At 40.3% G+C, this 72,089-nt stretch overlaps 2 protein-coding genes across 6 annotated transcripts; both read left to right on the forward strand.

Moving 5' to 3' along the window:
* The first annotated feature begins 19,587 nt into the window (after positions 1 to 19,587).
* Positions 19,588 to 21,574, forward strand: LOC121436898 (transcription elongation factor A protein-like 3). Its single transcript, XM_041636800.1, has 3 exons — positions 19,588 to 19,753; positions 20,320 to 20,392; positions 20,702 to 21,574. The coding sequence occupies exon 3, from the start codon at positions 20,728 to 20,730 to the stop codon at positions 21,331 to 21,333; it is 606 nt and encodes a 201-aa protein (XP_041492734.1). The 5' UTR covers positions 19,588 to 19,753; positions 20,320 to 20,392; positions 20,702 to 20,727; the 3' UTR covers positions 21,334 to 21,574.
* Positions 21,575 to 63,329: 41,755 nt separating this feature from the next.
* On the forward strand, positions 63,330 to 65,127 carry LOC121436910 (transcription elongation factor A protein-like 1). 5 transcript variants are annotated; one of them, XM_041636809.1, is made up of 2 exons: positions 63,330 to 63,408; positions 64,115 to 65,127. In XM_041636809.1, the coding sequence occupies exon 2, from the start codon at positions 64,145 to 64,147 to the stop codon at positions 64,541 to 64,543; it is 399 nt and encodes a 132-aa protein (XP_041492743.1). In that variant the 5' UTR covers positions 63,330 to 63,408; positions 64,115 to 64,144; the 3' UTR covers positions 64,544 to 65,127. The 5 variants fall into 5 exon arrangements, with proteins under 5 accessions (XP_041492743.1, XP_041492745.1, XP_041492744.1 ...); XM_041636811.1 differs by having other exon boundaries at positions 63,332 to 63,408; positions 64,120 to 65,127; XM_041636810.1 differs by having other exon boundaries at positions 63,357 to 63,412.
* The last annotated feature ends 6,962 nt before the right edge of the window (positions 65,128 to 72,089 follow it).

The following is a 72,089-nucleotide window of genomic DNA, read 5'->3' on the forward strand; positions in this document are numbered from 1 at the left end:
CCAGACAAACTGAGTCTCTTAATTTGATGTTCTTTTAGTATATATGATTGCTGCTTTATACACTGGTGATATGTTATGTCCTGGGGAATAATCACATGTTTAATCTCAAGATGTTTTCTTTACAAGTATTAGATCCATCAGTTTTGGTGAATTAGATGTAACATTCACTGTTATAAATGAAGGCCTGAAAATTAGCAATACACACAGTTATTCTATAATTTCAGGGATTGACATTGTTACACTTGTTGCCATAAAAACAAGCAAATCTCATCAGCTGCGCTATTTTGATTACAGATGCCGCTCTAATTTTACTTTAGAAAATTACAATTGTTAAATTTAAATTACCCACAGCCCTTTTTTGAGACAGAGTTTCTCTGCCTAGCCCTGGCTATTCTGGAACTCGCTCTGCAGACCAGGCTGATCTGGATGTCACAGAGAACTGCCCGTCTCTTCCTCTGAGTGCTGGGATTAAAGATGTGTGCCACCACTGCCTGACTTGAAGTACAGCTCCTTTGAACATCTCTTTCCTGCAAGCAGTTCTTGCTTTACTCTTAAACTTTGGTGATGTTTCCACACTTGGCCAAAGACCGAATCGTGTGTCTCCAAGGAGGGAAGACTGAGAGCCCTGTAGAAATGTATTTCAGGACAAATATGATATGCTGGGTGATTTTATGTCAACTTGATACAAACTGAAGACATCTAACAGGAGGGGAACTCAATTGAGACAATTTCTCTGTGAGATCAGGTTGTAGGCAGGCCTGTAAAGCATCTTCTTAATCAGTGATTGATGGGGGAGGAACCATCCCATTGTGTGTAGTGCCACCCCTGATCTGGCAGTCCTTTTGTTTATAAGAAAGCAGACTGAGTAAGCCATGAGAAAAAGTCAGTAAGCACAGCCCTTCCATGGCATCTGCATCAGTCAGTTCCTGCCTCCAGGATTCTGCCCTACCTGAGTTCCTGTCCTGTTTTCCTTCAGTAATGAACAGCAGTACGGAGTAAAAGCCGAATAAATCCTTTTCTCCCCAACTTTTTCTGGTCATAATGTTTCATCGCAGCATCTAAGACAGAAGGGGAGGTAGACTATGTCAAGAAAGAAGGAAAGAGTCTCACATCCTGACATTTTAAGACTTACAAAGGCATTAACGGGGGTAAATAGACAGAACGCAAGAGTTCCCTTTGCTCTTCTCTTTGGGAAAAACAAGAGGTCAATTTCTTCACCATGGGTCAAGGCTGTCGTGCAGCAGAACAGTTCTCTACCCCACGTCTCTGCCCCAAAGGAGTGAGGCAAAAGCACAAAGTCAACAGGAGCCAGGAAGCAGCTCCAGAGTCTTAGGAACAGGAAGGGGGCGTGGTCTGCTAACAGCTGCCCAGAAGAGCACTGTGGCCTCATAGTCTGGGAGAACCAGGAGGCATTCTCCAGAGATGTGGATGAGCAGTGCTTTAGTGCTTGCCTCTAGGGCCCGTCTGGATGTGCAGGGAGTTGTTTACGTGCGAGAGAGCAGCTGTTCCCAAAATGACATGTGCTGCGGGTTACTATTAAAAGTAAGAGCAAAGTGAGTAATGTTTTATATCATTATAATGACCTACCAACTTAGCATTGTGTGTTTGGTGTAATGGTCAGCATGCAGTTGAAATCCATAGAAATATTGGCTGTGCATAATGTGAAAGAGAATCAGATCCCGTATGATTGGGAATCTATCTCTAGCCTTGTTTGCTTTGTTGGCTTCAATTGAGTCAAAACCTTAAACGTGAACTTTCCCAGTTTTTATTTTCATTTGTTGTGAGAGTATGTTTAAACCACTGTTCTGCTTCTTCCAAAGCCAGGCCCAGTAGCAGCATAATGACTAAGGTCCTCATTCCAGGCTTGTCGCAGCTGTGGCGATCAGTTTACCTTTCGTTTCCATCTTTCTTATCATGTCTGAAACCACAGAAACTTAGGAGATTTGCCATTGTAAAATAAAGTTTTGCAACTGATATTTTTCCACCCTCTGTAAAATGTATACATGTGAATAGTGTGTTGTTTCACGCCTCTAAGATGGTCTATACAGTTTCTCTTAAGTTGTCTTCCTTTTCACTAGTATATTATTGGCAAATTGGGTTTCCCAAAAGCACCATATTTGAGAATGATGCTTCTTTAATCAGGTATGAGCAATTATGGTTAGTAAATTAAGTTTGACATTTAGGAACCTAGCATGGTTTATAAGCTTAGTATTAGTACCTAGCTTATAGGACTCCAGCATGTGGGTGGAAAAGGAAGATCATTACTGACAGGTCAAGAACTCTGAGATAGTTTGTAAGCCCTAAGAAGAAAGGACTGGTCAAAATTTTACAGACTACAGGCCAATTCTTGTTGAATAGCTGCTTGGCTTTAATTCATACTATTAAGATAAACAAATAGGAAGAAACTTTCCAAAGACCACTATGAAAAATACACAGCTAATGCCATAATTGCTGGGGAAAGTCTGAAAGATTTTTCTTCCAGAGCATACATAGGACTGGAGAGATGGTTCAGCCATTAAAGGTTAGACTCACAACCAAAGTGTCATAATCAGAAATAAGATACCAGCATTTAGAATTGTCTGGCAAGAATAAGAAATAAAAGCATCCACAAAGTAAAGGAATTAAAGCTATTTCAATTTTCAGGCGACATGGTCTAATCTGACCTTTAGAAAAACCACAGACTCCTTAAATAAAAACAAGTTCTTAACCTGAGCAGGGCTTCAAGTTTAATACTCAGTGCGCACATACACACACACACACACACACACACACACACACACACACACACACACGAAAACCAGAGTCCATATTCCATAAAGGAAATATTAGCACTAATAAATGAAAGTAGAAATTCAACACTTAAACATGGATCATGTTTCATTCTTCAAAATTGATTTATTTTATGTCTTTTGCCTGCAAGTATATGCGCATACAACATGCATATCTGGTGCCTGCGGGGGTCAGAAGGCATCAGATTCCCTGAAGTTGGGTTTTCAGGTGGTTTGAGCTGCTGTGTGAACGCTGGGAATCAAACTCAGGTCTTCTGCAATAGCAACAAGTGCTCTTCAACAGAGTCATCTCTCCATACTCATATTGATTGGACTTCAATACATTGACAATGCACCAAAAAAACTTAACAAAACTTCTAGGCAAGGGAGATTGCTCAATAGTTAAGAGAGAATCCTGCTCTCACAGAGGACCAGAGGATACCCAGCACCCATACTGGATAGCTCACAACCACCTCTAATTCCAACTCCAGGGAAGTCTGAAGCCTCTGACCGCCTTGGAAACTGTATTCATGTACACAAAGTCACAGTTGTGTGACACTCTTTCTGGGGAGAAATGAACAAATGTCTACATACCCAAGATAGGGTACCAATTACAAACAAAAGTATAACTACCAGCCGGGCGGTGGTGGTGCACGCTTTTAATCCCAACACTTGGGAGGCAGAGGCAAGCCGATCTCTGTGAGTTTGAGGGCAGCCTGTTCTACAAGAGCTAGTTCCAGGACATCTAGGGCTGTTACACAGAGAAACCTTATCTAGAAACACCAAAAAAGTATAAATACCACCAAGGTTCAACTTGGTAAATCAGTGAGTTTTTTTCTTTTTTTTTCCGTTTATTTATTAATTAAAGATTTCTGTCTCTTCCCCGCCACCTCCTCCCATTTCGCTCCCCCTCCCCCAATCAAGTCCCCCTCCCTCATCAGCCCATAGAGCTATCAGGGTTCCCTGCCCAGTGGGAAGTCCAAGGACCACCCACCTCCATCCAGGTCTAGAAAGGTGAGCATCCAAACTGCCTAGGCTCCCATAAAGCCAGTACGTGCAGTAGGATCAGAAACCCATTGCCATTGTCCTTGAGTTCTCAGTAGTCCTCATTGTCCTCTATGTTCAGCGAGTCCGGTTTTATCCCAGGTTTTTTCAGACCCAGGCCAGCTGGCCTTGGTGAGTTCCCGATAGAACATCCCCATTGTCTCAGTGTGTGGGTGCACCCCTCGTGGTCCTGAGTTCCTTGCTCGTACTCTCTCTCTTTCTGCTCCTGATTTGGACCTTGAGATTTCTTTTTTTTATTTTTAATAATACTTGTTTTATTTTATTTTTTTGTTTTTTTTGGTTTGTTTGTTTATTTTTATTTATTTATTTATTAAAGATTTCTGTCTCTTCCCCGCCACCGCCTCCCATTTCCCTCCCCCTCCCCCAACCAAGTCCCTGTCCCTCATCAGCCCAAAGAGCAATCGGGGTTCCCTGCCCAGTGGGAAGTTCAAGGAATCCCCACCTCCATTCAAGTCTAGAAAGATGAGCATCCAAACTGCCTAGGCTCCCACAAAGCCAGTACATGCAGTAGCATCAAAACCCCCTTGCCATTGTTCTTGAGTTCTCAGTAGTCCTCATTGTCCTCTATGTTCAGCGAGTCCGGTTTTATCCCATGCTTTTTCAGACCCAGGCCAGCTGGCCTTAGTGGATTCCCGATAGAACATCCCCATTGTCTCAGTGTGTGGGTACACCCCTCGCGGTCCTGAGTTCCTTGCTCGTACTCTCTCTCCTTCTGCTCCTGATTTGGACCTTGAGATTTCAGTCCGGTGCTCCACTGTGGGTCTCTGTCTCTGTCTCCTTTCATCACCTGATGAAGGTTAATATTCAGGAGGATGCCTATATGTTTTTCTTTGGGTTCTCCTTATTTAGCTTCTCTAGGATCACTAATTATAGGCTCAATGTCCTTTATTTATGGCTAGAAACCAAATATGAGTGAGTACATCCCATGTTCATCTTTTTGGGTCTGGCTTACTTCACTCAGGATAGTGTTTTCTATTTCCATCCATTTGTTTTCAAAATTCAAGAAGTCCTTGTTTTTTACTGCTGAGTAGTACTCTAATATGTATACATTCCATACTTTCTTCATCCATTCTTCCACTGAAGGGCATCTAGGTTGTTTCCAGGTTCTGGCTATTACAAACAATGCTGTTATGAACATAGTTGAGCATATACTTTTGTTGTATGATAGGGCATGTCTTGGGTATATTCCCAAGAGTGGTATTGCTGGGTCCAGGAGTAGGCTGATCCCGAATTTCCTGAGAAACCGCCACACTGCTTTCCAAAGTGGTTGCACAGGTTTTCATTCCCACCAGCAATGGATGAGTGTACCCCTTCCTCCACAACCTCTCCAGCAAAGGCTATCATTGGTGTTTTTGATTTTAGCCATTCTGACAGGTGTAAGATGGTATCTTAAAGTTGTCTTGATTTGCATTTCCCTGATCGCTAAGGAAGTTGAGCATGACCTTAAGTGTCTTTTGGCCATTTGAACTTCTTCTGTTGAGAATTCTCTGTTCAGCTCAGTGCCCCATTTTATAATTGGGTTGATTAGATTTTTACAGTCTAGTTTCTTGAGTTCTTTATATATTTTGGAGATCAGACCTTTGTCAGTTGTGGGGTTGGTGAAGATCTTCTCCCAGTCAGTGGGTTGCCTTTCTGTCTTAGTGACAGTGTCCTTTGCTTTACAGAAGCTTCTCAGTTTCAGGAGGTCCCATTTATTCAATGTTGCCCTTAATGTCTGTGCTGCTGGGGTTATACCTAGGAAGTGGTCTCCTGTGCCCATCAGTGTGTTTTTATTGGGATTACAGTATACACAGTTGAGGGGTTGCTTCAGGAGCAGAGATGATTCAAAGACAGCTGGTGTGGGAGGTACTTCTGTGTGTGTGTGTGTGTGTGTGTTGCTTTTATTGGTTAATGAATAAAAATCTGCCTTGGCCTGTTGCTAGGGCAGACCTTAGGTAGGCAGGCAAGATGGAACTGAATGCTGGGAGGAAGAAGGCAGTCAGTGAGAAGCCATCGATCCACCACCAGAGATAGACGTGCTAAAACTTTGCTGGCAGGCCACGGCCTTGTGGTGATGCACAGATTAAAAGAGATGGGTTAAATTAATATGTAAGAGATTAGCCAATAAAAAGCTAGAACTAAGGGGCCAAGCAGTGATTTAATTAATACAGTTTCTGTGTGATTATTTTGGGTTTGGGCCAGGACGAATAACCAGCTCCCTTCTCCAACAGATAACTGCATCACCAAAAGCCCACCCCAACTTGGGTGCAGCTCACACAATCTAGAATTGGAGTACACTACATAACTTTCAAATGGCTCAACAGGTTGGAGATTCTCCTTTCCAAGTAACTCAGCTGGTCTGAGCCTCTTCCCAGCAGTTCTGCTTCTCTCTATTTCTTCTGACTAGGGGCACTCTTCTGGGTTGAGGCTCTTCTAGGCAGCCCAGATTGTTTGAACACGTCTCTCAGCAGTCCTTATTGTTTACATAGGCTTGGACAGCGAGGCATTTACTATACCTAATCAGTTTCAGGGACTTTCTGATTCCTGAACTCAAGGAGCTTCCCTGGAAGATGGAAGGTTTTCAAATCAGAAGGAACTGCTGTAAGACACTCATACAAAGACATGTACTTTTTAAAATACTAAAAATAAATCTTAAAAATAAGTAATTTCATTTACACTGAATCACAAAGAAAATATAAATGAACTTAACCAAGGAGACCAATGACATGTTGACATGTACCAAAATATCTACAAAATACTGCTAAACTGAAAAAGATACAATGGAAAACATTCCATGCTTCTGGATTATAAGACTTACTATTACTATGATATTAAGTCTTATATAATATTACTAACCAAAGTGTTTGATAGACTCAATGCAATATCTATCAATATCAATCTCATCCAAGAAAGAACAATCCTAAAGTTACAGGCCATCAAGATGACTCAGTGGATATGGACACTTGTCACCAAACTTGATGACCTGAGTTCAATTCCTGGAGCCCACATTGTACAAGAACAGGACTGACCTGATTCTTGAAAGTTTTTCTCTGATTTTCATCTGTCATGGCATGCATGTGTACACATGCGCACACACACACACACACACATACACACACTCACAAATAAATATTTAAGTGAGGAAGTTAATAAAATAAATAAATGTAAAACTAAAAAAACTATCTAAAAGTTTATATTCAATTACAGTGGATTCTCCAAACACAAAATAACATCGAAAATGAAGAAGGGGCTGAAAAGGTGGCTCAGCAGAAGAGCCAGGTTTGCTTCCCAGATCCTACATGATAGCTCACCACCATCTGTAGCTCCAGTTCTAGGGCATCCAAAGCTCTCTTCCAGCTTTGGTGGAAAACAGGCACACATGTAGTGTACAGGGAAAACACCCACGTATAAAATAATACAATAATTATAAAAATTACTTATTCCAGTTTCTTAGAGTACAACAGAATTATATTGTTTCCCCTTCTATTTCTTTACTCCAAATCCTCGCATATACCCCTCCTTTTTCCAACTCGTGACCTCTTTCTTGCTCATTTTTGTTACATACATATATGTAGATATAGAGATATATATTCCTCAATATGTAACTACAAGCTGTTCAGTCTGTATAATGTTACTTCTATGTATAGGTTTTTAGGGCTGTCCATTTGGTATTGGATAGCCAATGGTGTGCTCCTCCCTAAAGAATTAATTGCTGGGGAATATTATTTTCTGGTGTGTGACTTTTGTTTCCACTGCACTTGTCTAACTCTGTGAAGTCATCTTAACTATGCCTGTATGAAACACCTGATGATCCTAATAAAAAGATAAATGGCCAATAGAGAGGCAGGAGCAAGGATAGGCAGGGCTAGAAGGCAGAGGGTATAAATAGAAGGAGAACTCTGGGAAGAGAGCAAGGAGCAAGAGAACAAGGAGAGAACATCCGGCCAGCCAGCCAGCTCCACAGCAAGCTACAGAGAAAGGAGTAAAGAAAGGTGTACAGAATAGGGAACGATAGAAGCCCAGAGGCAAAGGGGAGTTGGAATAATTTAAGATAAGGGAAGCTGACAAGAAATTAGCCAAGCTAAGGTCAGGCATTCATAACTGAGAATAAGTCTCCATGTGTGATTTCTTTGGAAGCTGGGTGGCGAGCCCCCCTCCACCAAAAGTCAAAAGAGTAAAGCATCACACAATACTTAGTTGCCTGTAGTTCTTTGTGTTTGGCTAAGGTCTCTTAGGCTTCACCTCATCCACTATGGCATGTCTATTGGTGTCCTTGTTGAGGTCACATTTGGACAGGCATGGCGGTGAGACTCTGTGGCTGTTGCTTCTGACATTACTAGGAGACACTATGTCACAAAAAAAAAAAAAAAAACCTCCCTGTTCCTTTGACTCTCACACTCCTTCCACCTCCTCTTTTGCAATGTTCCCTGGGCCTTAGGTTCATGAGTGTTTTATAACTGTCTGAGTTGGGACCAGGCTCCACAACTCTGCATTTTGACTGGTCTTGGTTTTCTGTAATGGTCTCCATTGCTCAGCAAGCAGGAAATTATGTCTGATACTGGAAACATAGCAAACTACCCAGATTTAGTGAAGTCATGGATCCTAGAGAAGCCACAACAACTGCTCTCCTAAACCAGCACAATTCCTGTCTGCACTCCAAACATGTGTCCTGTGTGAGTGGAATCTTCACCGTTCATCTAGGAAACTTGTCTTTGCACTAGACAGAGACCATTATAGAAAATTACAATCAATTAAAATAATAGATCAAAAAAGAAACTTTCTAAAGTTTCTCCCTGTTCTATGTCAATGTTCATTATAAATCTTTAGGCAGCGCTGACAAAAAGACAGACATATGTCAATGGGATAGAATTAGGCAGTTTAGAAATCAATTTTCAAGTGTATGATCAATCAATTTCATTCTTTCTTGTTTACTCTTTCTTCAGTTAAATTTTTATTAGCATGTATTGCCTCTTTGGAGCTGGATGGATGGCTCAGTGGTTAATAACCTTCACTGATCTTTCAGAAAACCTGAGGTCAGTTTCCAGCACCCACCTCGGGTAGCTCACAACCAACTGTAACTTCAGTTCCAGGGGATTCCGTGCCTTATTCTGGCCTCTGCAGTCACCCACAGTCAGGTGTACAAAGACACGTGTCACAAATATATGCATAAACAAAAAATAAAATAAGTATATCAAAATCTCTTCGCGATCTATTCTCATAGACATGGATGAATTGCTCCATGTGCTTCTGCACTTAGCCTTTTGCTATGCCAAAGAGTGCTCTTGAATACTACACCTCACATATATGAGAATGAGCAGAAAAGGCAAAAAGCGTATCTTATGGACCCCATGAAAGGCTGACCTAGAGAAATAATGAAAAGAATTGATTGATGTCCACAAAGACTGCTATGACCCTAGCAAGTAGGTCAGAAGAGGGCACCAACTCCTCTTGAGACAGATGATGAGGAACAAATGCCCAGATGCAAATCCGATGTCAGGATGCAGACTGCAGCCCTCATGAGTGACTCCAAAGCCATTCTTTCCCCTCAATTTCAATGACTTTTGATTATAAGCTCTGTAAGATTTCCTCAATATACAAGTCTGTGTATGAGCTAGTTCCCAAGCATTAAGGAATGGAGCAGGTATCCACAGATGCAAGTGACTAAGAAAATGTCCTGTTACAGAACACTCACTTTCCTCTACATGAAAGAATGCTCATGTGAATTTCATTTCAAAATATAAGCAATGAAATATTTAAGTTTAAATGTTAAAAAGAACGAATTCGATAATAATGTGGTATAATGCATCAATGTTGAGATAAATGTAGTATATTTATTTTTAACTGGACCATAACTAAATTCAAACTGATAATATTTAATAATAAAGAATGATAATATTGTTACTTGCTCATGGTAAAGAAAAGATTTTAAAAATAATAGGACATCACACTTTTGGTAACTATAAGTAAATTTCATTTTACTGGAATACAATTTTCCACACCATTCTGTATGTCTCTGAAAAAATTTTTTAGATAACCCCAAGTTATATCAAATCAGATATCCCTTGGCAGCAGGAAGCATATGACTTTCTTGGCCTCTCTGAATCTGTTGTAGGTAAGTTCTTCATCAAACTGCTAACCTCAGTGATAATGAAATCAAAGATGTCAGGAAGAAAAAAATTCTATCTTATGTGCCATTTAATGATATGGAAATGGATATTGGAAGGAAGTTGAGGTAGAGTCTATGCTGCCTTGGCTGGCCTGGAATGCTCTATGTAGACCAGGCTGGCCTTGAACTTGCAGCAATTCTCCTGCCTTTGCCTTGTACTAGGATTACAGATGCATGTCACCACAATCAGCCTGAAAAGAGTTATCTGAAAACACTTCTTGATAAAGACAAACTTAGAAGAAAGCTCAGCCCAGATAGTCATAGCTATTCAATACCTTGAAATGGAAGACAATTGTGGTTGCCTTTGTTTGTGACAAGGTGGTTCCTCTTACAAGTTTTATATTCAAGTGAAGTCTTGAATATCCATCGGATTGAATGAAATGGACTATATAGGCATGACTTAGTAGGCATGGAATATTCTGGATAAGTGAAAACTTTCTGTAGTCTAGAGCACTTTGTGGACACCATCTATAGCACCTAAATTGGAGATACTGCAGTGTCATCTCCTTGAAAGACTGGACCTACCTAGTCCAGGTCCAAAGAGTCAGATAACTACTGCTGGCCACATTATAACCAACAACTCAGGGCAAAATATTATCCAGTCCAAAGCCAGTCAGCCTCAAGCAGGAGCTCTGTAACCTGGAGTATAAGCTTCCAGAAAGCAAGAAACTTAGCTGGAAAGCTGCTCTCAAGTCTTATATAAACAAACTATCACAAACAAAAAACCTTTGTGAATCAGAAAAAGAAGCATAGCACGATCACAGTTTCCAAATACAAAGCACACACCAAAACAACGTCTTATTAAAACGTAAACACTGAACAAGTTTAAATTGGTTTCTTGACATTGTCCTCAAATTCTATAGAGATGTGCTGAACTTTAATTGGGAAGAGAAAAATGTCTTCTTTTATTTAAGAAAATAAAGTGAAGAAATTGTACTAAAAAGAAAACTGAATGGTCACAATTATAAGTGCAGATACCAAAATTGCGCATCAAATCTTTACCACTTTGTCTGATATTGCAGGGCCTGCTTATGTTCTTCCTTCTGCCTGAATCCTCTGCCTCAGAACGTTAACTCCAGCAGTGTGTGGTTTTGTAAGCAGCAGAGTAGAGAGCTCATAATGAAAGGGTGAACATGGTGTCTATGGCACTCAGCTCATATCTCTGTACAAAGCTGCAACGTATTCAGTGTTTACATCTGTGTTGTGATGCTTTCTAGAACTATGACACCGTTATTCTATTGCTGAAAATTTATATAGTGCTAATGGTTATTCTTGTCCATATCTATCAGGGACATGAGGACACCCCTCTATTGATTGTATACCAGGAGTACAGCTGCTGAGTGACGACATGCATTGCTCTTTAGCTGTAGTATATAGTGACAGTTTTCCAAAGTGATCATATCCAATTAGACTTCTACCTAGTGTGTGTGTATGTGTATGTGAGACAGGGACAGAGAGACTATCCTTATTTTAAAAATCTTGTGATTTTTCAGCTTTTTGACTGATCTCCATCCTCACATATTCACAGATATCCCAACTAATTGAACCTAAGAGAGGTTAAATGTTCTTCTAAAATAAATGTTTGTCTAGATTGTGCTGGCTTTCGTTAAAGTCTGTTGGGATACTTTGATCATATTTGTTTGAGCGGGAAGAATCACTCATTGTGGGTGGCAGTGTTCCCTAGGAAAGGACGTTTGAGCTACCAGAGAGTGGAAAGAGCAAATGGAGCAATAGTGTGCATACATGGACTCACTACCCTCTGCTCTTGACTGTAGATGTGAGGTGAGCACTTGCTTCAGGTTCCTGAAGTCTGATTTTCTGGACTATAATCTGAACTTGTGAGCAAAATAAACCCTTGCTCACATCAATTTCTTTTGTCAAGGTGGTTTATTATAGTAAAAGGAAAGGATACCCAGATAGGGTTGCAAGTCAGTCTCTGTCTCTCTGTCTCTCTGTCTCTCTGTCTCTCTGTCTCTCTGTCTCTCTCTCTCTCTCTCTCTCTCTCTGTGTGTGTGTGTGTGTGTGTGTGTGTGTGCACGCACATGCGTGCACGTGCCAGCCAGAGGTCATCCTTGTGTGTCATCCCACAAATACCATCTAACTTTTGAAATGTTTTGGAAACTGCTTCCCAAGATATATATAATTTTGTGTGTCTCCAAAAAATTGAGAAACTCTAAACAATAGAAAACATATGCAATTTGTCATTCTGAGACTACTTTGATTCATATAATATTATTATGACCTGGAAATGACATAACTGTTGTTCTTGAAAGATAAAACAGAGTCCTTTGTGTATATTCACCACATTTTCTTTATCCAGTCCTCTGTTTTGGACATTTAGGTTCAAAACTTAACTACTGTAGATTGTTACACTCAAGAACTTTTGTCTCAGCTGTGCCCGGTCTGTTACCAGACCATCAAAGATATTATTCAATTCTGTTTCAGCATTTAAATTTCTTATCTAATCTCCCTCTCTCCCTCCCTCTCTTCCCCTTCCCGTGTGTGTGTGTGTGTGTGTGTGTGTGTGTGTGTGTGTGTGTGTGTGTGTGCGCGCGCGCGCGCCTGGAGCTGGAGTGGCAGGCAGTTGTGAGCTCTGGATGTGAATGATGGTAACCAAACTCAGGTCTTTTAGGAGAGTAGCAAGTGGTCTTAACTGGTTAGTCATCTCTCCCGCCCTTCTGCTTTTTTTCTTTTCTAGTGTCTCCCTTTCAAACCTCACTGGAGTTTCCATCACTGTAAATATATTACCTATTCATTTATGTTGTCTGTTTTTCCCAGTAGTACCCTTAAGAACTGATCAGTTGGCTGGATGGTGGTGGTACACACCTTTAATCCCAGCAGCATTCAGGAGGCAGAGGCAGGCAGATCTCTGTGAGTTCAAGGGCAGCCTGGTCTACAAGAGCTAGTGCCAGGACAGGCTCCAAAGCTACAGAGAAGCCCTGTCTCGGAAAACCAAAAACAAAACAAATAAACAAAAATAAAACTGATCAGCTCTTTATTGTCTGACAGTTTTAAGAGCTTTATCATCTCTGAGAATGGTTCTGATGGATGTTTTGTGTCTTCAGATATGTTCCCTTTCCTTTTTATGTGTTCTGTAAGTTTCTTTTGTTAAAAGACAGATATGCTGTACCAGATAGTAATAAATGAGGCAAAAAAGTCTCTAGTATACTTACACTGAGTAATAGTTGAGTTTTGACTGATTACTGCTGCTCGTAGTATTCAGTTGTTTCAGTATCCTTGCTTCCTATCCTGATTTTAGGCTTCCCTAAGCTCTCATCGCAGAGACTCTGGGTCTTCTTCTGCTGTTGCCATGGTGATTTATTGCAATACTGAGAGCCTTCATAGTGTATACTAAGATGTGGGAGAAGGGGGAACTTCAGTAATCTTCCAGCTAAATCTTTTAGTGGACCCACATCTTCTACCTCTGAACTTCAAAAGCATTTTACACTGTTTACGTAACATAGAGAGTTTAGAGGATGGTGGAGTTGGGTAACTGCCATTCCATCACAATTCTTATACAAGCCTCTGACGAAAATCATTCCCCTAGAAAGTACGTTTTTTTTTTCTTTTTGTGCAAAGAAAAAGATACGGGCAACAAAGCCTTCTTGAATTGTATAGTCAAGTTTACCAGAAAATAGCTTGGAGGCCACAGAAAAGAATTTCATAACCAACACTCCCTTTTTGTCTTCAAAATAAAAACCGAAAATAATTGCCCTAATCTCTGCTTACCACTACTGCATGTACAGTGCACAGGATAGAGATTCAGACACAAAAAGGGGTAAGAGAGCATTGAAGATCATGAACTTTGAGTCATTGTGAGTTCCAATCCCATCCCTTCCACTTGCCATCGGCTTTTAAAAAGAGTATTGGAACCAATTTATTCTTTCAAATGGAGTTACTCACTGTGTAGTGCTGGACTCTTTACTTTCCTATCACAGTTTCCTCTGTTAGCTATATTGGCACAAGAAGCATGCTCTGGGTACAGCCTGGCTCCTCTAAGATGAAGTAAAAGAATGACGCAAGAAAACGGCAAAAAATTTTCAAAAAGTTGAGGTTTTTCAGTTTTTCCTTACTATTAATTATTGACGTATGTATGATGTAATAACATAATATCGTATCTAAAATTTTCAACTTTGCACATTTATTGAGGCATCCCTTTGGCCTCAAATTCAGCGTTTGTTGTTCTTGTTGTGTAGACCAGGCTTTGATATATAGTAGAGGCTGGCCTTATATGTGTGATACTTTCTGCTTCTTAAAATACCATATTAGTAGTTTCCAGGGCCGAAGAGAGGGGAGAATAGTGTTTTCACTTTTCAGGTGGTGGGACGGCAGCATTTGTTTTGGGAGGAATGAGAAAGGTATTGTCTAAAATGAAATAGTGGGGATGGGTGCACAAGTTTGCAGGTACACTAATCACTATTGAATCGCACATTTTAAAAGAAAGAATTCCAACCAGGCACCATGGCTCATACCTATTGTCTTCACATTTCTGAGGATAAGGGCAGAAAGATCACAAGTTTGAAGCTAGCCCTGGCTATAAAGAAAAACCTTGTCACAAAAGGATAAAATTCATATCAATAAGGATTATTTTTTTTAAAAAAATTGAAATATAATTTTCAATATTGTGATGTCCAAATCAGCTAAAATTACTCATTGTTATAAAATTTATACATAAAATAAATAAATAAATAAAAAGAAAATTTAAAAAAAAGAAAAAATTTATACATAAACTCTTAGATTTCCTAAATTACATAACACTATTATTTCATGCCCGGCAGTTTGCTTTCTTCCTTTTAGAATCGTCCCTCTTTACCTTTCCTTACCTTGTCCTGTGTCTCTCCATCTTCTGCTTTCCTCCTAGTGGCTAAGACCTGTGGTGAAATTTTGCAATGACCTGAGTATTCCTGGCTGTGATGACTAGTTTTGTCAAGTTGACCCAATCTATAAGCTCCTAGGAAAAGAGTCTCAATGAGAAGTTGTCTAGATGGAGTTGGTCTGTGTGCATGTCTGTGGGGGACTGTCTTGATTGTGTTAATAAAGAGTAGAGAAAATGAGCTGAGTAGAGCAAAGGAAATGAATGGTTATTCTTTCTGGGTTCTTTACTGTGGATGTGACTAGTTGCTTCTGATTCCTGCTGCCTTGACTTCCCTCAGTGATGGACGGTAGCCTGGAATTGTAAACCAATAAATCCTTTTTCAAGTAGGTTGCTTCTTCTCAGCATGTTTTTATCAGTGCCAGAGAAATGAAACCATGACTCTTGTTTTACTCCCAATTTCAAAAGCAAAGCTTTTGGTCCTGGATATTTTAGTTCATGTTCAAAAACAAGTTCTGCAAATATATTTTAATAAATAAAAGAAAGCCTTTCTTTTTAAAAAATAGTTTATTTATTTTATGTACATGGGTGTTTTGCCTTTATGCATGTCTGTGTAAGGGAGTTGGATCTCCTGGAACTGGATTTGCAAACAGTTGTGAGCTGCCATGTTGATGTTGGAAATCGAACCTGGGTCTTCTGAAAAGACAGTAAGAGCTTTTAACAGTTGAGCCATCTCTCCAGTCCTCAAGAAGATTCTTTCTATATGGTTTCTGTTGTGTTTCATATTAACATCAATAAATAATTTTATGCATTTTGGTTTATAATTCATAATGGCTAATCTTAGCTTCTTTTCCTGCTGTTCTGATGAAATAAACTGACAAAAGCAAGAGAAGGGAGAAGGACTTACTGTGGCTCTCTGTCACAGATCATCCTAGAGTCTATCAAGCTGAAAAAATTACTGTAAGAAGATTGCCTTAAATCCCTATAGATAGTTATCCTTTTAATTTTTGCTTATCCTTCTATCTCTACTCTTCCAATCTAAGATAATTTTGTTACCTGAGAACCGTTTTCTGTATTTTATCCCTGCTGTCTGGAATCCATTTTGGTTTATTTTTATAGCACCTTTGCTTTGAAGTCCATTTATTTGTAGGCTGCCAATGTCCAAGTTTAAATTTTCTCTCAAGACAAAACAATAGCTGGGAAGTGAAGGCACATGCCTCTAATCCCAGCACTCAGGAGGCAGAGGTGGGCAGATTTCTATGAGTTTGAGGCCAACCTGGTCTACAGAGCAAGTTCCAGGACAGGTTCCAAAGCTACACAGAGAAACTCTGTCTCAAAAAAAAAAGGCACAAACAATATTCCATTGCTTTCATATTTCTATTTTTGCTTCTGAGAACCTAAAACAAACTAGCTTGTTTCTTTGAAAACATAACTTTAGTTTTGGTTACACTGATTCTTTTTTTAAAATTTTACTGACCTATACATTTTTCTCTGCTCCTCTCCCCTCTTCTCCCCTCCCCTTCAACCATCTCCAATGGTCCCCACGCTCCCAATTTACTCAGGAGATCTTGTCTTTTTCTACTTCCCATGTAGATTAAATCCAGGTATGCCTCTCTTAGGGTCCTCATTGTTGTCTAGGTTCTCTGGGATTGTGATTTGTAGGCTGGTTTTCTTTGCTTCATGTTTAAAAGCCACTTATAAGTCAGTGCATATAATAATTGTCTTTCTGTGTCTGGGTTGCCTCACTCAATAAAAATGTTTTCTAGATCCATCCATTTGCCTGCAAATTTCAAAATGTCATTTTTTCTGCTGTGTAGTACTCCATTGTAAAATTGTACCACATTTTTCTTATCTATTCTTCAGTTGAGGGAGGTTTAGGTTATTTCCAGGTTCTGGCTATGACAAACAATGCTGCTATGAACATAGTGGAGCACATGTCCTTGAGGAATGATTGAGCATCCTTTGGGTATAAACCCAAAAGTGGTTTTGCTGGGTCTTGAGAAAGGTTGTTTCCTAATTTTCTGAGAAATTGCCATAGTGTTATCCAAAGGTGCTGTACCAGCTTGCATTCCTACCAGCAATGCAGAAGTGTTCCCTTTACCCCACAACCTCTCCAGCACAAGTTGTCATCAGTGTTTTTGATCTTGGCCATTCTTACAGGTGTAAGATGGAATCTCAGAGTTCTATTGATTTGCATTTCTCTGATGGCTAAGGATGTTGAGCATTTCCTTAAGTGTCTTTCAGCCATTTTAGATCCCTCTGTTGAGAGTTCTCTGTTTATGTCTGTACTAAGATTTTTATTGTATTATTTGTTCTTTGATAACAATTTTCTTGAGTTCTTTGTATATTTTGGAGATTAGTCCTCTGTCTGATGTGGGGTTGGTGAAGATCTTTCCCCATTCTGTAGGCTGCCGTTTTGTCTTGTTGACTGTGTCCTTTGCTTTACAGAAGCTTACCCTGATACCCAAACCACATAAAGACATTACTAAGAAAAAGAATTACAGACCAATCTCACTCATGAACATTGATGCAAAAATACTAAATAAAATACTGGCAAATCAAATCCAAGAACACATCAGAAACACCATCCACCATGATCAAGGTGGCTTCATCCTAGAGATGCAGGGATGGTTGAACATACAAAAATCTGTCAACGCAATCCACCATATAAACAAACTGAAAAATAAAAACCACATGATCATCTCATTTTGAAATGCTTTGCACAAAATGCAACATCCCTTCATGATAAAGGTCTTAGAGAGAGCAGGGATACAAGGAACATACCTAAACATAATAAAGGCAATGTACAGCAAGTCAACAGCCAACATCAAACTAAATGGAGAGAAACTCCCAGCAATTCCACTGAAATCAGAAACAAGACATGATTTTCCACTCTCTCCATATCTATTCAATATAGTTCTTGAGGTCCTAGCTAGATCAATAAGACAACAAAAGGAGATCAAGGGGATACAAATTGGAAATAAAGAAATCAAACTCTTACCATTTGCAGATGACATGATAGTTTACATAAGCAACCCCAAAAATTCTACCAAGGAACTTCTATAACTCATAAACACTTTCAGTAATGTAGCAGGATACAAGATAAACTCAAAAAATCAGTAGCCCTCTTGTACACAGATGATAAATGGGCTGAGAAAGAAGTCAGAGAAATATCACCCTTCACAATAGCCACAAATGACATAAAATATCTTAGAGTAACTCTAACCAAACAAGTGGTTTGACTTCTGTAGTTCTGCTTCTTGTTAAGTGTTCTTGTTAAATGAAGTAATCCATCCTGAATGTATAACTTTTGTGTGCTTAAAGGCTCACCTTGAAAAAGGCTCAGAGCTACACTGGGATCCTGAACACATAGTGTAGTCTCCGGCCACCTAATAAAAACTTTCTATTGGCTTAAACCCATGTCTGAGCAGTCTTTTCTGGTAAATAACACATAACACATCAGCTCCCCTTTATACGCAGAAGATTAGATTCGAGACCTACAACAGATATCTGAAACTGGATTAGTCCCAAGCACTATAATGTAATGTCTTTTTTTATAAGTTACTAACCCCCTTGCCAGGCTCTGGGGCCATTGGGGTTGTTAGTTTGAGATGCAACGCTAAAACTATCATGAACCTTGCTTCGTTTCCTCACAATTTCATGAATAAAAGATGAATTTTTATTATTTTATTTTTGGTGTTAAAGATCAGACTCGGATTCTCGCACATACTCAGCACACCCCCACAGTCAAATGGTCTTAGAAACCGAGGCATAGGAAGGTTTTCTTTAGTTAGTACGTTAGTAAGCTCATTTTTTTTTCATTTAAATAAACACTGTTATGGCTTTTATTTAACAGAAGTGAATTGCGATCGTTACAAACTCTATGTTTTGGGACCACAATTATGCAAGTCAATGATTACTTGAACACTGGCACTGTGGTACCACAACAGCGGATTTGATAATTGAGATGATAACTGGCTGGCTATTAAGTAGAGAATTTATACTGCGAGAATATGCTGGAGATGAGATGAAATGGAACAGCATGAAATTTCATCAAGCAACCATTGTGTCCGTGAAATTAAAAATAACATGTTATGTGTCCAGGGGTATAGGTGAACAGCCTCCTATTATTACTGAAGAGAAAGCAAAACAGGGATCTGATACTTGGGGAGAAACAACCTGGAGGCGTGTGCTTGGGAATCATCAGTATTTTGAGGCAAATGAATGAGCTCAGACAGAAACTGAGAGCATGTCAATTAGAAGACGCCTAAAACAGAACCTTAGGGAACACTTAAGGTCGCAGCTCATTTTCCCAGCACGCACCTCCACAAGCCACTATATTCAGGCTGGCTGGGTGGATTACTTTAGAGTCTTGGTGGTAGGTTGGACTGCCGTTGAACTCACTGTAGCCAAGGCTTGCCGTTGAATTCACTGTAGCCAAGGCTTGCCTTGAACTCTTGTTTCAATTTTGTGAGTGCTAGGATTACAGGTGCGTGCTACTGTACCCTAACTTGGTTTGAAAGCAGGCTATTGTGGCTCAAGAGCTGAATACCATAAACAAAGTCAAATACCATTTCTGATAGGCTGTCCCACCTGTAACCTGGGTATATGAGAGAGATGCATGTATATCAAAGATGCACCAGGTAAAACATCCCGTAACCTCCCAGGCACCTCTTGGCTTTGACATACACACCTCCTACAATCCTCATCTCAGTCCCCTAGGGAGGTGGAGGGTGAGATGGGTCAGGCATGTTGGGGGGGCGAGCTTGGGTGACGCGGTGTTCACGTGACCGGCCAGGCGCAGACGTGGGCACCAGCCCCCGCGTCCGCTTGCCCGCCCTGCGGTCTGGTCCTGGTACCAGCGCAGAACCAGCTCCCTGAGCTGCCCTAAGCAGCAGACCAGCTGCGAGTGGGTTTCTGCAAGCCGGAGAAGGCGCCCAGGCCTGTCCAGGGTTTCCTCAGGTCAGTACAGAATGGCTGGCTCTGCCTGCAATGCCTGACAGGGGGTGGTGGGGGGTGGCAGCTAGAACCAGCAGCAGCAGGAGGGGAGGGGTAAGGAATCGGATAGATTGGTGAGGAGGGGACATGCGGGCGGGGCGGGAACGGAGAGCAAGGAAGACCCCGCAGCCGGCTTTCTTCCCTCACCCCATCCTGAGCCGTTTTAGAGCAGAAGGGGGATGAGGGGGCCCGCAGTGCGACTGTGAGGCGCAGATGCGCTCTGAAATGATCCACTCACACTCCAGGTTAGGAAGACAAACTGACCCGGACCAAAGGGAGGATGGGGGTGGGGCAGGCTGCCTCCAGAGGCCGTGGGGGGGGGGGGGCGCAGAGTAAAACGGAGTTAGGATAGCATCCCGATTTGGTGCCCAAGGCCTGAGAAGAAATGGCGGCTGGGGTATGCGGGGGCGGGGGGGGGGTGTGACGGAGGAAAAGGTTGTGTGATGTGATGAGTATGGGCTGCAGGACAGGTTCCCAGTCTCTGTGCATCTACTGACCACAGAACCCCTGCCCCTGTGCTGTGTCTGCAGGTCTGCCCCTCTGTTGTTCCCAGCGCATCGTGACATCTGAAAAGGAGGATCGACCTGCCCAGGATCCCTGCAGGTCAGTGGATAATGGAAACATGGGCACGATTTGGGACCCCACTGCCAGTGCCCTCTCAAGCTGTCCCATGTAACACGCACAGAGCTGGCACTGAAGGAAAACCGAGAAGGTGGCAGGACCTGTCATGGCATGGCTGTCTCAAGGGTGGAGGAGGGGTGCAGGCAGAAACCATTGGAGGGCTAGGACATGGGGACCCCACGAAAGGGCCAGATGCAAAGACAGATGTTAATGAGCCTGTATTCTGCCGATATCTCCGTCTCTCACACACACATCTCTCCTTTCTTCCTGTTTCCCCACCTTTACCCTCAGGACAAGAAAAGGAGGGAAATCTTGACATGGAAAAACTCCGCGATGAAAACGAAGGGAAGCTGGAAAAGGAGGGAAAGCCAGAAGTTGAAGTAGAGTCTGACGATGAAGAAAAGTCGGATGGGGAAGAGAAGCCCGACAAGAAAGCAAAGCCAGCACGCGAGGGCAAGCTAGAGGAGGCAAAGCCAGATGAGCAGGGACAAGCACAGGATGAGGGGAAGTCAGAAAAGCAGGGGAAGTCTGAAGGGGAGGACAAGCGCCAAGGGGAGGGCAAGCATGATTCCCAGGCAAAGCCAGCCAGCGAGGCGCGGGCCGCAGAAAAGCGCCCTGCTGAAGATTACGTGCCGCGGAAAGCCAAGCGAAAAACAGATAGGAGCACAGAGGATTCTCCCAAGAACTCCCAGGAAGACTTCCAGGGCAGGCATGTCAGCAGTGAGGAGATGATGAGAGAGTGTGCAGATGTGGCGAGGGCGCAGGAAGAGCTGAGGAAGAGGCAGAAAATGGGAGGTTTTCCCTGGTTGCCAAGAGATGCTGCGCAGGATGCTCTAGTCCCCCGGGGACAACGGGGAGTCAGGGGAGTGAGGGGCGGAGGAGGCAGGGGCCAGAGGGGCCTACATGACATCCCGTACCTTTAATGCCTTTGGCCTTTGATTCTGATTGCTCAGATAAAAAAGACCACAGCTGGCTCTGCTTTCCCTGGTAGATCCTCGCCAGGCTCTGTGCTTCAACCTTCAGCCGAAACTCTGCTTTTTAGGTATCAATGTCCTTACCAGCAGCCTTTTGACCCAACTACAGTGCTTTCTGTCTTTTAGTACAGGATTTCCACCCATGTGCATGTACATTGTAAAATAACAATAAAGAGTTTCCAGAACTATATATACTGTATCAGCCTATTTATATGAAAAGTAAATATGTTTGCAGAATGCTTCTGAGTACAAAGAAAACTATGAAAATGTACATTAAAATGCTAACAATGTTAATCACTACAGGACAAACCTGAATAGATCCCACGTGCACTCAACCATCAGGTGGTTGGAGACTTCCTAACCTTCCCCTGCTGATTTCCCACTTCCAAACTTTCCTGGTTGTAACCAGATCAGTTCAAATTGTGGTCCCTTTCCCTGGGCCCTGTCATATCCTATTGCTCTTTTTATGTTAAAGAATATGGATTACGATTGCCATAATAATATTTTTTAAAAAGCAAAAGCAAGCAAGTGAAGTATTAAACAAGTTTGGAATGGCAATGAATACATTTAACACGCCTAGAATGAAGGTAAAATAAGCAAAGCTCATATTACCTCTGGACCTTGGGGCTAAAGGAATGAACTTAGCATTTATCATGTATCCTTTTCTGTAAGAGTCAGTCTTGTCATCTATGAAATGGGGATGGTACGTGCCTCATAGGATGGCACAGAACATTAGACGGCGTGTTAAGTATGGGTGTGTGGAATAGCAGGACCCCTGAACCTTGTCACCCGAGAGTAGGGCTGAGAATAGCTGCCACCTGTTCCCCAGGAGCAACTCCAGGCAGCTGGGATGAGGTGTGAATCTTTGAATACTACTCTATCAACCTTGCCGTGCCATGGTGCCCTAAATATATTTACTCCCTCTAAATAGCCCATCTTTAATGCTGTACATATGGTGCCTAAGGCTCTTATGGTTCCCTTTTGTCCCTAGAGGGTTCTGTCTAACTCCCATCTGACCTCTGAAAGGGTATGCATAAAACCTTACATCGGTACATTTTTAGGTAACTTGGATTTCAGATTAGGGATTCTCAAAAGGAACCCTAGGCAAGGGTTCCAAACACAAGGCAAATGAACAAAGCCCTCTGCAGCCTAAAGCCTTTCTGGGCCCAGGCATTTCTGGCAAGGAATACTTAACCTGCAGTGGTGTGTTTTCCTTCATAGAATACCATGCAATAATGCCTTGTGTCTTTTTTGTTACATGTTACTAAACATTATGATATAAATTGGAAGTTATTTTCTGTGCTCTACTCACAAAATAGCTGAGCCAGCCTTGGGATGTAATCTTTTTTTCTTTTTCCATTCAACTATTTACACTTCCTTCCCTCCTCCCAATCCCCTCCCGCTCCCCCACACCCCCTCCTTCCTCTCCCACCCTGCTTGAGAGAGGGCAGGGAACCCTGCCCGGTGGGAAGTCCAAGGCCCTCCCCCCTACATCCAGGCCTAGGGAGCTGTGCATCCAGATAGACTAGGGTCCCAAAAAGCCAAAACATGGGCTGTAATCTTTTAAAGAATACCTCTATTACTTTTTCAAGTAAGGACTTGTGTCTATAACCTTAGCCAAGTTTTCGAGTTCACATTTCAGGAGAGAGCCCTGTGCTAAGCAACTTTCCAGAGAGCAGTATTTATCAGTGAAAGCTTTTCTGGAGAGGCAGTGTTGAGGAGACCAGATTCATCGCCTCTGCTCTAAAGCAGCAGCTCAGAGAAAGCAGGAATGGCAGCAAAGAAACAGCCACGGGGCTCTCTCATGGTGGATATCCTGACTAAAGTTCTGTCAGGTTTTACTCATTTGGATGTTTTTTTTTTTGTTTTTGTTGTTGTTGTTTTGAGACAGGGTTTCTCTGTGGCTTTGGAGCCAGTCCTGGAACTAGCTCTGTAGACCAGGCTACCCTCGAACTCACAGAGATCTGCCTGCCTCTGCCTCCTGAGTGCTGGGATTAAAGACGTGTGCCACCACCACCCAGCTTCAGTGGGTCTTGAGATTGAAATGTACACATGGGGCACATTCCCATCTAGACAATCCAGGTCTGTACTCAGTTAATGAAAGCCACTAGGCACATCCACTCTAGAAAAAACTCAGTAGTTGGCAGGAAGAAATTATTTCCTTCTGCAGGTATTATTCAGATCCTCTTCTTAGCCTTCAGTGTGAGCCTTTGCTCAATAGGCCCAAGCATAAAGTGTCCGTGGAGACATGAATAGTATATAAAAAAAAATAAAAAATATTAACATCCTTTGCCAGCCTGATCAGACTACTGTTATAGTTGAGTCTGGATTATGCCAAACTCTGGGGTCAATGATGGGTCCCAAATACGGTACCATTTCCAAAAGGAAAACTGATTACAGTTGTGACTGAGACCTCCTGGAAAGAAGCTGTGTCTGCAGAGACCGATTGGCTGATTAGAAGTGCAGCGATATGGACAGGTTGGAATGCTGCAACTCCAGAGCCTAAATACCTTATCTTGGGCTAGCTTTAGCCTCCACCACCACTCAAGACTCATTCCTTATCAGAAATAATATCCTGTGACCAAAAAAAAAAGGATAAAAAGTATTTTGAAATATATTGACAGACCACTAACTTCCAACAACCCAAAAGCTAAGACTGTCATCAGATAGCATCTTGGGCCTGTAGAAATGCTTCCCCCAAGCTGAAAAAGACAAGGTCTCCTGAGTAAACTGGGAGGATGGGGACCATGGAAGAGGGTTGAAAGAGAGGGGAGAGGCACGGAGGGGAGCAGAGAAAAATGTAGAGTTCAATAAAAATCAATAAAAAAAAAAGTGCAAAGGAGAAAAAACAAAGAAATGCTTCCCCCATTTTGCTGTAACTACCTCTCTGATGTACTCGCTACTGTATTTTTAACTTGCCTTGATTTATGACTTTCTTTGTTCTGTTAATCTAGAAAACTTCATGAAGCTGCTTCCACATTGGAACATGGAATTTCTGGTAACCTAAATTTGCCATTCCACAGTTACTTTTAATGGCTCCAAAATAAACTACCTCTTATTCCCTTTAAGATATGAGCAGTGATTTTTTTGCTTTGACACAGTTCAACTTTCCCACCATAGAAAGGCAATATTTTATTCTTAAATGGAAATAATTTATTGTACATTTAAATACAAGTTTTATCTATATTCTTTAAAACTTGCCTACGAAAGGAGGTTAAATCCCTCAGCACTGCAAACAGAGGAAGTGCATAGTTCACTAGTGTGTAACACTTTCACCAAGTTGTTCCCCCAACAGCTTATTTTAGAATATCATCAGCGCCCAAAAAAAGAAACTCTACCCATTCACAGTCGCTAGCATCCCCATTCTCCACTCCTGATAACCCTCACCGCCAGCTAATGGCAACCACTAATTTACCCTCTGTCTCTGTGGACTTGAATATTGTTGTTGACGAAATCATAAGCTTGTGGAGTTTTTGTAATTAGCTTATTTTACTCATAATATTTTAAAGGTTCGTCTGTGCTAGTAACATGTATGGTCTTTCATTCCTTTTTCACTGTCTAAGAACATTACATTTGTGCATTCATTACAATGGATACATTTGATAAATCCATTAATCATTTTACGTATATCTATATTCTTTTCACAGTTAGCTCCTATGAATGGTGCTATTCTGAATATTCATGAGACATGGAGGATGGATCTCTAAAGAGACTCAGAGCCCGAGCGACAGATGTAGAAGTCTGTTCTTATTCTCTGAAAGTGGGAAGGCTCACAGCAAAAGCCTGCAGGCAGACTCTCTTATCCCTCGGTTGAATCCAGAGAAGGGGGTGGGGAAGCGGACGTGGCCCCTTTTTAGTAGAAACTTCCTTTCCAGGACGATGTCTGGGTAGGGTGCCTGTCAGTGTCTGTGATGAGCTGACAGCTGCTGCATGACACTGGCTCGATCCTGACACACATTCTTACACTCTCAATTTCTTTTCCATTTTAACACAAAATTTTATGCTACCATGGGGAACCCTTTCTCATCTAAAAGCATCTCCTTTTTCCTTTAACCGTCTTTACCCCAAAATGTGTTTAATATCTATAACTTTGTTTATTTTGTACCCCTAATGGTTCATTTGTCTTATTTTTTGTGACGTTTAGAAAAAAAAAATTTTCTTGACAAAGTGACCATGTTTTAGTAAAAAGAAAAGCTATATATGAAACACAGACAAAATATGTTTAACGGTCTTTAATGGTCTCTTTTGTTAATTAATTTAAATTAACCGTTTGTCTAGGATTTAAATCATTTTATAACAGGGACTTAGAGATCAACCTCGCTACAAAAACATCAACTTCTCCTTCCAGCCTTGAAGCACAACTAATAAAAACTCAGAGACAGATATTGGGGTTCACTCTGAAGAACAGAAAAGCAAAACAGCCAGCTACTAGCTCTTACCTCGAGCTCAGTCCGAAAATGGTGATTCTGCCTCCCTCCAGGAAACCTCAGAATGAGACCGAGACTGAGAGCTGTCTCCTCCATTTTTTACTCCTCTCTAGTTTTGGGATTAAAGTCGTGCACCACTACCACCTGGTTTCTATGGCAAACTAGTGGGATTAAAGGCGTGTTTTATTGCTGCCTGGTCTGGGAGACTGACCAGTGGGGCTGTTATACTTTTCTGATCCCTGGGCAAGCATTATTTATTAAAATATAAATGAAATGCCACTACACAGCTGAAAGACAAGCAAAAGTAGGATAAAAGTCTTGTGTCTCTGCCTTCATTTGTGTTTGCTTCCTGTCTTTGGGGTTTCCTGCTTAGTCCTCTGTTTGGGCACGCTGACCATTGAGGTGTCTGTTTAACTTCTTTCACCCTTCAAAGCCTCAAAAAAAAGTGAATTCAGGTATCCTAAACCTGCAGTCACGTTGTATTTCAAGAACAACAAAGTAATCATCTCCGAAAGAAACTCTAAGAACAATTAAGGAGACTGTATTTTCACTTGGATTGTTTAATTATGGAAATCACTGTGCCCTGTGACATTTCTTTTCTTTAACTTCAAAGCTCATGTTATTACTCTGAAGACACACTTGGGGTTACTGGACCTCTCTATCTGTTCCCTTAGTGCTGTCACAATGATCAAATTTCCTCTAGTTCCCCTCGCCAGTATTCATCCCTTTACTTGGTATATTGGTCTGGTGGCCAAGCCTAACCTCTTACATTATGAACTAAAAGGAAATTGCACTGATTTAGTGATTTCAATTGTGTGGACATGCAGTTAGTTACAGGCAGTTTTGTATCACATAAGCAATTTATATAATAAGCACATATGTAGATGATATGTACAGGTAGTCATATACAAAAATTAAAACAATTAAGACTTTTGTAGCTTTTATGTAGATTAACGTTTTACAGTTTTAAAAAGTCAGGTTATTGATCATTTTTCCCTCCATAGTACTAAATAATTGTTAATCCTAAATCTGCATTTTCAAAGGTAAAACTCCTCTTAAGAGAAATAAGGTTAGAAAACTACATCTTTTACATGTAAATAAAAACAAAATATGAGAAGAAGCTTATTATATAGGATATCCAGGGAAGCAAACCTTCCTTATTTTTTAAAAGCTAAGCTGTAGAGAGTGGGGCATTCTTAGAAAAGAAAATTTCAAATTCACAAACAAACATTCAGGAATTCTGGTTTGTAACTCATTACAGTCATCTGATATTCCTTAGCAAATTCCTGTGTGCCCTGATATGACTCCAGAAACCCCACAATCACAGTTTTCAGCCCAGTCCAGAGAGCATAGATAGTATCAGGATCTCTCCTCCCTGTAGGCTCTTTCTTGTAAAAAGCCATAGCATTATCTTTACATTTGATACAGAATTTCGTTCTGCTTGGGAATAAAAAGAAAAGAGAATAGAACGGAGGTTGATAAGGAAAGAGAAAGATCAGAGAAGGCTAAGAGACAACAGGGAGTTGGAAAATTCAATTCTTCAGAATTCATCTTGAGTTCTGACACAGCTTATAAGATTTTTTTAATTTAATTATTCTTTAACACATCTCTTGATATTTTCAAAATATTTTAGTTTTTATATAAATTAACAATTTCACCATCTTTTTAGATAATATCAAATTCTATCTAAATAAGTTGCTTATATTATATATACATACATATATACACACATACATCTTTTTCTACTGTCTAGAACTTTTAGTTTAGCATGGGGAAAAATGAGAATATTCAATGTTCCCTAATTAGAGAAACACAAAGCCATGTTATTTTGTGTTAGATATTCACATTTTTCCAAAGACTTGAAAATTGAACTACCGTAATTATCAAACAATGTTTTAGATCAGGAAAATCCCAGTCCTCCCAATATTGATTCTTCCCACTTCATGCATATGGGAACTTGAGGGGATTGAAGACACTGAGCAATAATGCCTCATGTGTGTTTTCCTGGTTGAAATAACAAGGTTCCTTCTGATCTAGGAGTGGAGTAAATTGCTTGGTTTTACCTGCAAGATTGCTTCATGTCCTAGGAGATTCCCCCTGAGATATTCATTCTGTTGGGCTGAGAGGAACAAATGCCTCTTTAATGCCCTTGTTTATCAGGTGCTTATAGATTTTTTAAACTAAATAGGCAAGGCTGTAATCTGCAGAAGGGGACCAGGAAAAACACAGTATTATATATTAAAAACTGACCAGAGGAAAATGTCTGAATACTAGGAGACAAATGCCATGAAAACAAAAATAAATAATTGTCCTAACCGAATGCTCTGACACAAGTGAAATAATATTCAAATATTCAACAACAAACTCAGAATAAACCAATAACATATCAACCAAATTAAATGGAGTGTCAAGTCCTGAAAGAACTCATCCATACACACCCAATCAGACAATATGGACAGTCGGGCACAAAGGGACCATGCTGGTACTTGACACCAATTCAGGTAACTTCTACAGTGCAAGTAGATTGTCCTTAGAGTCACATGTTCAGGTTCTAAAACTGTTGGTTAAAAAAAACACAACTCTTAACTCAAAAGGAACAAGGGAATTTATTCCAAAGCAAATATGAATTACCATGTCCTCAGAACACAGATTCAGTTAGGCCTGAATAACATGTTTCAATGTGGACATGGCTAGATGAGCTTTTATAGTTACAGAACAAAAGATAGTCATTAATCAAGGCAGTTTTCAAATACAGTGTTGGATGCATGAGGTAGACAGGTTTCATCTCTTCTATAGGTTTCAGAAAACCATAGAAAGACATTACTCACTAAATCACATCATCCATCAAAGAGAACTCAGCCGGGCGGTGGTGGCACACACCTTTAATCCCAGCACTCAGGAGGCAGAGGCAGAAGGATCTCTGTGAGTTTGAGGCCAGCCTGGTCTACAAGAGCTAGTTCCAGGACAGCAACCAAAAGCTACGGAGAAACCCTGTCTCGAAAATCCAAAAAAAAAAAGAGAGAGAGAGAGAGAGAGAGAGAGAGAGAGAGAGAGAGAGAGAGAGAGAACTCAGCATGAATGTGAAATACAAAGGTAACAGCTAAAACCTTGACATAGGTATAAATATATATGACATTAATTCATACAAATTTCCTTTGCCATGACAAATAAAACATATATGACAAAACAAAATATACTCTACCTCATCAAAATGAAACAGGAGAGTGAAAATAATCTGGGTGTGGTTGCACATGCCTGTAATATCAGCACTCAGAAACTGGGACAGGAAAACAGCAGATTTGAGGACAGCCCGAGCTTCAAAACAAAATTTTCAAAAAGTGAGAAGACAAGCTGCAATATGGAATAGAATGTTGCCAAATTTAAAACCATTTTCCAGAACACATGAAGAACTCTGATGAATCATAAAAAGACAAATAACTCAACTTTAAAGATGAACAGGGAATTTCTATGTATGTAGCTCAGTCAAGGAGTCCCTGCTTAATATATGCAAAGGCCTGGGTTCAATCCAAGCACCACCAAGTTTTAAAAAGTATGTGTATTGGGAAGTGTGGTGTTTTGAATGAGAATGGCCCCAACAGGCTCATATGTTTGAATGCTTGCTCCCCAGTTGATGGAGTAAGTGTGTCACTGGGAGAGGGCTTTGCAGTTTCAAAACTACACATCAGTACCTGTCTTCTGCCTACAAATCAGATGTCGGCTCCCAGCTACTTTTCCAGCACCACGCCTTCCTGCATGTAGTCATGTTCCCTGCCAGGATGATAATGAACCAACCCTCTAAAACTGTAAAGAAGCCCCAGTTACTTTTTTTTTTTAAGGTGCCTTGGTCATGGTGTCTTTTCACAGTAATAGAACAGTAACAACAAGAAGAAAATGTGCAGATGTGTAAGTAGATATTTTACTCCCAAAGACACAGAAATAACGTATAGGTATTACAGGCACCAAGAGACTGCTTTTGCAAACAACAACAAAAACATTGACTCATTACTTGGACCCAGAAAATGACTCCAAATAGAATGTCTGACATCTCTGTCTTCACTTTGTATCTGTCTCCTTTACTTTGGTTCAAACATCTGCTTGACTGCATAAACACAATCTTTAAGAATGTCTTTCTACCTAATTCTGTCTCACTCCCATTTAAGACTAAAGGGACAAAGATGTCATTGCTTTAGCCCTGAAATCACTTTAGATTCCAGGATGAGAAAACAATGGAGGACAGACCAACCTCATATGAAGACATTCATGCATGTTGGGGAGGCCACAGCCCCAAATAATCTTTGTATAGGCATGATTGGTTTCCTCAAGCAATGCCAGGATTAATATGATTATTAGTCCTTTAATGGAGATACTAATATGATTATTAGTCCAGAATGGAGACCATGATCAACTGTACCACACATTGACCAAGATTATTGAAGTCTACTTAGCTCTTTTTCCGGCTCCTTCTCTGTTTAAATCCCAAATCTCATGTCAGTAATTTGAAAGTGACCTTGAAGTTACTAGAGTCTTTTTATCGGTCCTAAATCTGGTCCTAAATCTACTTTCTTACTTTTGCTGTGGGACAATGCACTTGTACACTGTAAAGATTTGTCACTCATATTAGCTTATTAAAACAATGATTGACCAGTAGCCAGGCAGGAAATATAGACAGGGTGATCAGACTAAGCGAATTCTGGGAAGAGGAAAGACAGAGATGCAATCACCACACAGATGCAGAGGAAGCAAGATGAGAATGCCTTACTGAGAAAAGGTACCAAGCCACACAGCTAAATATAGATAAGAACTATGGGTTAATTTAAGTTGTAAGAGCTAGTTAATAATAAACCTAATAGACCAAACAGTTTATAATTAATATAAGCCTCTTTACACATGGATCTAATGTATATGGGAAGTAGGAAAAGACAACGTCTCCTGGGTAAATTGGGAGCATGGGGACCATGGGACAGGGTTGAAGGAGAGGTGAAAGGAAAGAAAGGGAGCAGAGAAAAATGTATAGCTCGATAAAATGAATTTAAAAATACATAAGCCTCACTGGACAATGGTGGCACACGCCTTTAATCCCAGCACTTGGGAGGCAGAGGCAGGCAGATCTCTGTGAGTTCAAGGTCAGCCTGTTCTACAGAACTAGTTCTAGGACAGGCTCCAAAGCTACAGAGAAACCCTGTCTCAAAAAAAAAAAAAATACATAAGCCTTTTGGGGACTGAACAGCTGTGGGACTGGGCAGGTCAGAAACTTCATGCTACATATTTTAACCCTTTCTTGTCTGTTTAATTATTATAACAAGGCAGTTCGGCACACCTAGCCTGTTAGGACTCCTGGGCTTGCTCTAAAAAATTCTAGATATGTAGAGTTTTAGTTGGTTTTCCTGTTGCAGTGATAAATTTCCCTGACAAAATAATTTAAGGAGACAGGGGCTTTCGAGGCTCCCACTTCCAGAGTGCAGTCCATTTTGACAGGGAAATCATAGTGTAAGGAGCAGATAACAATGCATGTCTATGCTCGGCTCATTTTCACCTTTTTATACAGTCAAGGATTTTAGTCCAGGGAATGGTGCCACCCATGTGAGCAGACCTTCCATCTCAATTAATCTAATCTAAATAATCCTCCATAGGTGTTCCCAAAGACCCATCTTTTGATGTTTCTAAGTCTTATCAAGCTGAAAATTTCATTATTGGTAATTAAACCAATCTCTTGTCAGCTTGACACCCAAAGACTTATCTTTATATCATAAAATTATACTTCTTATGTTCATGTTATAATTTAGCATATATCTAACTTCAAAAGTCCATGTAGTCTTTAACAACAGTTAGAAAGTCCAAAATTCACATTTTAGACTCAGGACAATCTCTTTACTGTGAGCTTCTATAAAATTTTCAAAAACCACACAGCAACATACTAATGTATAATGGTACAGAATAAATAATTTCCTTTCCAAAATATAAAATTGAAGCATAACAAAGAATTATCAAAGCAAATCAAGTTCATAATCCATTAGGGAAAATACCATATCTGAAAGCTCCAGTCCAAAGGGTTTAAGTAAAGCCTCTCTCTTGGGCATGTTCCTCTCCACATCTGCAGTTTATTGCATAGCCCATGATTACATCTCCAGTCCTGGATTTCTAGTACAATTTAGTTTTCGCCCTCACTGTGTCAGACAGTGATGGCTCAAAGCCCTCACTATAAGGACTCAGACTCTGCCATCCATCCTTTGGTCTCACTTGTTCTCTGAAATGGTGGAGCAGGATCCTATGATACTTGTATCTGTCATGCCTGTGAAGCCAGTACCATATGGACGATGTTAACAACTTCTGATATACTTCTGATATACTTCTGATATACTTGAGGTATACCCTGGTCTCCTTGCATCGCAGTTTTGGTGTCTTCGGTATGTTGACCCCACAAAAGCAGTTCCCTAAACAATTGCCTCTGAAGAACAATTAGGCTGTCTTCCTTCAATGAATTTAGATCTTCACAAGATGTAGCTTTTGCCCTTAGGACACTTTTTGATGAACATTTATAAAGAACATGAGTTTCATCACATCTTTTGGAGAGCTCTGTCCTCATACTTCTTCCCCAAATGTCATTCTCAGCAACTTTACAATTATTCTATATCATACTACCATCCACTTAAACCTTATAAATCAATATCAATCACACATTTGACCATTTATTTCTCCTTCCAAGAAAAAATGCATAACCAAGTGAATGATCTGAAATTCTGCCTATTGTGAAGATTTTCCTTCACCAGGATCTTTCAGGATCTTCCCAGAAATGGATTTTAATGTCACACCTGTTCATTTCTGGGCAGTTCATTCATATAATGCAGAACTATATATAAACAAGGCCTAAGTTTTTTCTCTTTTTCAGTCAACTAATCATAGAGCACACCCCATGAAGTCATAAGTATATGCTTCGGGATAGAAAGCATTACTACAAAAATAAGAATCATGAGCTCAAAAAAAAGTGTTTTGACAACATCTTTATGCAATTTGTTTGTGCCTTCAGGATGTACTTGGGCCTGTTCACATATATACCACTTCCATTTAATGATAGACTACTGTTGTACTTGTCCAGCTTTATAGCTTGGTGGGTGAGAAAATATCCAGCACACTATGGGCAGCTCAGTTCACATGGTAAGGTGATTACTCATTGCCAAACATTTAGTATACACTTAGGTCCAATACCAGGCCAAGAGATGCTTCTCAAAGGGAGAACCGTTATCTGTAGATGGCAGCAAGGCCTTGTTCCAAAATCACAGTGGCCTCCTCTGTCATTCACCTATGGGAACCCGCCAAAGGTTCCAAATAGGCCCCATATCTGCCAATGACATCTCAAATAACATTAAGTTTACTGCGTCATATGACCCAAGTTGCAGAACATTCTGCTCAGCAGACTGGACCTGTTGAAGAGTGTTCTCCTGTTCCAGACCTCACTCAAAACTAACAGCTTTCTGAGCAGCATAAGAATAACAGCAGCATAGGGTAACACATCCAAGTGTGGAATGTGTTTGTTGCTTTGGGAACCAAATAGGCCCATGTGTTGAGTAATATTGTTAGCTGACCAGAATCTAGAATAAGCTAGAACCCAAGCCTCTAAGCATGCCTGTGAGGAACTTCTTAGATTCTACACCCTCTAAGTATGTCTGATAATGATCATCTGGATTGGTAAATCAGGGTTAGGAGGAGCACCCTGAATATGAGCAGCACAATTGCATAGGCCGGGATCATCTATCATTTACAAGGGAGAAAGGGAGCTGAGTACTAGCTTTCATCACTCTTTACATATGCCGACTGCAAACACAGTGGGATGAACCTCCTCAGGCTCCTGCTTCTGTGACTTCTTCACCACAATGGACCAAGCCCTCGAACTGTGAGCCAAAATAAACAATTTCTCCCTTGAATTGCTTTTATTGTATTGTTTTGTGGCAGCGACAGGAAAAGTAACTAATACAGCCCACTAAGTATCATTCTTCTTTTTTGGTCATGGAAGGGACCAGGTACAACTTACCTTTCAATTTAGAAGAGATATCTCAATATGTCCCATTCTTATGGAAATGTGGATAGGTCTCTCCCAATGGACAAAGGATGCAAACATACTTGTTTTCCAAGTAAATGTTCATCAAAAGGTGTCCTGAGGGCAAAATCCCTTCCATCAGAAGCTGCATCTTGGGAAAATCCGAATTTATTTGAAGGAAAAAAGCCTGGACTCCTAGAAATTTTATTGAAGTAGAAGGTTCCTTGAAATTTGTTTGGCTTTATTTCTTGTCCTCTGATATGTGCACGCTTCCCAACATGTCCAGAATAGTTATTAACTCCTGCTTACTCAATCCAATCATCATAATTTTATCCTTATAAAGGATCCCTTTTCTTCTACCATCATTAAAATGGTAGTATTTTGTCCTTATTGGCAATATAAGCACACAAAAAGAAGTTCAATACTATTAGCAGTTATTGAAATTCAAATCAGAACCATAAACATAGCACAATATCATACAAAAGAACGTAACTAAAATGAAAGCAATGGAAAATAAACTTTGACAAGGATGGAGGAAAAACTGCCTCCCTCATATCTTGCTGTCACAAATTTTTTTTATATTATTATTTTTTTTTATTGAGAAAAGGAGAAAAAAAACATAAACAAAAAAACAAGTTTCCACCTCCTCCCAGCCTCCCATTTCCCTCCCCCTCCCCCCACTCCTCTCCCCCTCCCTCTCCAGTTCACAGAGCAGTCCGGGTTCCCTGCCTGTGGTAAGTCCTAGATCCTCCCCCCTCCGTCCATATCTAGGAAGGTGAACATCCAAACTGCTAGGCTCCCACAAAGCCAGCACATTAAGTAGGATCAAAACCCTGGTTCAACATACGAAAATCTATCAATGTAATCCAGCATATAAATAAACTGAAAGAAAAAAACCATATGATCATTTCATTAGATGCTGAAAAAGCATTTGACAAAATTCAACATCCATTTATGTTAAAAGTCTTGGAGAGATTAGGGATACAAGGGTCATACCTAAATATAATAAAAGCTATATACAGCAAGCCGACAGCTAACATCAAATTAAACGGAGAGAAACTCAAAGCCATCCCACTTAACTCAGGAACACGACAAGGCTGTTCACTCTCGCCATACCTCTTCAATATAGTGCTTGAAGTTCTAGCAATAGCAATAAGACAACATAATGGGATCAAGGGGATTCGAATTGGAAAGGAAGAAGTTAAACTTTCGTTATTTGCAGATGATATGATAGTGTACATAAGCGACCCCCAAAACTCCACCAAAGAACTTATACAGCTGATAAACAGCTTTAGTAATGTGGCAGGATACAAGATCAACTCCAAAAAATCAGTCGCCCTCCTATACACAAAGGATATGGAAGCAGAGAGGGAAATCAGAGAAGCTTCACCATTCACGATAGCCACAAACAGCATAAAATATCTTGGGGTAAATCTAACCAAGGAAGTGAAAGATCTATTTGACAAGAACTTTAAGGCATTGAAGAAAGAAATTGAAGAGGATACCAAAAAATGGATGGACCTCCCTTGCTCTTGGAATAGGAGGATCAACATAGTAAAAATGGCAATTCTACCAAGGCAATTTATAGATTCATTGCTGTCACAAATTTAAAATGTTGTATTCACTTTGGAAAATATATTGACAGCTTGTCATAATGTTAAGCATGGAGTTATCACACTGCCAAACAATTATACTCCTAGGTATAAACACAAAAGAATCGAAAATATACAAACATATAAAAGTATAAAGAAATGTTCATAAAAAACATCATTGCTGATAGCCAAAAATAGGGGAGATGTCCATCAACTCATGAATAGACAAATAATATATTTGTTTGACGAAACAAATATATACTTCTATGTTGACAAACTTTAAAACCATCATACTTAGTGAAAGTGGACAACTACAAAATACCACATATTGTTCAGTTCATAACAAATAGTGATCACCAAGTCCATAGAGACAGAAAATGTTAGTGATTGCTTGGAGCTAGAAGTATAGAAATGGAAGATAATTGGGTTGGGGTTTCTTTTAGATGAAAATGCACCAAAATTAGATAATGGTTATGGTTGCCCATCTGAGTTGTAGAAAGAAGGAAAAATTCCTCTCCATCCTTTCAAGTTTATTGAACTAAACTGACAAAGAGAAACTTTGATGGGTTTAGGAAAGATAAAGTTACCTAGGATAAAGTCCGCCTTGCCTACTTATTAGACAGTTACTTGTAAATGACCTTTGGCACCAAATAGAAGTCACTGGAATATAATGAAGTTCTGTCTAAGTATACTGACCGAATTTAAGTTCTTTTACTATGATGTGAGTTTATTTGTGAGAACTCAGAAAAGCAAATAGAAGGTTTATTGTTTTTTGTTTTCTTCCTCTTTGGAAGTCTATACTTATGCATATAAGGAGGTATCAGAATAGAGCTTCTTCTACCATTTATTTGCTGTTCTCTAACAATCTGCAAAATAGCGAATGGAGATGCCCAATATTTTAATTTTTATTTTGTATTTTTTGTTATTTGAGACAGGTTTTGACTATGAAGCTGTGGCTGGCCTGGAACACTTACTCTGCGTCTTGAGTCCTGGGATCAAAGGTATGCACCACCATGTTCAGTAGAGAAGAAATCCCTGGACTACTTTATTATGAATGTACCATAACTATATAATTATGAAATTTACGTGGATGGATTAGATGGTACACAAGTTATATCTCAAGGATGCTGCTAAACAGAAATAATTACATATGGCAAAATAATAAGATTACAGTGTATGGTTTATAATACACATAGAAATAAATGCACAGTGATAGAAAAAGGAGAGCATTGCACAGTTATAGGTTTGTCCATTACACGTGAAATCACATATAGGAAAAGGTATGTAGTACCTTTGGCACAGAACTTCTGTGCTCCATTTTAGTACCTTGTGTTATAATTTAGAAATGGAATGAAAGAATCAGGCCATATAACAGGGCTTACGTAAGAGGTTTATTGGAAGAGGGGAAAGAAAGGACATTGAAAGGGACAGAGAAGGGGTCAGAGAGGGGGGAAGAGACCAGTTCCTGGGGACAAGAGTGGTGGAAGAGAAAGAGAGAAAAAAAAAGGAGAGAGAGAAAGAGACAGGAGGCAGGCAAGGCCCACCTTTTATAGAGGAAAGTAGTGAGTATGCACAAGGGCTCTTAGTGGCTGCAGCTGAGGATGTGTCCTGTCAGGACCCCAAGAGAAAGCCAGTACAGGTGCCTGACCACTAACACACTGTCTACCCTGAATGTCAATGTCTTTCATTTGGTTATTGTAGAATCTATTTTTTTAATGAACAGATAATGGCTGCTAAAATTCTTTAATGACTGTTACTCACTGGGTTCACAGCTGAGTAAGACTTGATGACCCCACTCCACGGTAGCTCGCACAGCAGTGTTCACTGTATGAAAAGCTAGCCAACAGAGAGGAAGCTTCCTCTTCAGTACCGATTTTATTTCTCCATATCCTGTAGCTGTCTTCAGTAACAGATCTTACCATCAAGTTCTAATGGCAACCAAGAGCAAGGGCAAACTACCTTGTATATTTTAGGGGAAGTGTATTGGAGACGCCCCTACCAACAACTTGAGGGGAGGTATACCACACCTGGCACTGGGCTTTTTTTTTTTTTTTTTTTTTTTTGGCAACCTGTGGCTTCTGAGAGGAGCATTATCTCCTATGTAGCATGACTTCAATTAAACACTTCCATGTCAAATATATGAAACAGAAAATAATATGTTTCCATATGACTTTTTCAAACACATCTCGTGTTTGATATTTCTGCCCCTCTCCCCATGGCCTCCTCTTCCATCCTGTATTTCCCTCATTTTCTCTCTCTCCCTACTCCTCTCTTTTTCCCATCCTCCCTCTCCCCGCCTTGTGCTTTAATGAGTTCTGAGTTACTTGAAAAAATTATCTTGAAGTAGAGGTCAGGGGACCATTCAAACTGATAGTAACCCAGGAAGAAAGGGGAGTAGCCTGAGAACCTCATTTGCAGTGTGTCTATGAAGAGCGAGGTAAGTCTTCTGAGATAAAGCTTTTAATTTGTAGGGTCTGTCCTTACTAACAAGCAACTTTTTGATACCAGGGTTTTGTTACAAATTGACTACAAGGGGTTAGGGAGGCCAGAGATTTTCAGAGTAGTCTGAAAGAAGGCTGGTAGAAATGTATAATCTGTCTTGATAAGGAACCCAAACCAGACGCAGGGGAAAAGGTGGAGAAGCAGGCCACTGTGAGTATCACAGGTTTGAGAGCAATGCTTCGGAGTTCACTCCATTGCAAAAGCAGCAGGGAAGATCCAGGAGGGTTCAGTTGAAGGAACTGGCGGATGAATGAATGGCAGATCTGCATAAGTGAACAGAAGACCAGTTAATGAGAGTTAAATAGTCTTCATCAACAAGAGAACCAAGTTAAGCTGAAGCACCAGGGGCAATTTGGAGTTCTCTGCCTGTTGGCCCTTTATTCATTTCTTTTGAGACAGAGTCTATTTATTTATTTCGAGACAGGGTCTCTATACATAGCTTTAGAACCCTAGAACTCACTCTGTAGGCTAAACTGGCCTCAAACAGAGATCCATGTGCTCTGCCTCCTATGTGCTGGGGTTAAAGGAGAGCCCACCGTGCTCAGGTAAGAAGACCCTTTCTCTAAGGGCTTCTGTTATGCCACAATGCCAAGAAGGCGCTTGATTTGAAGCAGGGCACACAGTGATTTCAGCAGTCAACTAGTTTGTGTTGGAGAATCAGTTGGTGTGACATGGCATATTGGATGTCAGCATAGCACCAGTTACGTGGAAAAACAATTAGAAGAACCCTGATAGTCACTGGAGATTCAGACTAAACCATATGCCTTTTAGTTTCTCAGAGACAACCAAAAGACAAGGTTAGGTGGATATCTCCTGAGATCAGAACAAATCTGAGCACTTTATGCTCCAGGGTATTGTAGGAAACAATAAAACAATTAGCAGGCAATTAGTGCAGTTTAATACTTGAACTTGGTCAAGGAAAGAGACATCGAACAGATCTCTGCAAAACTACCCTTATCTCAGTGTAGCTATGAGTTGAGTCAACGCTTTGCTTTCTGGGGGATTATATATCTGGTTTTACAGTGTGTTTGGGCACAGCTTTTGGCTGAATTAATCCAGTTAGTCATATACAAATAACAATAAGACATACATGTGGAAGGAGAGACACAATGGATGTGAAATATTTAAAATGTCTTATTTGCCAGCTAGGGATTGTGTCACAGGCTTGTAATCCCAATACTCTGAAGCTGAGGCAGGATAATTGAGTGTTTGAGGCCAGTGTATGCTACGTAACAAAACTCTGTCTGAAAAAAGCATCAACTCCAATAAGTTATGAAATTTGTTAGTAAATGGAAAGGTATGAAAACAGCAGGTACCAGATGACAAACTGAACAAAAACTGAAAGGTATAGATTATAAATATTGTCAACATAGACTAGCACCTCTCTTTAAAGGAAAAAAATAAAATGGTTTATTCTGAGTCAAATATGAGTGAAAATAAATTCGTGGAGATTATGCTATTCAAAATATTGGTAACAAAAACTACTCAGGAAAAACATGCGAAGCTTCGACACTACAGTGGCTAAAAAATGACTCTCAGTTCTGTTACCAGTTAAATGGCTATACTTCTTCTACTTAGTCAGGATAGAAACAGTGGGTAAGGGAGAAAAGTCTAGTCTAACACTGGCAAGCCTGGGGCCTTTGAAGTCCAAATCTTACAGATTGAATTGGCAGTCTTGTAGGCATATCCTTCCATGCCTTAAAGCTAATGACCTTTTGCTCCGGGCTTCAGAAGCAAGGAGTTTATGGTTCTAAGTACTCAAGTAGAAGGTTCAGTGTGTAGGTTTTAAGTATTAGCAACCCTGTAGCTTCATTTCAGGCCTCAGATTCCAGTAGTAGTAGTGAGCCACAGCAACCAAGTTGCCTAGTCATGTATTTTTTATTGCCTGGGACTTCTAGCTAAGTATGCAAAAGAAACTAATTTATAAGTAGCAACCTTTTCCCATTGAGAGAACCTAAAGCTATGTTATCTTTAGTTAGATTTACTTAAGTGGTTACGAGTCGAAGTAACACATTTATCCAACATACAGTCATGTGCAGAATCTCAGAGAGACATAGCTCCTTAACAGTCTTGGGCGTTGGAACCTTCAGCTCCGATGGAGACTAATGCTACATCTCTTAGACCTAGGCTTTCAGGATCCTTGGTATTTAAGACTTGGTAGCACCCTAGAATTCTGCCGGCAAGAGAAGCCCATGCCATCTTATCTTCAATTCTTCACAGCCTTCCTCATCTTAGCTCCCTCCTACCCCACTTCTGATCGCTCAGTGGAACTCTTCATCAGTCCCTCTTCCACCACTACTTTCACTGCTACTGCAGCTTCACCACTGCTTCCAGAATGTGCTCTTCATGTTACCAGCACTGCCTGGTACGCTACCAAGGATCAAAAGACTACAGAAGAAGCCCTTATTGAGTATAGCGCTGCAACTTGGGTGGTTGTCTCCCAGCTGGCTTATGAAGTGCGCCAACAGTCTGCTTATATAGTCAGAAGTGGTGGTGCCAGGCTGCAGCAAGGGTGTTTGCACTGATCATGCCACAGCCTTTCATGAAAAGAAAAGATTGCTGGAATTGCTTAGAGCAAAGTCCTTCATACAAAGACTGTTTACAACAGTTACGGGCATTCTGCTGGGGTATTAGGTGAGGTGTTCCTCATCAGACCCAAGTCAAAATGGTTGGGAGAGTTCACTGTGATTTATGATGGCAAAAAAAAAAAAAAAAATCTTGTACTAGCTATTTAAAAGAGTTGTTGTCAGACAAATGCCTTCTGGAACCTGAGTTGAGCAAACAGCTGCGGTTACAGTATAGCTTTCTTAAAATATCTGTGAAGCATTCAAAGCAGCTAAGCTTCCATGGGGCCAGTCCAGCCAGCTGCTCAAGAGGGGATTGTAAGCTAACATTCCTCCACTCGAAGGAGTCAGGCACCACGGGAGGGCCTCGCTATTGCAATTAAGGAGTCAAACCCTCCTAGGACCCAACGTTTTACCTTATTTCAAGAAAGATAACCATTAAAAGGGACAGTTACAGCAAAGGTTGTCATCAATATTAGCAAGGCTTTGATTGATTTTTGAAAAGCCTTACTTCTGTCCCGATGCCCCTGGGAGAGATGGTTCCCTTTGATCAACCCCAATGACAGCCATGAAAGGAAATACAAAGCACCTGTTTTGGAAAAAGAAAAGTAAAATAACCCCATGTTTGTTCAGACTGCTATACTCAAACACTGTATAGTGGGCACTTTATGAACAGCTTGTTTTTCTCACAGTTCCTGAGGCTGGGGAAAGAAAAGCGAAAGTGCTGGCAGATTCTGTATCTGGTGATAGTTCAATCTGTGGTTTGTAATGCCTACTAACTGCGCTCTCATGGTAGAAGGGACAAACAAGACCTTTCAGGCCTTTCTAACATGACTGTTCTTTTCCATTGCTCTTTCTTAGGGGCTGCCAGTGTATGTGCTTAGCATGTGCAAGGCTTCCAGATTTTATTCCTAATGCTAAAATAATTAATAATATTAATAATAAATAATGTTCTTTTCTCAAGCATAATTAACTCCCAGAACATTGCTTTTACATTTATCAAATGGTAAGCTCCAATATATGAATTTTGATGGGACATAAACATTCAGACAAAGCGTTTCTTATTCACAGATGGTATGCTTTTATACAGAAAATCATAAGGAATCCACTACAAAAGTTATTAAAACTACCATATATACTCAGTGATCTGGTAATGTATAATATTAATATAAAATATCAAGTATTTCCATATATTTAAAATTATCAGCTCAAATAATAATGTTGATAAGGATTAAAAGAAATAAAAACATTCATATTTCTGGTGAGAATGCAAAATGGTAATTCCACCAAATGTTAAATACAACCTTATCAATGGTCCAGCAATTTTACTTCTAATTTTATATTTATGTGTATTTGAAATAAATTACATTCACCTAAAAACTTTACATGAAAATTTAGAACACTAATACTCATAACAATTGAAACCTGAAAATAATCCACATGTTAACTGATGACTGGACAATCAAAATATGATGTATCCACATGATTGGAATATTACCTGCCATAAATATGAAGTATTTTATAAGCTACAACACAAATGAGTTTTGCAAATATTGTGCTAAGTGAAAGAAGCCATTCACAAAAGACCATAAATAATATGATTATATTCATATGAAATGGAAACAATAGGCAACTCCATCAAATTGCAAAGCAAGTTAGTGGTTGGTTATAGTTGAAGACTATAGTGGATGTAAAGCCATGGCTGAAAGGTATTAGATTTCTTGAGTTGATGGAAATTTTTTTAAATTGGCATTGGTGATAATTACAGATATCTGTGAATATACAACATGAACTATATATCTTCAGTTAATGAACAATGTGTTACATTAATAGTCTTAATAAAACTATTTTAAAAAGTAAGAATGCTTTTGTCTATAGATGTGGTTGTGCAGCCACATTAATCTCAGTGCTCAGGAGACAGAGACAAATCATGAATTTGAAATCAGCCTGGATTAGATGAAGAAATTCTGTTTCCCAGCTGAATAGAAAAACATGAAAATAAAACCAGGACTATTAGGAATATAGAAGAGAAAGCAGCGCAGAGAGGGAGAGAGAGAATAAGGATAAGAAAGAGTAATAAGCAGGTGAATATGCCATAGTACATCTATGTACATATGGAAATGTCATAATGAAAACTGATGCCAATTAATAGACACTATGAAAAAGGAGGTTTTTACAAAAAAAAAAATAGATCGGGCTGGGAGTATAACCTATTGTTAATGTGTTTACCTAGCAGCTATGATCCCTATCAGCAAACAAATTTAAGAAAAAAATAAAAAGAATGAAAATGGTAAATTATTTCTGATCCTCTACTATGTGACATATAAAGGATAGTGTAGATATATAACAAAATGATTTGTACTAATAAACTTGATGAAAAAGGTCAACCATTGTGCCACAAACCTATAATTCCCACACTTAGAACACTTAGAACACTTAGAACACTTAGAACACTTAGAACACTTAGAACACCCTTGACTACATAGTGAGTCTGAAGTCAGTTTAGATGATATAAGACTCTGCCTCAAAACAAAACAAAAAAAGTTGATAACATTATAAAATTTATTGAAAGACACAAACTGTCAAGCTCACAAACAAACAAACAAAAAATAAAACAAAAGAAAAGAAAAGCTAAAGAGTGTTGTTATCTACCAGGTCTAAATAAAAAACATAAAACCCCTGAGTCATACAGTATCTGATTCCCACTGTGCAAACTACAGACAATTCCAAGCTACCAATGTGGCATCACTGAATAAGAATTTAGTAAGAGATGATGGCCGTTAATTCTCACTCATTGGTATAAACCAGCCCCTGCCATCACTTCTATATCTTTAAAATGAAATGATTTTAAAAATCTTCCAAGCTGGGGCATGATAGTGTACATCTTTAATCTCAGCACTAAGGAGGCAGAAATAAGCAGATATCTGTGAGTTCAACGTCATCCCGGTGAATGTAGCGAGTTTCAGGACAACTCCTACATAGACTGTCTCACTAATCTCCCCGTCCAGAAGAAGCCCCAAGGAAATTCTAAGTCCAAATATCCTCACTGGTAAATTATAGCAAACATTTAAGTATGAAATAATACAAATTTTAAACAATCATTTCTTAAAGAAGAGGGAGAAGCTGCCTTAGTTTATAATGGAATGAGAATTCTCTTGATACAAATATAAAAGTTCTACAAGAAAAGCACCAACTTCATAAGTAAAGATGGAAGAATTCTTTTTGCTGCTGTTTTTTGTTTGTTTGCTTTGGTTTAAAATAGTGTCTTACTAGGCAGCCCAGGTTGTCTGCAAATTCACCAACCACCTTTCTTATTGCTGGGATTACAACCTTACTTGGTTCATATGCAAATGTCTTAATAAAAATTTAGGGAATTATATCCTGCAATACCTTAAAAATGCATCAAATTATCCTAACCAGCTGAATTTGAGTATAATACTGTAAAAAGGATTTAATATTTAAAAGTCAATATAGCTAAACATTAACAGAAGAAAAAAAGAAAATGTAAACTTCTCAAAAGATAACAGATACATTTTATAAAATTCAACACTCATTTTGGGTTCAAATGTCTCAAAACACCTGCACTATAGCTCAATAGTAGATCAATTGTTTACATGAGGACCTGGGTTTGATCCTCACCAGGAAAAGCTTTAAAAACATATGTCAGAAAACTACGGCTAGAGAGGGAGCTTCTTTAGTCAAAGTAACACATCTATGAAAACTACAGCTGTCGTGGTACTTAATAGTAAAACTGGTGCTTTCCGACTACGGTCAGACATCATTCAAGAATAATGCTCTTACCGCTGCTATTCTACAATGTACTAGGAATCCTCGTTAACAATCAGGCAAAGAAAAACCAGTATGTATGTGGATAGGGAAAAGAAGTAAAATTATATATATTTGCAGAAAATCATGAGTGTATACATAGAGCAGTCCAAGAAACAATGAAAGATTTTAAAACTATTAAGTGAACTTAGCATGATGTCAAGATAAAGGGTCACAAAAATCAAGTACACATTTTATCCTAGAAATAAACAGCTTAAAGTTGAAAAAATTAAATGCCATTTGCAATTGCATAAGAATATATAGTAGTTAGGGTTAGATTTTATGAAATGTATGAACATTTGCACTGGGAAACTATAGTAGATCAAGATTAGCTATGAAACACCTAAATGAATGGATTGGCATACCATTCTCATGAATCAGGAGATTCAATAGTATTAAGTGTCATTTCTTCTCAGTTGATCTGCCATATTCAGGTTCATTTCAGCGACGAGTCCCTCAGGTGTCTAATTCAACAAAGTGATGTTAAGCTTTATGTATAGAACTACAAATATTGTATCTACCATTCCAGTTTGCCATTTTTGAATATATTATTCCTGATGTCTCAAGCATATGACTGAAATGGTCCTCTCATTTATGAAAGCTCTGCAAGATTCATGTAAAATGTAAGCAAGTAATGTGCATAAATACATGGGGTCAGCACTGGATTCTGATCATCAAATGAGGCCATTCCTTCAGTCCCATTCGTAACTTACTTCCAACACAGAATTACATTCTAAAGACAAATGACCAAGGCTGGAGAGATGGCTTAGCCATTACAAACACATAATGCTTTTTGCAGAGGACCTGAACTGCTTCCAACACTGATGTTGGGTGGGCTCACAACTGCCTATAACTCCAGCTTCAGTTGGTATGCCTTCTGGTCATCTCAGACACCTGTGTGTATAGTACACACACACACACACACACACACACACACACACACACACAGAGGTACATACACACATGCGTACATGCATGCACACATACATGCACACACATATGTATAAGTTAAAACATAATTTCAAATCTTTAAAAAGTATAAACAAATGGCCCTAAGACCTAATTATATCATGCCTACTTCTTTATATTTATCAGCCACTTCCTTTCAACCATTACTTATGAGCTAGACTAAATTCAATGACTTTCTGGGGTCCTGAAAGATTTCCCATACCACTGGCATACCCTACAACCCACAGGGACCAGCCATTGTGGAGAGGACCAAGAGAGCTCTTAAGTAGCTGTGTTGGCAAGGACTATCTCACTAGAGGCTAGGAGAGATCTTCATCTAGCCTTGACAAAGGTCCTTTTTCATAAGAACTTTCTCAGTTTTTTTTTTTTTTTTTTTTTTTTTTTTTTTTTTTTTTTTTGGTTTTTCGAGACAGGGTTTCTCTGTAGCTTTGGTGCCTGTCCCGGAACTAGCTCTTGTAGACCAGGCTGGCCTCGAACTCCCAGAGATCCGCCTGCCTCTGCCTCCCGAGTGCTGGGATTAACAAGGGACTCAGCCCAGTTTACAAGCACTGGGAATCCCTTCCAAGAAACACACCCCTGCCCCTGGTGATATGGAGAGATCCTATCTCCTTCCAGTGGCAGCCACCAGCCACCCTGCTAACCTATGGGAGAGGCTATGCTTGTTTTTTCCTCAGACTGCCACAACACCAGTGTGGGACCCAGTAAGAGACATATGTCCAGCCACCGATCAGCCTGCTTCCACCAAGGAGGGAATAACCCAGGAAGGGTCATGTATATACTCGCCTTCCTTGCTCTCATTGCCCCCTAACAAATTGATTTATTAAGGGCAGAGGTTATGGCCTTTGACTCATCATTTAAAAAAACAGTTTGGCATAATATAAAAAGGCTGGTCCAAATCAGGAGCAGAAGGAGACGGAGCACGAGCAAGGAACTCAGGACCACGAGGGGTGCACCCACACACTAAGACAATGGGGATGTTCTATTGGGATCTCACCAAGGCCAGCTGGCCTAGGTCTGAAAAAGCATGGGATAAATCCGGACTAGCTGAACATAGCGGACAATGAGGAATACTGAGAATTCAAGAACAATTGCAGTGGGTTTTTGATCCTACTGCACGTACTGGTTTTGTGGGAGCCTAGGCAGTTTGGATGCTCACCTTATGAGACCTGGATAGAGGTGGGCAGTCCTTGGGCTTCCCACAGGTCAGGGAACCCTGATTGCTCTTCCAGCAGATGAGGGAGGGGGACTTGATCGGGGGAGGGGGAGGGAAATGGGAAGCGGTTGTGGGGACGAGGCAGAAATCCTTAATAAATAAATAAATTTAAATAAAAAAAAAAGGCTGCCAGATCCCTCCTGGATGTTCACATATGCATTAATTGACGGAGTGGTATTGTTTACCCCTTTTCTCCTTAAATGTCTCCTGCAGCAGTCCAACATCAGCAAACAGCAACTAAGGCAACTCTTCAGGTGTTAATGGCTCCTAGGCATCCTTCTTGCTGTCCTCCACAGGAGGCTATGCATGCCTGGTTATTTGTAATTCAAAAGACTACTGCTTAGTACCCCCCAGCCCTGGCTCTGCTCTCCAGGAATGAATGCTCCTCAAGGGCGAGTAGTCAAGACTAAGAGCTTGTTCAGCAGGCCAACCTAAGACAAACACAGTCCAGTTGCTGAGCCCTCCTGAGGTGGGGGTCAATAAGGCCTGAGCAAAGAACTCTGGCTCCCACTGAACACCCTAAGTAATAAATAAAACAGGGTGGGTATGTAGGAAGTTAAGACCTACCAGGCTAAAAGGAATCAACCTGGAGTCTGCTTGCAACTGTCAAAGGTCCTGTCTGTGCCTAGCCAATAAGGAGCCACCAAGTGGTATTTTCTAAGTGCCTAGCAGCAGGTGTTGTCAGAGGTCCTGATCAAGCCTAGTCAATAAGAGACAAGCATGAGATGTCAACTGTCAACTATTACCCAGTCTGGGTGCTGGGAAGGTATATAAGTTTTTCCCTGTTGTTAAATACACAAGTCTGCTATAAGCCTTCTGCCTGATTCCTAGTGTTCTTTGACGTTGTGCCTTTTCACTCCTTCCCCCAAGGAAAACATTAGGACCCAGCAACATGTGTGGACTGATAAGCATAGACAGAAAGCATGTCTGCTCTCTTGGGAGGTGGTCCAGAGTTCTGTTTGCAGCTTCCAGCACCCACCGAGCAGAGAACTGCAGCTCTCTACTTTTGTTGTGAGTTTTTCCACAAATAAATATTTGTTCTCCTTTGTTCTAGGCTCTCATGGACTTCCTTAACTATGCCTACAGTAGTAGACTGAATATGGCCAGCAGACTGGACCTGACCATAAAAGAAACAACAGCAGAGCAAAGAGATGAGGGAGCATCTTGAGGGGAGATGGAAGGGAGTGAGGGAGACCTGAGAGGAAAACAAAGACAGAGTGGGCAAAAAGATGGGCTTAGCTGTAGTAGGAAGGTTATATAGAAAATGAGTGAGGGCGAGGCAAGGCCATGAGCTGGAGAAGCTTAGGGTAGGGGAACAGTCTAGAAGAGCTGAGAAAAGTTAGGATGCCAGCATGGACTCTGAAATGCGCGACAGGTACTTGTGATACTGAAGGAGCCTATGGCCAGCATGAGATGTGGTGTGCTAATAGGCACCACAGAGAGTCACTTGTCTCTTCCATCAGTGATAAGGGAAATGGCTTCTTGTGGTAGAAGGGAACCAGCTTCACAAGTCCCTGAGGAAAGATGGCTTCTGTGCAACCACCAAAATCTGGGGAAAGGGAGTTTCCTTGGGACCAGACAGTCTATATAGTAAGTTCCAGGCCAACCAGAGATACATATTAAAACTCTGCCTCAAAAAGGTTTATAAATCATACTAATAATATAAAGCCTTTATGCGTTGTGTTGAAACAACATTGTTCCTCTGTAACCTATTTCTCAAAGCCCATAAATCTAGTTTCACAATGGGAAAAAAAGAACATTTTCTGTACTGGAGCAGTCTACAAGACATCAGACCAGTACCATGGTGAAGGTCATCAAAAGCAAAGAAAAACCTAAACTGACCAACTAAGAGTAAGACATTGTTATAAAAGGGAAATTTACAACAGAAAAAGAATATTCATGAAACAAAGGACATTGGAACAAACTCGTTAAAATAGCAAGGCATTAATAATGAGAGAAATGTGGTTTGCAATGGGTGGGAACTCTCTGTACTCTCTTTTCAATTTTTCTACATATCTGTAACAATTCTCAAAAACCAAGTCTATTTTAAAAGCAAAGAAAAGGCCATGGCAAAAGAGAAACGCCACAGCACAAACTTTATGTCGTGTTACATTTAATAGTTCTCGCTCTTTTCTAAATAAAAGGCCTTCCACTGTCAGTTCAAATTGATACAAATTGTATGTCCAGTCCTTCTCATGCCATCTCCAATAATGGTTAGGGATATTTTGGGGGGGTTTAGGAATCCCCAAGTTGAAGACTAGCTGTTGTCCTGCCCAGAAAGATAGAAAAGCTTAAGCGCTGTATTCCCAATTTATCTGGATTCCACATAGTGCTTCAACTGCTTCAGTCTGGGAATGTCTCCAGTAGGCCAAACTTTATTCCTGGGAAGCCTGGTTTAGTGTGGTGGAATGTGAAGTAACTGCAGTCTGGAACTACTTTTACTACAGGCTGACCTGACTTCCAGGGAGGAGAGCATAAATAGAAGCAAAGAGAGGGTTTGGAGGATCCTAGATAGATCTCCAGAACTTCCATTATTAGTGAATAATACCATGAATTCTGCCCAGCCCCAAGCCTGCTGCTGGCTTCCTTCGGCCCCTGTGTAGACCACCTTCTCTGTTGCCATGTTTTCAAAAGCTCAAGGTGTCTATCCCTCCTCCGCCCTCCCCCCTCCCCCCCCCCCCCCGCTGTTCTTTACAGTCCTTTCTTTCTCTGGAAACATGCAGGGCACTTACATAGTGTGTGTGTGTTTGTGTACATATAGGCTCTGGTTAAGATGAGACCAGAAGCAGAAAAGGAAAGGCTCATGTCAATGCATTCCCATTTTGACACTCCCCTAACGCCTGGGTCAGGGGATCAGGAATGCTGAGATACAAAGGTGTAAGCATTGCAGCTTGAATGAAAAGGGATCCTGGCAGTCCTGAGCCAAGGATATCACAAAGACATCGTAAACATAGCAGCTTACAGCCCTGCTCCAGGGAAAGTTTTCCCCAAAGCAACAGCTCTGCTCCAGCAGGGGGAGGGGTTTCTAAGAGAAGTTGCTACAGTTTTGCTCAGGTCCCCAGGGGTGTAACACCTCTGCTCCATTAGGGGAAGGTTTCCTAATGAAAGTGTTACGGTCCTGCTCTGCTCCGCCAAGGTTCCATCTCTACTCAGGCGAAAGGAGGTCTCACCCAAACCTCATTCTGGAGATTTGTTGGGAGGGAAGACCATGGTTGCCTCTGCCAGGGTGGGAAAAGGCAGCAATCCAATGACCAGGCACAGGGCTTCTATAAGGGCTTCTTAGGGGTGTTTTCTCCAGCGTGAAGATTTTCAGGGTGGAAATTATTCGGATCTCAATCCCTGAATTTAGACAAACTCAGAGACTGACTGGATTTGGTGCTCAGGGATTGGTTGGGTTTTGTGCTGAGTTGGTCAAGGGCAGAGTTCATTCTTTGGCTCTAGTTTCAGGGCCAGAGTCTGTTTCTCTCACTGGCCCTATTAACTTTCTGACTGTTTGCAGGACCAGTGTTTCTTTCACTGACTCTATGTCAGGGCCAATGTGTGTTTCTTTGGTTCTGGTTTCAGGATCAAGGTGTGTTTCTTTAGCTGGCCTTTTTACATAACAGAAAGAGAACAGGAGAGCTAAAGGCTGGGCAGGGCCCACTGCAGTGAACAGATGCTTGCCTGATAGCAAGAACTGCCATCATGTGCTTTGGGGAAAGAATACAGAGGAGGCAGCAACAGAGCGCCCTGGGCTGAGGGAACCCAGGCAGACAAGTCCTGCTGTGTGAAAATAGAGGCAATTAGAGGGAAGGCAGGCTCTGTTCCTGCTATTGGAGCAGGGAGCCGCGGACTAGAAATTCTCCCTGGACTCCATCAGATTCCACCAGAGAAAGCAGGGGCCTGGTGACTGTTGCCATGGCAGCAGTTATCCAGGGTTAACAGCTTCTCCTTTCTCTGCATGGACGCCCTGTCTGTCTTCTGAAACCCTCAGTTTCTGCTTCCAGAAAAAGGCTTTTTATCCTGCCTCGGCTGTGTGTAAACATGGCTGGAAACATTCAGGAGCAGCTTTTAAAAGTATTTACATGCAAGACTATTCCTACGCAATGCTTAGGTGTTGTGTTTTGCATAGTTTTGTTTCAGTGCTATGTATCTAACCCTTCACCGATGCTAGGTATGTGCTCGACCGTTCAGATATGCTCCCAGCCTCTGTCCACTGTGTGCGTGTGTGTGTGTGTGTGTGTGTGTTGTACACATGTCTGTACAAGTGTACTCTCCCGTGTATGTGTAGAGCTATAGCAATAGCCAGCATTTTATCTGCTGGACCAGCTCCCCCAAACCCCCATACTCAGGTTTAATAACCCATTTGGGGGGATAATATTAAATTTTATTTCAAATTTATAGAAATTGTGAACAATATTGCATTCTCCCACATCAAAACACAATTTACTGAACTATTTCTTGGCCTAAATAAGACCTTACTGATGTATATAACTGAAATAAGTTTATGCTTTTCAAGGTAAAGCAAAATAGTAAATGACTGCTTTAAATTTTTAAATCCAGACATAAACATATGACTGCATTATTAGTACCCTACTTGCTCCATTACTGCACTTGCATTATTAGTTAGCACCCATTTATAATAGATGCATTCTTTTTCTATTACTGAAAATAGATTTGTTTCAGACAATATATTATGATTATGGTTGCCTCTCCCCCAACTTTTCCAATATCCTCCCCACCTCCCCTCCCATCTTGATCCACACCCTTTCTGTCTCCTATTAGAAAAAAGAAGCAAGCATCTGAAGAGTAATAAAAAATAAAATAAGATAAAAACAAAGTAAACAAATCGGAATAGGACAAAAGAAGCAAAGAAAAGAAAAAGCATAAGAAACACATAAAGGCGCATATACTCAGTTCACACCCACAGAAAACCCACACAAACACATATCCAGAAGCCATTATGTTTATATACACACAAAGGGCCTGAAAGGTTTTAAAAAATGTCCTGACTTTACAGTATGAGACAAAAAACCATCACAAATAATCGCTTTAAGAATGTAATTGAGTTTGTTTTGTGTTGGTCATCTACTGCTGGGAATGGGCCTGCCTTTAAATGTGGTTTTGTCCCCCGTGAGATTCTGTTGAAGAAAACTAATTTTTTATTTGCAAGTGGTTATCAATTAAAGACAGCTTCTGAATTAGGGACAGGAGCTTGTGTCCACTCTTCCTCTCAGTACTGGGACCTCATCTGTCACAGAACTGTGCAGGCCCTGTGCATGCCACCACAATTTCTGTGAGTTCATATGTGAGCCAGTCCTGTGGTGTTTAGGTTTTGTTTCTTTGGTGTTCTCCATATCCTCTGTTGCAATCTTTCTGCATCCTCTCCTGCAGAATTCCATGAACCCTGAGGATCTGATTAGAGATTTCCATTTTAGGACTGAATGTTCCAAGATCTCTCTCTCTCTCTCTCTCTCTCTCTCTCTCTCTCTCTCTCTCTCTCTCTCTCCCTCTCTCCTGTCCATTTATCACTTTCTCTGAGCACATTGTCAATCTGTGGGTCTCTGCGTTTGTTCCCATCTAAAGCAGGAGGCAACCTCTCCAATGATGGCTGAGCAAGGCATTGATCTATGACTATAGCAGAATGTTGTTATGATTCATTTTATTGCTATGATCGTTTAGCAGAACAGTAGTATTTTGTTTTCCCCTAGATTGATGGCCTATCTGGTCTCCCGTTCTTGGCCACCAAAGCCATGGGGATGGGTTCCATCTTATAGAGTGTTCCTTATATCATCTCAGATATTGGTTGGTTTCCGCATAAGCTTTGTGCCACTATTGCACTAGCACATCTTGCAGGTAGGTCATCACTGTAGATCAAAGGTATTGGTGTTTACCTTTCTCCTTTGGTAGTTATATCTTCTTCAGTTTCTTTCTTCAAAGTCTTAAAGTTTTTATCATACAAGTGTAAGTGAGTGTGAGTGTTACAGCTCTGGAGCTGCAAAGCTGTCCTGACTTATGGGGAAGCCAGGGTATACCTAGAGCCACAGTAGGACAGCTCTGGAGGGGTAGAGTCGCAATAGGACTGTTCTGAAGACTGGAGCCTCAATAGGATAGCTCAGCCCTGAGTTCAAGGTCAGGGATTGGTTGATTTCCTGCTCAGGGATTGGTTGGTTTTGTGTTTCTGTCGGTCAGGGCAGAGTTGGCTCTGGTTTTAGATCCTGTGTGTGTTTCTTCACGAACTCTGGATGCAGAGTCCGAGTGGGTTTCTTTGGCTGCACATTTTATCCTACAACAAGTCTTTCATTTGCTTGGTTAGAATAACTCCAATATATTTTACATTATTTGAGGTTACTGTGAAAGGTGTTTTCCTGATTTCTTTCTCGGTCTATTTGTCATTTGTATATAAGAAGACTACTGATTTTTGTGTATTAATTTCGTATCCTGCTACTTTGCTGAAAGTGTTTATCAGCTCTAGGAGTTTCCTGGTGGAATTTTTTTAAGTTGTTGATGCATACAAGCATATCATCTACAAATAAAGATGCTTTCACTTCTTTTCTTCCTATTCGCATCCCTTTGATCTCCTTCAGTTGTCTTATTGTTCTAGCTAAGACTTTAAGTACTACATTGAATATGTATGGAGACAGTGAACAACTTTGTCTTGTTTCTGATTTAAGTAGAATTGCTTTGAGTTTATCTCCATATGGGTTAATGTTGGTTATGGGCTTGCTACAAATTTCCTTTATTATGTTGAGCTACATCCATTGTATCCCTAATCTTTCTGGGACTTTTATCATGAAGGGTTAGATTTTGTCAAAGGCCTTTCTGTAGCAAATAAGATGATCATGTGGTCTTGTTTTTCAGTCTGTTTATATGGTGGGTTATATTTATCAGTTTAAGGATGTTGAGACAACCTTGCCTGTCTGTGATGAGACCTACTTTATCATGGTGGCTGGTCTTTTTGATGTATTCTCAGATTCAGTTTCCAAGCATTTTGTAGAGAACTTTTGTATCAATGTACATAAGGGAAATTGGTCTGTACTTCTTTCTCTTTGTTGGGTCTTTATGTAGTTTAGGTACCAGGGTAACTGTGACCTTGTAAAAATAATTGAGCATTTGAGCATTGTTCCTCTTGTTCCTGTTTTGTAAAACAATTTAAGGAATATTGACATTCCCGTCTTTGAAAGTCTGGTAGAATTCTGCACTAAAACGTTCTGGCGCTGGATTTTTTGGGTTGGGAGACTTTTATTGTTGGCTTCTAATTCACTAGGGATTATAGGACTGTTTAAATTGCTTATCTGATGTTGATTTAACTTTGCTAGATCACATACATTCAGAAAACTATACCTTTCATTTAAATTTCCCAATTTTCTGTAGTCTAGGTTTTTAAGCTATATTCTTACGATTCTCTGGATTTCCTTGGTGTCTATTGTTATGTCCCCTTTTTAATCCCTAATTTTGTTAATTTGGATCTTTGCTCTCCACCATTTAGTTAATTTTGCTAAGGTTTTGTCAATCTTATTGATTTTTCTCAATGAAATAGCTCATCTCATTGATCTTTTTTATTTTTGTGTGTTCATTTCTATTTTATTGATTTCAGTCTGCGTTCTTGCCATCTACTCCTCTTGCATGTTATTTCTTCTTTTTGTTCCTGAGCTTTCAGGTGTGCTGTTGAATTACTAATATCTCTCCTCTTTTATGTATACATTTAGTCTATGAACTTGCTTCTTAGAGCAGCTTTCATTGTATTCCTTAAGTTTGTATGTGTTGTGTTTTCATTTACATTCAGTTCTAAAAAGTTTCTAATTTATTTCTTAATTTCTGTTTTAACCCATTTTTCGTTCAGTGGTCACGCTGTCTTAATATTATCTGGTCATTTGGAATATAGCACAAAAGGTAAACAATTCATAAATCACTCTGGTTTTTACTCCATTTTCAACTCTGTGGCAAATATATCATATATAAAAGAAACATTCTAATTAACATTTAGTACCCTTAACTTCATTTTAATATTTTCCCTCTATTCTGGATATTTTGACAATTTAAAATTAAATGATTGCTATTTTAATATTTATGAAGGTGGCTAAATTTCAAAATATAACTTGACTAAAATAAAAATTCCAATTAGCTCACTGTCAGATAAAAAATAAAACAAAAGTTTCTGATTGCCCATCTTGTACATTAGCTGGTTTTCAAACATAACACATGTGCAGACAAGAACTATTCTGTAAAAAGATCTAATAATTTTAGGAATTTGTTTCTAAAACCGGTTGCCAACATGTCTGAACACACAAAAAAAAATGAATTAAACTTTGAGGTTTTTACAGAGAAATAAATACTACCTGGACCAAAGATTCTGAAAACTATACAGGTAAAATCTGGGCTAATTTATTGAAATAGGGCTAGTTATTAGAAATATGTAGTGTATTAAAGCAGTATGCTTCCTTCTTTTGAAGTTACCTGACTTGAAATGCTATATGCCTGTGACGCACAATGGGAAATCACAATGTATGATGATAGATTTCTATAACAGAGAGAAAATATTGGGTAAGCTATGCAAAAATCAAGAAAGAACATTTTTTTTCCTTGAAAGGGGAAAAATATTAAATAGAAGTGTCAAAGGAAAGAAAAACATGATCAAATAAAAAGACCTTTAATTTAAGGCAGCAATACTCCTTTGGCATTTAAAAGCATTTGCCTCGTATATCATCTAATGTATCACAACCACCATGAATACATTTTTTAAAAATATAGATACTGAATGATGACTAAGCAATGATGGAATAAATTCATAGTCTAAACCACATAGGTAACAAGTCACTTATATCTTAACTGCTTGCTTAGCACTAAATGATTTTTTTAAATAAACACTCTCGTTTTCAAATCACATTATAAAAATTCTGTTTGCGGTGTTTTATTTTGCTGAATTACATTTGAAAGGAAGAAGTTATCTGCTTCACCTACTTTGATACTAGTATATTCTGGATTCTATTATACAAATCTATGTATAGACATCGTTTAGTCTGTATCATTGGTATGCATTTGCAAAACATTTTTACACTGTAAACTTTACAAATTTTCATATTAAGCATGGGGAAAGGATTATATGCTACTACAATAATGCTAGTGTATGTCTACACAAGGCATCATAGTGATATCAATTTGAAGCAGGAGTTTATCAATGATTTGCTTGACAGCCATCATTTCCTGAAGAGATGAACTATGCGTCTTGCCTTCATAGATTTTTGAAGATTACATTGCCTGCTTTTACCAACGCTTTTAGATTTTAATAGTAAGAGAAACAAACATTAGAAGAACCAAAGAGTCACAATCTCCATAGCAGTGGAGAATAGAAATATCTTTAATACCACTGATATAGCCCTGAGAAAAATCTTCCTAAAATTATTGTTAGAAGAAAGCCATTCTTCATCTCTTGATCCATCAAAGAGTTTCCATTTTCTGCTGTTTAATCACAGATCATGATCCTGGAAATATGGTTAAAGTTCAATAATATGAAAAAAAGAAGGCATAGTCAAATTCACATTTAATGTAATCAGTTCTGCAGAGAGAACATTAAGAGCAGTTATATTCCACCTTGTGTATTTATTGTCACCAACATTTTTATGAGAACAATTTGTACCTTTCTAGAACTTACCGTTAAAATGTTTTCCTTTTTTGTATAGTGAGAATTGAACCCAGTACCTCATGCACGCTAGGCAAATGTGTCACTGCTGGGCCCTAAGGTGTATTCTGTAGATTTACACCTTCCTTTGAAAGTAGGACCCAGCAATATCTTCATCACAGGTTATAAGTTACAAGTATTAAGTCGGATCTTTTCACTTCCACACTCAGACCCCAAATGTTCAGAAATAAATCCGGCTTTTATTTCCTCAAAATTCCTCTATCTTACCCTCCAACTTACCATGTTCTAACCAAGAATAAATTTTATACAACTTCAGAAACTTTCAAAGACAATTCTATCTTCTTTTTTTCATCCTACAACTCTTCCCAGATCCTCCCCACCTCCCCACCCAACAAACTCCAGGCTTCCTTTCTCTTTCTCATCATATAATAAACAAAAAACAAGCCAGAATTTTAAAAAAGACTCCCCCACAAAACCATAAAATCACTATATTGGTAACCATAGTCTACAAGCAAAATACCAGCAGGATTTATTTTATTAAATGCCCAAATAAAGCAACATGAGACCAAAAAAAAATCTTCAAAAATGCTATTGAATTAGCTTTTTTTTTAGGTTTTTGTTGTTGTTATTGTTGTAGTTGTTGAGTTTTTTGGTTTTTGGTATTTTGGGTTTTTTGTTTTTGTTTTTGTGAGACAGAGTTTCTCTGAGCAGTCCTAGCTGTCCTGGATTAGATTAGGCTCTCCTGGAACTCATAGATCTGCCACTTGGAGATCCACCTGCTTCTGCCTCTGCCTCTGCCTCTGCTGGGATTTAACGTACCACCACCTGGTCCACTGAGTTAATTTTGTGTTGGTCATTCAACATATGGCATGAACCCTGTCCTTAAGTGTGGTTTATATACCCAGTAAGACTCCATTCGAAAGAACTAAATTTTCCTTCCAATCTTCAATCTGCAGAAAAGGAAAGTATGCATTCCCACCCTGAGAAGCTGTGCTTAAAAATAAGAGGAAGGGAACCAAATTACAGGGGGACCTCTTGAATGCCTCACACAGAAAGGAAAAGATATTCTTTTTGCACAGAATCAATTTTTTTTAACTGAGATTTCTCCTGAACTTGCTAAGTTCATCTTATTGTTTGGTACTGTTGGCAGACCTTAAATGAATATTTTGTAGCAGGCATTCTGGAGTCTCACTGGGGAAACAAATCACTCTTAAGGGAAGACCCGATCCCCAGAAGTAGATGGCTAACACAAAGCAAACTCAACACCATCTTTGAAGGTTTTTTCTCATAATGTTGTCAGGGTATTTTATTTATTGTTGTTGTTATCATCATCATCATCCTTATAGGTCCTTTTGTATATGTATCATGGTTTCTAGTTTTGTGTATTTATGGTATCCCTATGTGTGTAATCCTGTGTGTTTCTGTGTACACATGCACTTTGTATGCTTATTCTTTGGTTCCTTTTCCTTTAGTTGTTTTGTCTTATTCCAATTTGTTTGCTTTTATTTTAATAGCTTATTTTGTTACTATTCCTTAGTTGCCTGTTTCTTTTCCAAAAGAAAAGGACAGGGTGTTGATCCAGATATGAGAGGAGGTGAGAAGGAACTTGGAAGGGCAGGGTGATGTGGGATTCCCCTCTATATGCTGTGAATATCATTAGTTAATAAAGTAACTGCTTTGGCCTATAGCAAGGCAGAACTTTACTAGACAAGGAAAACTAAAATGAATGCTGGGGAAAAGAAGGCAGTCAGGAGAAACCATGTAGCCCCACAGGAGACAAATGCTGGAACTTTACCCAGTAAGCCACAGCTTTGTGGCGATACACAGATTAATGGGGATGGGTTAATTTAAGATATGAGTTAGCCAGAAAAACGCTTAATCTATTGGCCAAACACTATTGCAAATAATATGATTTCTGTGTGATTATTCCGCGGCTGAGTAGCTGGGAACAAGCAAGCAGCCTCCATACAACAGCAGGGGGAGGGAAAACCATAATCAGAATATATTATATGAAAAAAATCTATTTTTAATAAAAGAAAACTGTACTACAAACTAGACATCTACAGCCGTCTAGTGTCTATACTAGAATGAATAGAATGAAGAGGGTGGAAGAAACCACTGTGCTCCACATTAAGCAGAATATGCAATATTTTTGGACAGTTACAAATTCAGGAGGATGTAAAAATCTGTCACCTTGTCAATCATCTGGATTGATTCAGTTGATCTGGCTGGCTTAGGTAGGTGTCTCCTTACTCCCTCACCACTCCGTGAGGACTCCTTCCTGAGGCAGTATATTCGGTGGAAGAGAGCAACCTTCCCTAATGGAGGAAGCAACTGTTCTTTAGTCAGGAGTCCATGAATAGCTGAGGGTCCCTGCTAGAATTTTTCAACAAGCTCAGCAACTCAGGAACCTGTAGGGAGTACCCTTCAACATAAATGCCAATTCAGAAATAGCTGAAATAATTAATTTGGGGAAGTTAACCCTAAAAATGAGGCCTCAGAGGGACTATATTTGTATAAATAGTACATAAAGTATCACTTTGAGATTAAGCCAAGTAGTACTGTTACTCAATCCAAGTCCATTTACTCATGGCTGAAAAGGGAATCAAAGAAATGAGAACAAGTTGTTAGGCCAAGAAAAAATGATTTATTTGTAATACCAACAAAATGAGAAAAGACTAGGACCTCCCAGGGGAAAAACATTTCAACTCAGTCCAGGTTTCAAGGTCTTTTTTATCCTCAGGAAAGGAGAAATAAATGACTGTAGATTAAGGCACCCCTCCAGTGGTCTGAAATGGAGTATTGTGAAACCTAGATGTTGGTACACACAGAAGCATGGAATTGTGATGCTTCTGTGAACCTTGGAAATATTTTTGGTTGCCTTTGTCTTGTCATTTTCGGCTTCAGAAGGAGAAGTTTCCGTGCATTTCTTGTGCAGCTAACATGACTATGTGCTGAGTTGAACAGAAATCAGACCCAAAAGTTAAGCTAGCAAAAATAGCGTGAACACAGAAGTGACAAGCTTTTCTAAAACCTTGTTTTTGTCACAATTTGTAGCCTCAAATGAAGAATGAGTACTTTCAGCGAAAGTGGACTTCATGTCCCTGAAAAGTAACTTAAGCAAAATGCACACATCAGATTATTATCTACAGCAATGCTAGTGGGAGACTCATATTATTTGGCAGTGTGACCTTCAAATGTAGTGACTTTATTTTCAAGGGTGTTAAATGAACCGCTATTTTTCTCTAATGGGAGTCCAGAAATCATCAGACATTGGAAGAATTTCCTTTTTTTTAAACTTTCTTTTTATTTAGTCTTTGTGTCTTTCACATCAGGCATCTTGATTCCATTCATCTCCCCATCCCTTCATATCTGCCTTCTGCTCTTGCAACCTCCTCCCCCAAAAAATAAAATAAAATTTGAAAGAAATAAAGAGAGAGAGAGAAATCTCATCGTGGAAGCTGTAGTGTGACAGAGTTTATCCTTCTGTCCATACATTTTTACTTGCGGATGTTCATTGCAAAGAGTCATTTCTCTGGTCCAAGGTCTCTGGTTTCAGCTATACCTTAAATACTGGTTGCTCACTGGGGCTCCTCTTGGATGCCCTGTTGTTGCCCTGTGTCATGAAGATCCTGCAGCTTTGGGTCTCCAGGACCGGCACCTTCATACGCTCCAGCAGATCATAGATGGGGTGGATATTAGGGTGGATCATCTCATAACCCTGGTTCTGAGCCTGGGTAGCTATAGGGTTGGCCAGCCTGCTAGATCTCTTGTCCCTTGCCCCTACCACCTACAGCAGATAAGGGAGCTGATCCTCCCTCTCTCCAGCTGCAGCACTCCAGAAAGTGTGCCCTGTAATTTTTCTCGGCAGCACAGTAGACCTGACCTTTTTGACAAGGGTGCAGGGGAACAACCCTAAGAATGTGAGCCTGGGAGATCTGGTCCCATCCCTCATCTGCCATATGGTAGCACGGGCAAATGAGAGTAATCTTCCATCTCCCCATCCCTTGCTGCCTATGGCAGTTGGGAAATTGGCCCTGAGGTCATAAAAGCAGGAGAGCTGTCCCTGTCCCTCACCAGCTGCAGCACTTGAGAGACTGACCACTACACCTCGCCTGGATAACACAGTAGAGCTGACCCTGAAGATGTAAAAGTGGGAGAGCCAACCCTGAGAAAACACAAAAGCAGGAGAAATACAGTGACTTTTAAAGCAAGTGAACGAAGGGAGTTTATTCAGCATTTCATTTGGTTAAAATATTTATAGTAAGTTCTTGCCCACCACCACTTCTTCCCTTCTCTTTTGGACTATGTCTCCTTATGTAGATCCAGCTGATTCAGAATCCTCTATGTAGACTAGACTGGTCTCAAACTCAAAGAGGGATGACTGCCTCTGTGTCTGCCTCTACATGTACCTCCTGAGTGCTGAGATTAAAGAGATGCATGACCACAACTGGTTAGCAATACTTAAAGTAAAAGAAGACTTAGAGTATTGATAATACTATGCCATGCTACCTTAACTACACCTACTACATTAGAGTTAACTTACAGAACACTTTCCATATGCTAATCACTATATACTATCTCGTTGACTTGTTTACTCCTCTTATTGATCCTACAGGGTAGGTACTATTATTTTATACAATTTTTTCATAAAGAAGTTAAGTCACTGAAAAATCTACTAAAGATTACTCACTATGCAGATGGAAGTTTCTGCCCCACCTGGTCCCGCAACCATTCAGTCCCGAAGAAACACACAAAGGCATATATATAAACTATTTGGCCTATTAGCTCAGGCTCATTATTAACTAGCTCTTAGGACTTAAATTCAGCCATCTGGCTTAGTACCTTTTCTCAGTGCAGCATTCTCATCTTGCTTCCTCTACATCTGGCTGGTGACTGCATCTCTGCCTTTCTTCTTCCCAGAATTCTCCTAGTCTGGTCACCCTGCCTATACTTCCTGCCTGGTTACTGTCCAATCAGCATTTCATTAAACCAATATGAGTGACAAATCTTTACAGTGAACAAGAACATTATCCCACAGCATCACTGTATCTCACAGATGGGAAAGGGAAATAACCAAACAAAAAATTCTAGCAGTTTACATGGTATCAAGGGTTCTTACCAAGGCTAACAGGTATTTGTTACTTTATGCATTTTTGTAACATCCCACAGGACAGAGCAAGTGCCAATGTATGTAAACAATAGAGAGTGAGATTTCAACTGAAGACAAGTGTAAATAATCAGTTTCTGTATAAACTTTGAATGTCAAAAACTAAATGGAATGTCTTAGCCACTGTACATTGTTCACAGGATGTAAAGAGAATAATGACAGGAATGAAAACATTAATGAATTTGGAATTCTCTAAAAAAGAAACCACACAAATGAAAAATAAACCCTTCATGATAGACTAAAGAAAGCACAGGTGAACTTGATTTTAAAGACACACAGCACAGAAAAAAAATGGAAAATCCAAAAATTTTGGATAAACTATACAAGTAAATTAACTTGTATTTCAATACAAACTAAGTCCACAGTAAAGCAATAAAAAGTTAATAAAACTGGATATTTCACATGTGAATTTCTGTTCAGAAACATAGTAAATAGCCAATGTTTTGACAAAGAATAAATTTCAAAATCCTCACAAATCTGATATTTCAAATATGAATTTATGTTCAGAAAGATCTCAAAACTGCTTAGGTTTAGAAAAAAAGTAGATTTCAGAACTCTCACAGATCTGATGCCTAGTTACCCTGGAAGTATAAAACAGAAAAAAAAAGAGTTCCCTCTCTGGAAGAAAAATCTGCATAAGGAAGTGGCATTCATGCTTTTTAGATAGGTGAGAAGTAGGCTTCAGGTTAAAGATCATAAAAAGGTACAGGCCAAAACATGTACCATTTGTGACAACAACAAACTATGTATACATGATTTTAATCCTGCTATTATGTGGTCAGCTGAGTTATTACATAGTTTAATACACAATGTCTTATCTGTTGCATCTATCTTTTGGGGTTCGGCTACCTCAAGACCCAAATATTTGTTGGTTTAACAAATTAATGTCAGCCTTTTCAACCACAAGACCGAAAGTTCATTATTAAGAGTTTAGGGTTTCTGTGAAATCTATTTCTTCCACTATGAAATGATGGTGATTTATACGGAGGGGAGAATAATAACACATTGTGCACTAAGTGCTCTCCCACTTCACAGAACAAAAAAGTTCTCTTGACTATTGTAGATGGACACATGCGTGTTTTGATGTATATCAAAGTACAGTCATTAGATTTACATACTTTATACACTTAAGAGGTGTAGAATTGGATGCTGACTAATTTATCCTAGACTCTCTATTTATGACATAGTTGACGGGCTCAAAAACAAAAAAAAAGAGTTGGAAAGAAAAATGAAAGATTAACTATCATGGAAATGACAGGATATTAGAAAGGTGATGTAATGGGGATGTAGGTTAAGCACAAAAATCAGTATTTGAGGGGTATTTTTTCAGATTCATTTACCTTATGTGTGAGTTTTACTGGATGTGTGTCTGTGCACTATGCGTGTGCCTGCTGTCGTTGGGGGTAGGATACCTAGAAACAGTTATGGGGGGTTGTGAGCTCCTGCGTGGGCGCTAGGAATCACACACAGTTCCTCTGCAAGGACAAGTACTCTTACGTGCTCAGCCATCTGTCCTGTGCCCTTGAAAAGTTTTGTTTTGTTTTGCTGCCAGAATTTTGCTGTGTAGTTCAGAGTGACCTGGTACTGGCTATGGAGAGAGAACAGGTTGCCCTCTCATTTGAGGCAATTCTATTGTCTCTGTACCCCGAGTGCTGGGATTACAGGCATCTGTCATGTTGCCGATACTGACCACGTTAACTTGGTTTATGGGGGTGGAACAGTGACATTTCAGTGCAGGGTCTAAAGGAAAGGGGACACCTGAAGTCTCAGTAGCTGAGTGGAAAGTGAGACTGAGACATAGCTTTGGCGATGCAGTGGGAAAGAGGTAACCCTGGGGAACAAGATGCCAGTCCTCTCTAGCAACCAAGAAAAGGCAAATAAAGGGGGGGGGGGGTGTAAGTGAAAATGTCCGTTGTGTCTGAGGTCAAAAGATTCTGGCAAATGGTGCCAAATGGTCGCCAAAGTGGTTACTAGGGATCTGAGCCTGGGAGTGATGCACGCCCCTCATGTGACCAGGAGCCTACATCTGCCCAAGTCCCTCTCGTCCCAGTCATTTTTGCCTGTCCAGACACCGTCTTTCTATTACCCTTTGGTCGAGAAGGAAAGCAGAAGTAAGTAAGTTCCCTGGATCCTCTAGATTTGGTGATTGTCAGAGGTGACTTGTAACCAGCGGGATCGTACCTGCACGGCAGAATCCGAGCTTCCACTAACCTCCAGCCCCGCCCCCTCCCCCTCCCCCCTCACAATTTCGGTGCAGAAAATGGTGGTCTTGGGAGTGGGGTGGGGTACAAAGGATGATGTTCTATGTGAGGTCTGAGGAAGGTGAACCCCAAGGGATCTGTCTCTGGGTTAGCTGATCCCCCACAAAAAGGGGTGTGCGTCACCGGGTCCGCTTCTCCCCCTATCCCCGCCCCGTACTCTGTCTGGCGTCTATTTGTAGATTTTCGGGTCTCACGCAGGCTCCTCAAAAGGGGCCACACGGGCCGGAGTCGGGGTAAGGTTGGGCAGTGGGACAGGATTGGGGGGGGGGGGGCGGTCTGAGACCGAACTCGGAGGGGAACAGTTCGCAGACCTCACCGCTCAGCCCCGGTTACTGCAGGAGAGGCCTTGTGGCAAGGCCTGCCGGGAAAAATGGTGGTCTTTCGGGAAGGGGGGCTGCTCCGCAGCCGCAGGCGGGAGAGCCTAAGAGTCTGGGAGTAAGCTAAGGTTTAAAACCACCCGCTCAATCGGGCAAAGGCAGGGATTGAAACTCGGAGCCAGGGTGTTTATGCAGCCCACCAAGTATTGTGACTCTGGTCTGCTTTTTCTTGTCTCAAGAACAGCTGCTTGAAGAAGAAAATTCTCAGCATGGAAAACTCGGGCAAAGAATATGAAGAACTAACACAGAGCACTCAGACCGAGGAAGAGCAGCCTCCTGAAAATCAGTTCTCCGAGGAGGAGCAGTCCTCAGAGGATCTGTCCTCCGAGGAGGAGTCCTCAGTTGAGGAGTTCTTTCCTGAAGAGCTGCTGCCAGAGGTGCTGCTGTCGGAAGATCGTCCTCCGCAGGAGTGCCTCTCGCACAAGAACCTATTCGAGGGCCATCCAGCCATGGAGCAACCTCCCTGTGGGTTGGGCGAACACAAGCTAGAGGAGGGAAGTTTCAAAGAAAGGCTGGCCCGTTTCTGCCCTCGGTTCAGAGGAGTCATCCATGGCAGAAATTTAAGCAATGAAGAAATGATACAGGCAGCGATGAGTTGGAAGAGATGAAGCGAGTACGAAATAAACTGATGATAATGCATTGGAAGGCAAAACGGAACCGCCCTTACCCTATTTAATGTGTTCCACCTTTCTTTGTTTTGCTTGATAAGAGTATTGCTCCCTGAACTCATCTTCTTACATGCCTTTTTCTTTCTTAGTTGTAATTTTTTGTGCAGTTTTATTTCAGGTATTTGACTTGTAACTGGCACAGGATTCCTTTTATTGTTTTTTTCTTTAACGTTCTAAAATCCGAGTCCGATCCATTTGCATGGAAAGAGAAACATTATATATGTGAGGTGATAAAAGCAAAAGGTATATACATAAATAGCATCCCATTTTTGTAAAAGGAAAACACATTTATATATTAATATGCAAAGAAAAGCTTAAAACTATATACTTAAAGGCTAACTGACATTGGTTATCTCTGTGGTAAAGGATAATAGGTGATTTTTATATTTTTTAAATTTTGCTTTATCTATAGTCTCACTTTTCATGATGAATACATTTTATTTATGTTGCTTAACAAACAATGTAGTGAAAATGTGAAGCAATTCTAAAAAAACAAAACTTGCTAGTCAGCTTATAAAGACAATGTGATCCTTAATAAATATTTATCAGAACTTAAAAGTTAATACTATGTTTCTTCTGAATCTTTTTCTAAGATTTTTTTATTTTATTTTATGTGTATGGGTGTTTTGCCTACACCAGGTGTATGCGTAGTGCCTGTGGAGGTCAGAAGAAGATATCCGAGCCTCTGGAACTGGAGTTTCAGATGGTTGTGAGCCCCCATGTGGTGCTGGGATTTGAACCCAAGTCCTCTGGAAAAGCAACACATGCTCTTAACCAGCGAGCCATCTCCCTAGCCCCTCTTCTGAATCTCTTAGGCAGAAATATAAATGAGCTCTTTACTATCAGTAGGAAAAACATTTTCCAAGTTAAATACTAGTAAAAAAAAAAACAAAAAAAAAAAAACAAACAAACAAAAAAAAAAAAAACCACCTTCCAGAGCTGCTGGGAAACTAAGAGGAAAAGATCCTTTGAACTCTTTTTTTTCTGTAGGTCCTTCCAATCTCTAGAGAATCCTTTGGAGCACAGGAGAATAAGAACTAAAGAAATCTCTCTTGTGCTCACCCAAGATTCCTGTGAGATTCCAAGTGAGTGCCATAGTCTGTTCATGCTCTGCTGTGCTCATATGCATTGCCATACCTACCAGGCCTAGCTGCCCTTGCTGCTAGATCCTGATGTTTCCACTGGACCATATTCTGCAAATATCCTCACGGTGGAATACCAGGTTTGTAATCCCTAGTGAGCCACAACTGTAGTGTGCCTCCTCTGTATCTATGGAGAATATTCTTTCCTCCAGCTTTACTATTAAACACACCCAAGTGTATATAGTCACAAGGCTGTTAAGGCTTTGATACAGTAAAAGAATGCATAATTTTTTTAAGATGCTAGGCAAAATGGCTCATTCCATGATTTTTTTTTCTCTTAAAGTCTCTTGTTCCTTCCTGTACTCAAGCATGAGGTCACAGAGACCTGGGATAGGAAGTCAGATTTGTAAGATGCTGTGTGATTAGAGTAGAAACTCCCTTTCCACATAACCAAGGTTAACTGTAATCTCAATCGCCTTATCGACCTTAGAGTGTGTTTTCTCTCAGGGGCTTCTTGCATAATTGCCTCATCTATTCAGTTAACAGGTGTAAAGTAAAGAGGAAGATAGACGTTAATGCCCATGTGATAGTAAATGAAGCCTGAAATCCCAACTCTTGGGAAGTTGAGGAAGAGGGTTGCCTCAAGATGGGGGCCAGACTGGGCTACACAGTGAGTTCTAGGCCAGTATGAGTGAGACTCTATGTGAAAAATAAATCAAAACAAAGTCTCCCAACAAAATACAAACTGGTACATTCCTGTCTTTAATAGTATATGGAAAACAGTAGGCAGGCAGTTCTCCGTAAGTTCAAGACTGCTCTGCTCTACATAGTGAGTTCTGCGTCAACCAGAGCTACACAGTGAGGTCTTGTCTCAAAAATGTCTCAAAAATGTGAATAACAAATATTAAAAATATTGTATTAATACATGTAAAACTGAAATAAAATATTGGAAATATGTTATATATTCACAAAAGAAACACCTCAGTTTATCTATTGGAAAATGGTCAAATAAGTTAATCCACATGAGAAGCAATGAAAATCCTATAGAAAATAAGCACACATGTATACTATTTTCCATATACAAAACGCAATCATAGATGGCATTGTATATGTGTATATAACATGCATACATATAAATGTATATTAATAGGATCTAACTGACACTGCATTAAAAATGCCACATCCTGTATTTCATCCATTGAAACATTTTTTATGGACAGCACGGTAGAAATGACCTTAGTGTGTGGGGGGTGCACGGGGGGGGGTAGGGGGCAGTGGAAAGGTGAGCTTGAGAGATCTGGTCCCGCCCCTCATCTGCCTTATGATGGTGTGGGAGAGGAGAGATGCCCCTCAGGGACTGTGGCAGGTGGGAGAGCTGTCCCTGCCATTCACCAGTTGCAGCACTTGGGAGAGTGGTCCCCATACCTTGCCTGAAGGTGTAGGTGTGGATGAGCTGACCCCGAGGGAAAGCACGAAAAATGGCCCTGCCATTCCCTCATCACTGTTAGGCTTGAACTAGCCAGGGCAATGCTGGAGAACATATCTTAGAGGCGAGGACAGGGTAGAACTAGCAGGCTCACCAACCCTGCAACTACCCAGACCCAGAACTAGAGTTATGAGTTGGCCCATGCCAACATCCACCCTAGCTATGATCTGCCAGAGTATGTGAAGGTGCTGATCCTGGAGACCCAACACTGAGCAGCAACAGGATATCCAAGAGGAGCCCCAGTGAGGGCTCGGCATTGACAGTGTAGCAGAAACCAGAGGCCTTGAAGCAGACCAATGAATGACTCTTTGCCTAAACATATATGGACAAAAGGGTATACTGTGTGACTCACTGTGTCACGCTACAGCTTCCATGACGAGATTTTTCTTTTTTATTTCTCTTAAATTTTATTTTATTTTTAGGGGTGCGGAGGTTGCAAAGGGCAGAGGGCAGATGCAAAGGTACAAGGAAATGAATGGGATTGAGAGTCATGGTGTGGAAGACACAAGGAATAAATAAAAAGGAAGTTCAAAAAGAAATATTTTAACCCAATAATATGTCCTGAAAATCCGCACATTGCATATGAACCTAGTACAGATATAAATGATGTGTATGTTGCATACTCTGAACATATTGTAGTTTATTACAGTGGCCATTCATTTTTAAAATTTGTATTAAATTTGCTCTCTGACAATTTCAAACAGACATAAAAATGCATTCTGATTACTAAAACTCTCCACCTTCTCCAGTCTCACTTCTACCTCTATTAATCATCCTTCTTTCCTCCACGTTTTTTTTTTCATTCCAAATGTTCCTTTTTCGTTTTTGAGAACCATGGAGTTTATCCAGGATCATCCGTGTTACCTTTGGCATGGAACTATCCACTGGGGCCTTATGAGCTCATCATTGAGTGAAGACAATGACTTCCCTTCACCGGAATCCATCAGTAGCCAAGAGTTTATCAGGGAAAGGGAGGACATTCCCTGGTCTATGAGCAACTGTTGACAGACCTACTACTATGTAGACCTAGAGCATATAAGCACAGAGGTTGTGAAGTCATGCCTGAAATTGACTTTGCCCTGCCCAGAAGTTTTCACAAACATTCTTCTCATTTTTGAAACAGAGTTTTTCTGTGTAGCCCTGGCTGTCCTGGAACTTACTCTGTAGACCAAGCTGGAAGGTTTATTTTATTATTTTCATCTCTGTCTTGCTCTGTGTCTCTGTCTCTCCATCCATATCTGTCTCTCATGCTCCCTTTCTCTCTCTCTCTCTCTCTCTCTCTCTCTCTCTCTCTCTCTCTCTCTCTCTCTCTCTCTCTCTCTCTCTCTCTCTCCTATGTGTGTGCTGGTGCCCACAGAGGGCAGAGGAGGATTTGGATTCTCTGAAGTGGAATTTACAGTCAGCTTTGAGTCACCTGACAACATGGGTGCAGAGAACTAAATTCAGGTCCTCTCGAAGAAAAGCAACTTCTCTTAACTTCTGAGCCATCTCTCTAGCACCATTCTCTTCCAGCTTTTATGTTCTTTCTGACCCCTTTTCTTGGATGATCACTGACTACTGGATGGGGTGTTATGGATGTTCTGTTTAAGGCTGAGTACTTTGAGCACACAGGTGTTATTCACCACCACACAATAGCCAGTCCTGATTATACTTCCTTGTATTTTTTATTTATTTCTCCCTGTATAATATGTCTTTGTTCAAGCCCCTGCATCTGCCTAGAAGGTCCTCACCCCTTCTGTTCAGCAAAATCCCATTCAGTCAGTCCCAGAGGATATCCCTAACAGTCACCAAACCAAGTTGTTAAGTGTTCTTTCCTGGCACTTCTAACGCACCAAGCACCTTAAACTTTCATTATTATTGTTGTTGTTATGTGTCGAAATTATTTTAGGCATCTACTTTCTCTGTAAATCAGTGCGCTTCTCAAAGAATCCTGTCTCTTGCTCCCTAGCACACCCAGGACATAGCGCAGAGCAAATAGTCATTAAATATAATCTCCTTGAACCAGATAGTCTGATGCTATCTCCTCCACTCCAACCTCAGCTACCCACATCTCAGGCTGCGGTTGGTTATTCTGGGTCTTTAGTGAGTTCCTGGTATACAAAGTAGCTGTATAATGCACTAGAGCACAGCAATGAAAGCCACCCTGGAGCAAATACTTTCCTTTGAGACTATCTGGATTCCAGGAAAGGTGGTAGAAACCTGCCTGGAGGACATTTTCATACAAATCAAATGGTGCTTTTGTTATCTCACAATAGCTGAGTCATCTCACTAAATCATAGAGGCCAGTTATTGGAAAGGCATAGTGGTGGTACAGAATAGACTTTAGTGTAATGAGCTAAGTGATCAGACCTGGCTGCATGATCATCTTAAGGAACACCCATGCTAACAAATTCACGTGAAGATCTTATGTAAGAACTTTAAATTGCTGGTTGTTATTTCATATGTATGAGTATTTCTTGTATGTGTAGGTGTGTACCACATACATGCAGTGACTGCAGAGACCACAGAAGGACATTAGAATCCCTGGAACTGTGGTTACAGAAGGTTTTGAAGTGCTATATGGGTAGTGGGAATCAAACCTGGGTCCCTCTTCAGCAAATGCTCTTAACTGCCGAGCCATCTCTCCAGAACCGTATTTCAGAACTTTTATGGCAGTGGAATTTAGTCACTGATGAATCAGTGCCAGGGCACGCATTAATCAGGCAGTGGTCCATTTCTGAGGCACATCCTGATATTATCTGAAGGTCACCAGATGGTCTGGGTCCCATAAATCTGAAGGAAGATTACAGATTATGAAGTCTTATGACCAATACTTCTCTTGTCCCTTTTTTTTCTGGAATCCTTGACCCTAGAAACTAATATTTTAATCATTTAAGGGCATATTTTCTCCATAATTTAAAATGTTGGGCAAAGGTAAAGAAAATAAACAGTAAGTTTACAAGGACAATCTGCAAAGGTCGAGTTAGCTCATTAGACGGTTTCATTACCAAAGGGGGCCTCTTTTCAGTGTGTCGGGAGTGCAGCAACACATCATTCTAAACCTAGGAGTCACCTCATTTATGCTTCTACTACAGCCTCATTTTAGGGAACAAAAGAGAATAGACAGAGGCAAGAAGAGGAGTTCAAGGCGCCAATGTATGCATTCAGAATCTCCACTGAATGAATTCCAGCATGAAGTCTGCCAAGGCCCCAGAGTGTAACTGGCTCCTTTCAGACCAGATGGGACCATATTCTCTGTCCCCATTGTTTCCAAAAGCTCGAGTTGCTATCCAACCCTTCTTCAGAGGCCATCTTTGCTTTTCTGGAAACATTCAGGTGTGTGTGTGTGTGTGTGTGTGTGTGTGTGTGTGTGTGTGTGTGTGTGTGTCTGTGTGTCTGTGTTTCTAGGCCCCAGTTAAGATAATACAAGAAGAAAAAAGAGAAGGTTCATGTCATTGCAAGACTGAGGCTGAGACAGTAGAACAGGAGAGCTAAAGGCTGGGCAGGGCCCACTGCAGTGAACAGATGCTTGCCTGATAGCAAGAACTGCCATCATGTGCTTTGGGGAAAGAATACAGAGGAGGCAGCAACAGAGCGCCCTGGGCTGAGGGAACCCAGGCAGACAAGTCCTGCTGTGTGAAAATAGAGGCAATTAGAGGGAAGGCAGGCTCTGTTCCTGCTATTGGAGCAGGGAGCCGCGGACTAGAAATTCTCCCTGGACTCCATCAGATTCCACCAGAGAAAGCAGAGGCCTGGTGACTGTTGCCATGGCAGCAGTTATCCAGGGTTAACAGCTTCTCCTTTCTCTGCATGGATGCCCTGTCTGTCTTCTGAAACCTTCAGTTTCTGCTTCCAGAAAAAGGCCTGTTCAGCTTCCCCTGACTGTGGGGATTGTGGCTGGGACTCATTTACATAGGTTTGGTTTTAGCAGAATACCTCAGTGCTATATTCCAGAACAAAGTATAGAAGGTGAAGTGTGGGGAGAAATGTCTTCCTGAATCACACAAACTAGTCATAGCCTAGAAGGAATCACTCATCGTAGAAAGAATCGCTCATCGTCCACAGCCTCGTGTTACAATGTTAACTCTTTATGTGACTTTCTTTTTTTTCCGTTTATTTATTTATTAAAGATTTCTGTCTCTTCCCCGCCACCTCCTCCCATTTCCCTCCTCCTCCCCCAATCAAGTTCCCCTCCCTTGTCAGCCCATAGAGCTATCAGGGTTCCCTGCCCAGTGGGAAGTCCAAGGACCACCCACCTCCATCCAGGTCTAGTAAGGTGAGCTTCCAAACTGCCTAGGCTCCCACAAAGCCAGTACGTGCAGTAGGATCAAAAACCCACTGCCATTGTTCTTGAGTTCTCAGTAGTCCTCACTAAAATGAACCTAGCCATTTAATTCTGTTTCTGTTTTCTCAATGCTAAGTGTGATTAGAAGCAGTTTATAGTCCTTAGAACAAGATGTGCTTGGCAGCATCTTCTCCCAAAATAAAATGGAATTATGTTCTTATAGCATGTACAAATATATGTTTACAAATTTTCAGAGTCTAGTCTAAATCTAGGACTGTGCACAAATGGCAGTTTGTAACTGGTTCAAATTAGCATTGGATTGATTGATACTAAGGCAACAAATATGCATTGCAACTAATAGATGGTGGGGCCTCATCATCTCAATAGTCCACATAAGTAACATGCTGGCCAGATCAGAGGAATGGGAGAATTGTAGATAAAATCAACTTTCTTTTCCCTGTGTTAGAAATTAAATCCAGGCCTTGTCTTAGGGTTACTGCTTTTTAAACTCTCTGTCCTTTAAGGTCTCAAAAACAACTTTGATATAGCCCACAAGGAAATCCATCTGCTGTTTATTAAGCCATTTCACTTAGGCTCTTGGTCTAAACCTTCTTTCTCTGACTGAACTTGAAACAGCATTCCTTATCTGTGTTT

The sequence above is a fragment of the Microtus oregoni genome, unplaced genomic scaffold (genome assembly GCF_018167655.1).
Source record: "Microtus oregoni isolate MIOR12 unplaced genomic scaffold, Mior012 000050F_006, whole genome shotgun sequence".
In the NCBI taxonomy this organism is placed as follows: domain Eukaryota; kingdom Metazoa; phylum Chordata; class Mammalia; order Rodentia; family Cricetidae; genus Microtus; species Microtus oregoni.

Excerpts from the sequence above, each read along its gene's own strand:
- LOC121436898 (XM_041636800.1), top strand. The coding sequence starts at position 20,728 with ATGGAAAAACTCCGCGATGAAAACGAAGGGAAGCTGGAAAAGGAGGGA.
- LOC121436910 (XM_041636809.1), top strand. The coding sequence starts at position 64,145 with ATGGAAAACTCGGGCAAAGAATATGAAGAACTAACACAGAGCACTCAG.